At 40.2% G+C, this 72,089-nt stretch overlaps 1 protein-coding gene and 1 pseudogene across 1 annotated transcript; both read left to right on the top strand.

The window, feature by feature from the left end:
• The first annotated feature begins 33,431 nt into the window (after window positions 1–33,431).
• LOC148025174 (uncharacterized) lies at window positions 33,432–70,677 on the top strand. The gene is made up of 2 exons (XM_087694942.1): window positions 33,432–34,002; window positions 69,199–70,677. Exons 1-2 carry the CDS (start codon window positions 33,612–33,614, stop codon window positions 70,152–70,154), a joined length of 1,347 nt encoding a protein of 448 aa, XP_087551068.1. The 5' UTR covers window positions 33,432–33,611; the 3' UTR covers window positions 70,155–70,677.
• On the top strand, window positions 40,042–42,385 carry LOC148025175 (uncharacterized; annotated as a pseudogene).
• Window positions 70,678–72,089: the final 1,412 nt, after the last annotated feature.

Raw genomic sequence — 72,089 nt, 5'->3', positions numbered from 1 at the left:
ACCTTGCAAAAATTCACCATTCCCTAAATTATTACAACATAGAATGAAGAAATATAATAACATGCTAAGAAACATAGCCAAGGATGATGCACTTTTGTACTCCATTTACATCATTACAATAAGGTAGTGTAGCTTGCTAACAATCCATTAGAGAAATGGAAAAGTGGAAGAAGAAGAAGAAGAAGAAGAAGAAGAAGAAGAAGAAGAAGAAGAAGAAGAAGAAGAAGAAGAAGAAGAAGAAGAAGAAGAAGAAAAGTGTATGGTATATAAAAGGAACAGGTAAGAATGTGGGCAGACAATGTGTGGTCCATGAAAATATGTGTGAGAATGTGGACTAGGTGAAATCTTAGTGCAATGTAACCTTGTTGTTGCAACATAAAAGGCCAAGAATACAATACTAATATACTTCACTAAACTCTACAAAGCTAAAGGGAAATTTAAAATAAAGACTAGGAGAAGACACAAGTGTAATGCAAGTCACTTTCCATCTCATTAAGCTTCATTGAGCTTGGCATCCTCCTCAATTTTCTCCATCTCGTTAAGCTTCATTGAACTTGGCATCCCCCTCAATTTTCTCCATTGTAGCAAGCAACTATATATATTAGTTACTGCTTATAGCATGGGCACAAGAGTGAAGCAGAGAGAGAGAGAGGGGGAGAGAGAGAGAACTAAGAAAAGTTATTGTTTACAACATGATCGCAAATATGGAGCACATAAAGAGGACTACGACAAGTTATCATTGCAACACTACAAACACATGCATGGAGTAGTGCAGCCACAAGTGTGAGATGGGAGTATAGGAGTTGATATGAGTGGAGGCATAGTAAGTCACTTAGTGCAACTGCATCAAGAGAGGCACGATAGAAGTGGATGTGCAAAGAAGTTTACAAACATACAATGCTTTTTGAAAGTGGAATTATAACCAACCATTAGTCATAAACCATGGACAAAATCACTAAATTTTTACAATATAGATTAAGATTACTTTCACCTAAAAATATTCTCTTTTTAATTAAATTAAGAAAGAATGAAATTTTTATTTTTTGTGGTTTTTTCTTTCTTTCTTTCAATGTGAGGGATGATTGACTTGAGAAAAACTAGGTTTTGTTGATTAAGATTGTTAGTACTCTTTTGTCTGACTAGTAGATTGGTGAAGAGGATGATATTGGACAACTTAGATGAGTAGAGAGCATTTCGAATGAGTAGAGATCTTTGCTTGTTGACATAACAAACAAGGCAGTATACCAACAAGGTGACTACCTAAGAAAGATCATTAGCTCGTTTGCTGGCATGAAATCACAGCGATGAAAGTGTTCGAAGAGCTTGTGACGATGATATCTGAGGCAAATTCCAAAACACACTAGCAAACTAGTCAATTTTAGTAGTAGGTCATCATACGTGAGGTGGGAGCTCCACAAATGATAAGCTAGTGACAAAACTAGTGATAGGCATCTACTTCTCATCTCTTCCTTCACATCGTCTTCTTCTTGTCCTTATCCAATAATAGCACATTCTACCCTATGCTTTAGTCGTCGACCTATTTGGTGCTAAAGTTCTTGTGCTCTTCTAAGATTTGACCATGCACCTCCTTAAACAAGAGCCATCCCACATACCTTGTGCCTTGTAGTGCAAAAATCAATCTTTGGCAATGTACTAAAACAATTACGTACCCTTTACTTAGGGAAAATTAGCTTAATTGGGGTTGGAGTATAAAAGGCAAGAGTGTGCCATCGTAAAGATCTTTTAGCACATTTGTAAACTTCTCCATTTCTTGGAGCTTGAGGGTTCTTGCCTTCCCCACCAACAATGAGGGTGAATACTCAATGCCCACCATAGCAAGAGGTGGATTTCTTACAATAGCCTCTCATACATGATTCTCATTGTACTTTTGATTTTATTTGGCTATGGATTCATTGTACTATAGATTTAATACACATTTTCATCTATGGCATGGCTATGGCAAGTTGATTCAATTATTGTTTCTTAATTTTCTTGTCATTTTAATTCAGTCTAGAGACAAAGTTCATTTCAGTGGTATTAGAGCCTTGAATTTGATTCTTGGCATGGTCACTTTTAAGTATGGATCTAGTTACCAACACCATCTAGGGTAATTGGAGTTTAAGATCTAGTTACAAGACTTGGTACACTTTAGATTGTCACTAGTTGAGGTTTCCTACAATTAGTTTTCACTATTTTTGGAGCTCTTAGAGAATATCTGAAGAAAAAATGGAGGGATCTTGGATATATTGGCAGGTCATGGACAAGAAAAGGCCCATTTTGAAGGTTCTAAGACTCGACGAGGTTAATAGAGTTTAAGAAAAGCCTAAACTAGATTGCTTTTTGCTAATAAAGGATTTTCTTCTCTCTCTGTCTATCCCAAGCTTCCATGGCTAAAATCTTGATCAAATCTCTTCCCCATGCTAAGATCTTCTTCCTCTGAGCGTACAACATCAGTCTTCACATCCTCAAGAGGATTTGGAGCAACATTGTCACCAACAATAGGAGCAGATCAACCACATGGAAGCAGCAACAACATCAGCGAAAATTGTACCAATTTTTTGGGCAGCAAACAAGTAGTGATTAACAACATGAAACTCCTCCTTGATGCTTCAAGATTGGTCCCTAGCACTCCTTGAAGGTTCTTCAACAAGTTCATGATATTTTTTCAATGATTATTCATCAAGATTCAAGGTTAGCCTTGGATTTTCTATCCTCCCCTTGTTACTGATGAGTATTGATGACAATGGTGAATCTTCAATAATTTTTTCAAGATTCCATGGGGTTTTCACTTCTTTAAGCTCTTTGGAAGCATTCTCTTACCCTATTTTTCAGACATTGAGCCATTTCCTCCTCTTGAAGCTTCTTCCAAACCCTAGACATGGAGTTTATGGATAGCAAGTTAAATCTTGCTTAATTCTTGTAAATTTCATGGGGCTTTTACTTAAATACCTCCTAAATACCCTTCTTAATCATCAACATTTAATGAGGAGGCAAGATTGAAGCATTTGGACAAGATTTAGAGAATTCTTGGTCTTTAATTTGGGGAAAAACAAGGTAGTCACAAAATTGTTCAAAATTTTGATCAATTTGTGGTTTAATCATGGGGATTATGAAGTGTTCTACTTCACAGTATCAAGTGCAAGGCCACTGCATCAAGATTGATCCAACATTGGAGCAATAGACCTTGGTTCATAGCATTTCCTTCTTCTTAAATGCTTAGGTAGCTATGGATTACTAAAATCACTTGGATTCTTGTTCCTAATCAAGAATTGAATTATTTTTTAAAGTTTTAGATTAATGTTCAACCTTACTTGAAGGCATTGGTTTAGATTTAGGGGTATTTAATCATTCTTTAGTCATTGCAACCAACAATGGTTCAAGATTGGCATTCTTGAAGCTTTTGAACACTTCAAGTGGACTCTTAATCAATGGAAAGCTTATATAGAGTTCCCATCAAAACTATTGTGAAGGCATTTGATCTATTTCAGCAAGCTACATCAATCTCAAGCCATAAACAAGGTATCATCTACTATTTTTAATCTCTCAAATTCCAATTGTTGAGGCTTAACCAATTGTTGAAGGAGGGGTTGAATTGGGTATATCCTCTTTGTTTGATCGATAAATTTAGTCCACTTATGCTGAAATTTAATGCCCATTTATTGATTGATTGAATCTCTATCATGAAATAATGGATAATTCGTACCGAGCTTAATTTTCAGCATTGATATTTTCATGGTTGAAATGTGCATGATAGTACATTCCAATCTCAAAATTTTAGTGATTTTTTTCTCATATGATTGCCTAATCTTTGAATATTAATTTCTTGTGACTGTCTACATTGAGATGCCCAAGAAAATTATAAAAGATGAATTTAGTAGATCAATATATCATTGATTACTAAAGGTAAACCCTTCTCAGTCCTCTTTATTTCATTCAACTTTCAAATTCTTACATCTCATTGAATGCTCAAAGCTTTATTTATACCATGCAAAGCATCTGTATTTTCTAGAACACTAGCTCTACCATGTATATTTACCAACAACTAAGAAAAAAGGTCGAAGCTGAATGAGATAGTAAGACAAAAGAGAGGTGACCCTCCCTTGCTATTTAGGACTCCGTAGGGGTGCACAACCTGGCCTAGGATGAACTTTACAGACTTTTTGAAGTTTCAGAGCCCATGTAGATGCCCCATCCATCATTTTATCCCTCACCATAGGTGGAGAACTATGGAAAACTACTCATGATAGAGTGGAAGAAGATTGAGAGATCATTGGGAAGCAAGACACTAAAATAGGGTGAAACAAGGCAATGAATACTAAAGAATTGCAAGTCATTATAGTTGTATAAATCTTTTACATGTGACTATATAGTATTTTAAGGATACACATATTGTACTTCAGTGAAAATAGGTGCATGATGTATGCCCATGATCAATTTTGACAAAACAAGGCAATTACAAGGTCAAACATGCTGATATCACAATCTGGACAATCACAGAAAAGTGAATTCAGAATTAGATATTTTCATTTTGGTAGTAGAACTTTTATCATTCAATCATAGAGGACATAGAAATCTTTGATTCTAACCAATAATTTTGGCAATCAAAGTTGTGCAGCAAAAGTTATGCCTATTTTTCTAATAGGTGGTCACTAAAAACATCTCTTGGATAGCTAGGCAATGTACATTGTTTTGGTCCATCACTACCCTTTAACTAATTGCAACTTCTAATTTCAAAAAATATACCCTACCTACACATACTAAGCTTCATTATGAGTGCTCTTGTTATATCCCATTTATTGACTAACAGTCTGTTTTTATTATAATCATTCCAATTGCTAGAAATAAGAAGAAAGAGCAAATGTTGGAGAGCATAAATGAAGACTTAGTTGAGTATCAAGCATGGATAAATTCATCCATTAGAGAAAAAAATCATAGACAAAATGATAGGAATGATGGGAATATATATGAAGAATCACAATGGCCAATAGACCCTATTGATGTGGTACATATGTCTGAATCGAATGTATCACATGATTCAAACAAGTTCCAACAACTTTCTCATAGGATTGAATGCATGAATGAGGGTATCATTCAATTGAACCAAACAATTGATGATAATTTTGGACAAATGGTCAATCACTTTTTGAGACGTTTGGGCAACGTAATTAATTGTTGGACACTAAGTTTGATCAAATGATCACCATTCTCAGCAACTTTGATAATAAGTGGAAAAGCACTCACCCTTTCAATGATAATGGAGTATCAATTCCAAATGACTATGTGAAGTCAAGGGCAATCCCCATTAGTTTATACACAACCTATAAATAGGGTGATCCTAAGAGTTAAGGATAGCAGCCTTCTTACTCTTGGAATAGGGGAAGGACAAATTTTGACTCTTCAAAGGATCATGGATAGCATGATAAAGCTCAACATACTGATAAAGAAGAATTCATGGGTGTGACTCAATGCCTTTATGAATATTCAAGAAGAGAGAACATAGTTCTACATGATGATAATCTTGAGGAAATGATTTCACCTATTTAGCCCACTCATAATCATCAACCATGTGGAACTAACTCACATGGTCGTTACTCTTTGGCAACAAGAATAATGGTTAGCAATCATTTAACAATAACCATGGACACCAAATATTGGATGATCTCTCTCTAATGAAGCAATCAAGTGGTTTACCAAACAACAACAACCATCATTACCACTATGATAGAGAGTACAAAGAGAAAATCAACATACCACAGTTCAAAGGGGACAATCCTTTAGCAACGGAGCTTGAAGAATGGATCAATAAGTTGAAATGTATTTTATCCTCTATCCACACCATGATGAGGCAAAGATTTGCTTCGCATCTTTACACTTTAGAGGGACACACACATACATGGTGGAGATACATGAGAAAAATTGGGTAAGATTTTTAAACATGGGAGGACTTTAAATCAACCATGACATAGGTCTTTGTATCTCCAATGAAAAAAAAAAAGGTTAAAAAGAAAGTGATATGATCTTAGGCAGCGAGGCTCTATAGTTAGGGAGTGTTCTAGCTAGTTCCTAAACTTTTCCATGTGTGTTGGGGACATTTCTAATTCAATAAAGTTGAATAGGTATATTTTTGGATTAGATCCAAACCTTTCAATAGAGGTGGGGGACAACAAAGCTTACGAATGTACATGCAACCATACAGTACGTTGAACATTATAGCCAAAAATATAGAAGAGACATGAGCTCTTTTCAGCCCAAAATAGAAGCCACTTATCATTCAAATTAGCCAACAAGGATTGGACAGTAGTTCCAACCAATAAAGAGAAACTTATAGACATGAGAATAGGGCTTCAAACACTTTCAGCAAGATTACCCTATATCATATAGTTCCAAACAAAGGAACAACTTTAGGTATAGTGCCGATTCAAAAGGGGATTTCAAGAGAGTTGAAAATGGAGCTAAACAATCACCCAATATCATTAACAATAACCCTTCTCTAATGACAAGCTAAAATGACTATTTCAAATGAGAAGAAAAGTGGTCACCTGATCATAAATAAAAGTGCAAAGCTAATAGTGCAAAGTTTAATATAGTGATCATAGAAGATTCAAATGAAGATGAAGCCCATTAGAAAGGTCAAATATAAGATGACATAGCTCTTACTTGTGATGAGGTGATCAATTTTGTACTAGAGGATTTAGAGGGAGTTAACAAGTTTCCATTTAATCTTGGTGGTCCATTTGATCTAGGTGGATTACCAATCGATAATTATTCAGCTCTAGCATACTCACCTATGCTATGTTCTATATTCCAAGATACTTGGTTGGGCTGTAAAGGAGAGAATACACTTCAACTCAAAGGCACTATCAATTCTAAGGTTGCCCATATTCTTATTGATATGGATAGCACACATAGCTTTGTCAATACCAAATCGCTATTTCAGTTGAAGTTATTGCCTCAAGAGATGGACACCCCATTGAAGGTACAAGTGAAAAATGAATCTCAAGAGTTGAGCAAGGAGATAGGCCTAGAAACACCCATTGAGCTATCACAATCATGCACCATTATGAAGGACTTGATTGTCTTAGATGTGGACCCTATAAACATCATTATTGTTGTGATTGACTTAAAAAGATTGGAAATTTTTTCTTGGATCTTAATCGGATGTTTATAGGGTTTACTTGGAAAGGGTAGCAAGTAACACTTAATGGCATAAAGAGAAAACAAGTGGAAGTAATCAGCAAAAGAAGATAAAGAGAGAAATCAATGCAATGTCTTGTATTTTTACACTTTTCCTCTCAAAGATGGATGAAAATCAACAATCTTCTATACCTAAAGAGTGTGATGCATGTCTTTGTAAACTTTTGGAAGAGTTTAAAGACATATTTAAGCCTCCTACATCATTACCATCCAAGAGAGAAGTGGACCATCCTATTGATTTGAACCTTGATACTAAACCTATCAATAAACCCCCTTACAACTTGTCAAAATATGAAAGAGAAGAATTGGAGAAATAGATTAAAAGACTTGCTAGAAATGGGATTCATTCAACCTAGTTACTCATCTTTTGCTTCTCCCATAATACTACTTGTCAAGAAGAAAGATGGATCATATAGGATGTGCATTGATTATTGGACCTCAACAAGAGCACTATAAAGAAGAGGTACTCAATCCCCCACATTGATGATTTGTTGAATGAACTCAAGGATGCTAAGGTATTTACCAAGATTGACTTGAGGACAAGCTACCACCAAATTAAGATGAAGGAAGGTGATGAGTACAAGATGGCTTTTAGAACAAAAAGGGGTCTCTACCACTTCCTAGTTACGGCAATTGGGCTTTCCAATGTACTTGCTACTTTCTAGGCTCTTATGAATAAGATTTTATAGCCATTCTTATATAGATTTTTCTTAGTATTCTTTGATGATATTCTCAAATACATCATGAATAGAAAGGATTGTTTACAGGATGTCCATGGAGTCCTTACATTAAGGCAACATAAGCTTTTTGCTAAGGAAAGCAAGTGTACTTTTATGTTTGGTGAGGTAGAATATTTGGATCATATTTTAGGTGAGGAAGGGATCATGGTGGATCCAAAGAAGGTAGGATGTATCAAAGATTGGCTCATACAACAAAAGTCTACTTCATTAGGAGGATTTCTAGAACTATCCTCTTTCTATCTCAAAGATTCATCAAGAATTATGCCCATGTAGCAACTCCTCTCACTAATAGATTGAAGAAATATGCTTTCTTTTGGGATATTATAGCCATGAAGAGCTTTGATAACCTGAAAAGTCTCCTTATTTCAACACCTATTTTAGTGTCCCCAAACTTTTCCAAAGAATTTACCATATATGTTAATGCTAGAGGTCATGGTATTGGGGCTATTCTATGCCAAGAACATGTGTAATTGCCTATGAAAGTAGAAAGTTGGATGACAAAGAAAAGGAACTCCATGTCTATTAGCAAGAAATGTTAGCCATACTTCATGCCATTAAGAAGTGGCATCACTATATTTATGGCAACCGTTTCAAAGTCAAAAGTGATCATCAATTGCTAAAGTATTTTCTTTCACAGCCTAACCTATCTCCTAAGCAAAGAAGGTGGTTAGCTACATTAAATGGTTATGACTTTGAGATCTCTTATATGGCAAGAAAGGATAATGTAGTGATAGATGCATTATCTAAGATGTGGGCATGTTTTGTTTCTACTGTTTTTACTCTTTATTACAAAGATTGGATCCAAGACATATAGTGATAATATTTGTTAGATGAGCGAACATCCTACATCATGAGAATTTACAACAAGGTAAAAAATCCAAATTTTCAAATTTCAAGTGGTAGAATGGACTTCTTTGATTTAAACACGAAGTATATTTGACTCCTCAAACATCTTTTAAGCAAAGGATCTTACAATATATGCATTCCTCTCCTTTGGCAAGGCATATTGATTTATTTAAAACCTTTGATAAGATCCATTAATGCTTTTATTGGAAAGGACTTTGGAAATACATCAAAGAATATGAGATGTAGTGTTTCCTATACCAATAGAATAAAGATTCTTATTTATTGCCTAATGGTTTACTTCAACCATTACCCATTCTACATGGTAAATTGACTAATATCAACATGGACTTTATTACATGAGTACCTACCACTAAGTAGGATTGGATTAGTATTTTTATTGTGGTTGATTATCTTACCAAATCAACCCATTTTATACCCACCAAAGTCCAGTATTTTAGATCCAGCATTTTATACCCACCAAAGTCCGATTTATACCAAATTAGGCAAACAAGTGGTAGAGATCAATTCATAGAATGAGTTTTCAGACTTCATGGTTTACCTATGAAGATGGCTTTTGATAGAGATATGAAATTCATGGGGAATTCTTGGAAAATCCTTTTCGCTTCCATGGGAACAAAATTAACTCCAAGTACAGCTTACATCCACAAACTGATGGTCAAACTCTGAAAGAGTCAATAAGTGGTTGGAAGTCTACTTGCGATACTTTTGTCATGACACACAATATGCATGGCATCATTGGATTCATCTTGTGGAGTTTTGTTATAGCACCACATACCACATGAGTATAGGCATATCACCCTTTTTCGGCTTTATACAACTACAAGGTTCAAGTACCTTTAGCATTATTTCATGAAGAAGTAAATCCCCTTACTAAACAAGGACTAAAAAAGATAGAGAACTTAATGAAGCAATGCAAAGAAAAAATTAGAAAGACATAAGAGCCTATGAAATCTTATATTGATGATAAGCATAGCATGTGGACTTTGAAGAGGGAGAATGGGTATTCTTGAAAGTACCTAAGTCCCATTATGCTTCTCTTCAAGGGGGACACAATAAGCTTTCTCATCGCAATTATGGTTCATACTAAATTTCAAGAAAAGTTGGAGATCTTTCCTACCAATTTGATTTGCCTTCAACCACCCATATTCACAATGTTTTCCATGTCTCTCAGCTCAAAAAGTAGAACTATCTCCCCTCGATGAGGATGGGTTAATCATCTATGAACCTGAGAGGATTGTTGGCAAGCAAGAGAAGGTTCTAAGGAATTGTATTATCATGGAATATCTTATTCAATGGAAGTGATTACCTATGGAAGAATCTTCTTGGCAGCATGCTTCATATTTGGAACAATTTCCATGGCTTCTCTAAGAAGACACTAGCTCATTGAATAGTGAATAGCTTGTTGTATAAAAAAATTTACATTCAAAATAATTGGCCTACTAATGTCAACATGGTATTTTGAAGGCATGAATGGATACCTACTAAAGTATACTTCATTTATATATCTCATGTGCACCAATCTAACATGTCTATCCAAAGTTATTGGCCATTTTCTACGAGTACCCTATTCAAGATAGTATTTCAAAAATTCATTGTTTGATCTTGATGAGACTTCTATAAGGCTACTCTAGCATTGGGCCTTCTCTATTCATTTCTTCTGTTTATTTACATTTTCTATCTTCAAGTTTTGAGGACAAAACATTTGGGTAGAGATGGATTATAATAAAACAATTTTATACCCTTTAGCTTAGGGAAAATTAGCTTAATTGGGGCTATAGTATAAAAGATAAGAGTGTGCCATTGTAAAGATATTTTAGCACATTTGTAAACTTCTCCATTTCTTGGATCTTGAGGGTTCTTGCCTTCCCTACTAACATTGAGGGTGAATACTCAATGCCCACCATAGCAAGAGGTAAATTTCTTGCAACAGTCTCTCATCCATGATTCTCATTGTACTTTTGATTTCATCTAGCTATGGCTTCATTATGTTGTAGATTTAATACAGTTTTATTTATGTCATGGCTATGGCTAGTTAATTTAATTATTGTTTCTTGATTTTCTTGTCATTTTAATTCAGTCTAGGCTAAGTTTATTTCAGGTAGTACATTGTAGCCGCCCCTTGATATCCTCGTGGATGTAGTGAAGGAATCAAGGAAGCAAGTGTCAAGGGGGGTAATGGCTGGACTAGCCTTCTTGATCCCTCTAGCCATGGCAGCAACATTGAGAAGGCACTAGTCAATGCCCTGTAGATGGAAGGCTCAAGCTATATGCACTGGGTGGAGGAGTTAATGTGTGTGCCCCTTTTAACAAAGTCAGGGCTTGCACTAAATGAGCTAGAGCAAGGTGGTATTATATTGATAGGAGCCGCACCTTGTCAACAGAGATAGACATGACAAGGATGAAGTAGGTGTAAATCAATAAATACGTAGTGATCAAGCCATTTTGCTCATCCTGAGTTGTAGAACATCGTGAATATGTGGAATTGGCAAGTGGTATGATGGAAGAGCTTGTAAGCACATCTAGGACATGGAGTGATTTTGTCATAGCATAATGCCTTATGTTCATACAATCTGTCAATATGAGTCCAAAGTGGGTGATTATCTCATTCCAAATGAATGCAAATTTGACAGACTCAAACTTCTTATAATCTTTTCCTAATCCATAACTCAATGCCACCCTTCTTACCATGTCATTAAAGAGTATGAAAAATCAAAAGGAGTCCAAGATCTCTTCAGAAATATCATTGTCAATTTGTTGCTATTGTCCACTTCTATGTTTGTTTGCTCACAATGCAATTGACTTCTCCATCTCCATCTGATGTGTCATGCTAATGAGGTGAGTTACACTAGTTGCTAACCATGTTTACTAACCTACCCTATCTACCTTACTTAACACCTACACTAGCCTACCTTAATTAATACTAACCTACCTTACTTTATTAGTTAATTTATTGTCTGTTTGTTTGTTTTATCTGTTTGTTTAGTTTATCAGTTTATTATTAGTTAATTTAGTCTATTGGTTTATGTAGTTTAGAGAGAGAGAGAGAGAGAGAGAGAGAATATAATTTATTATTTGTTTATTAATTTAGTTAGCTCAATTTAGATTTATTTATTTCATATATTTTTTAACTAGTTTGTTTAGTTTATTAGTGCATGTTTTGAGAGAGAGAGAGAGAGAGAGAGAGAGAGAGAGAGAGAGAGAGATTAATTTTCTATTTATTAGTTTAGTTTAGATTAGTTTGCTAGTTTAGTTTATTAAATTAGATTAATTAGATATTAATTTATTTATTTGATTAATTTAGATATTAGTTTATTGGTTTATTTTTTATTGATTATTAGTTTACATGCACTTTATTTGTTATTAGTTTTGGGGGGAGGCGGGAGGGAGGGAGGGAGGGAGGGATTGTAATGCTTAATATATGATGTGATGCAATATAATGTGCGTGTGTGTGTGTGTGTGTGTGTGTGTGTGTGTGTGTGTGTGTGTGTGTGTGTGTGTGTGTGTGTGTGTGTGTGTGTGTGTGTGTGTGTGTGTGTGTGTGTGTGTGTGTGTGTGTGTGTGTGTGTGTGTGTGTGTGTGTGTAGAGAGAGAGAGAAGGGAGGGCATTGTTCTAATGTTCAATTTGTTTGTTGGTTAATTTATTTATTTGTTATCTACTTTTACATATTTATTTGTGTGATGTGATGAGAGAGAGAGAGAGAGAGAGCTTCGAATTATTGAAATATTGTGATTAGATATTTGATTGTGTGATTGTGAGCCGATAACAAAGCACTTTTTTTATGGCTCTTAGTCGAGGTTGGTTCATCTCTCCCTTTCCTCTTTCATATGACATTAAAAATAGTATTTTGTTGACAATTAAGTAATGCTAGAAATTTTTAATTTAGTGTTTGCGTTTGAATATTTTTTAAGGAATAAATTTTCTAATTATTTATTTGGTTATTTAGTTCACTTTATGTTATTAATTTATAAGTAGGTTAGGTTAGTTTAGATTATTTTGTTAGTTTAATTTATTAAATTAGATTAATTAGATATTAGTTTATTAGATTTATTAGATATTAGATAAATTATTTAAATGGATTATTGAGCTAAGTTATCGTGTGGCAACCTCGCTCAATATTCCATTTAATTAATTTATTAGATTAGTTTAGATGTTAGTTTATTGGATTAGTTTGATTTGTTAAATTTTTTATATTTTTAAATGTCTTCATTAATTAACATTAAATGGTTAGTTTATTCATTATTAATTATTAGTTTGTGTTTTTGATTAGTTTCTTTGTTAGTTTATTAGTTTATATTTTCTTGGTTTGTTGGAGAGTTTGCTTTACTTTTACCGTAAATTATTACTCATCAATAATTGGTTCAATTTGCTTTAGTTTAAAGGGAGAGAGAATATAGTTTTTTTATTATTATATATTTATTAGTTTATGATTATTAGTTTTGTGGTTAATTGAAGTTTGATCATTGGGTTTAGTATATTTATTCATTTATTAGTTACGTTAGTTTATTAGTTTATGCTGTTTGTTTATTAGTTTATTAAAGTTTTTCAATCAATTAATTTTTTATTTATTAATCAATAGTTTAACTTTATTATTATTATAAATACCGAGAGAGAGAGAGAGAGAGAGAGAGAGAGAGAGAGAGAGATTTAATGTTCAATTTGTTTATTTGTGTTAGTTCATTTCTTTATTTATTTTGTTTTGTTTACTTATTATATTAGTTAGTTTTTGGCTATCGGTTTGTTAGGTTGTTTATGATTTGATGATGTGATGTAATCTGGGGGTGGGGAGGAGAGAGAGAGGGGTTTGGGGGGAGGGGAGGGGGTAAAAGGAGGGAGAGAGGGAGGGATAGTAATTTGAATATATGATGTGATTGTTAAGATAAAGTTATGGATAAGGATAAAAGTTTGGATAAGATAAGGACAAGTCAGTATGTGGTTAATTGAAGTTTGATCATTGGGTTTAGTATATTTATTAGTTTTGTGGTTAATTGAAGTTTGATCATTGGGTTTAGTATATTTATTCATTTATTAGTTACGTTAGTTTATTAGTTTATGCTATTTGTTTATTAGTTTATTAAAGTTTTTCAATCAATTAATTTTTTATTTATTAATCAATAGTTTAACTTTATTATTATTATAAATACCGAGAGAGAGAGAGAGAGAGAGAGAGAGAGAGAGAGAGAGAGAGAGAGAGAGATTTAATGTTCAATTTGTTTATTTGTGTTAGTTCATTTCTTTATTTATTTTGTTTTGTTTACTTATTATATTAGTTAGTTTTTGGCTATCGGTTTGTTAGGTTGTTTATGATTTGATGATGTGATGTAATGTGGGGGTGGGGAGGAGAGAGAGAGGGGTTTGGGGGGAGGGGAGGGGGTAAAAGGAGGGAGAGAGGGAGGGATAGTAATTTGAATATATGATGTGATTGTTAAGATAAAGTTATGGATAAGGATAAAAGTTTGGATAAGATAAGGACAAGTCAGTATGTGGACAAAAGGATCTCATAGATATCCACTTTGTAAATATCTCAGATATTTAGAGATGAAGCTCACCTACCTCATTTAGTGTACCATGTATATATACAACTATAGTTCACTCCTTTCTCTATATTGACTCTATCTCTTTCTCTTATTGTGCATAGTATTCTCTATCTACAAGTTCCTAGTTTTCACTACATAGTATCAGAGCACCAAGTCCTATCTTTCTAGCTTATCATATTCTCCTCAAATTCACAAACTACTCGTCTTCCTTTACTCTCATTCTTCCAATGGCTCTTGTCAATGTCACTGCCTCCTATAACCGACACATCAAGATTGACAAACTCAATGGAAGCAACTATCAAGTGTGGAAGCTAAGGATGGAACTTTACCTATCTCAAGCAAACCTATCGAATATTATCAATGATGGCAAGGAAGACTGCCCTGAGAACAAGAAGGACCAGACAAGGAAAATTGGATGCAAAGAGATGCAGCTACAAGAATGGAAATACTTGTCCATTGTGGAGATCGACAAGCACAACTAGTTAGAACAATACCCACTGCAAAAGGTATTTGGGAATTCTTCAACAATACATATGAACACACAGATATTGTTTATCAAATGACCATGTTTAGAAAACTATCTACTGCTACCATGCATGAAGATCAATCTGCTACTAAGTTCTTAGCACAGTGGCAATCTTTGCTAGATGAAACCATAATATCTGGTTTAGTCATCTCAGAAGAATTACAAGCCATGTTTCTACTCTCTTCCTTGCCTCTATCTTGGAGAGCCTTTATTACTACTCAAACCTCCATTGATAAAGTCAAGCTTCAGCCACACTAATTAATAGAATCAAGCAAGAGCAAGTCATGAGAGATACTCTTTCTACTTCTTCAAATCAAGAATCCAAGGCTCTAGCTGTAACTGCTTACAATCCAAAACATCTTCACAAAAGAGCTCAACACTTTCAACAAAAGCCCAAGTTTTCTTCTCGGTCTAACTTCAAAGGGATTCTTGGTAATCCTCAACATAAGCCCAACTCTTACTAGTCTTTTCAATCCCTATCCTCCATAAGAAACCCTCATTATCATCTCATATGTAATGCTTGCAAAAGACAAGGTCATATTGAAAAGGATTGTCGTAAAAAAAATAGATTCAACAAATATCAATCAAAAGGTCAGGCTCACTTTGTTAGCATCGGCAATTATGACATAGAAGAGCAACCAGAAACTATCATCAGCCTAGCCACAAGTGTTTGGGCACCTTCCTCAAACTCCAAAGAATATACATGGTTTCTAGATTCTGGAGCTACTCATCATATGACTTTTCATAAGGAATGGTTAGTCACCTTCAAAGAGATCTCCACTCCACTCAATGTTGCCATGGGGGACAATAGCATTCAACAAGCTCAAGGCTATGGGACAACTCAAGTGGAGCTTCCCTCCAATCACATAATCAAGATACATAAAGTCTATTACGTTCCCAATCTCAAGAAAAATCTATTAAGTATCAGTGAGCTCACTTCTCAATCCTCTCTCACTGCTCACTTCTCCAAAGACCACTGCATCTTACAGCTACTCTCACCTTCTCTCAAACTTACCTGCCCCAAACTAGGTCGACTTTATACACTTGGGTATTCACTTCTACAACCTCCTTCAAATTCTTCAGCTAACTCCACTTCACTCACAAGTATACTACGGAACACACTCCTATGGCACTCTAGGCTTGGTCATGCCTCTCAGAATGTTCTCCAACAACTTATTCACAATAAACTTGTCCGTGGCATTCCACCTTCTCTCTCTCAACTTCCATTTTTTCAAAAGCTTGTGCTCTCAGTAAAGCCACAAATCTTCCTTGTCCCAAATCTTACTCCATTACAACTCAACCACTTCAATTAGTACACTCCGACACTTGTGGTCCAATAAATCCTGTATCTCTCATTGGCGCAAAATACTTTATGGTGCTTATTGATGATTATTCAAGATACACCATTGTATATTTTCTCACGAGGAAGTCACAAGTCTTCTCCAAGTTCCAAGAATATAAGGAAGCTGTTGAAAATAAGCATGAGTTACGACTCAAAGCTCTTCATACTAACAATGGAGGAGAATATACTTCAAATGAGTATGTGAGTTAATTACTCACAAGAATGAGAGCTTGGTTGTATCGGAGAACATTACTCTTGATGTGCAACTTACTTCTTTGAAAGTTTATCTTAATAGACTTTTGGCAATGTTAACCTAGATGAATCTCCACATAGGCTCATCTTCTTGCATTGGAGAGCATTGTCCTTGGTGTGCAGCTTGCTTCTTTGAAATTTTATCATAATAGGTTTTTTGCAATGTTAACCCAAACTTCTTTGCCATAGTTTGCTTGATATATATAATCTCTACAGGACTTTTTAAATGGACTATTTAATGAAAATCTACATTTTAAAATATATTGTCTATCTCTTGCAAATTATAAAACTATTTCAATATCATTTTAATAAATACAAGTTATTCCTTTTAAGTAAGGAATCTACACAATCACACTCACAAGTTTGTAACATTTTCACTTTAAAGCTTATACAACAATAAATAGTTCCATCAAGTCAATCATGATGGACACGATTTGACTTAGATTAGATACATCCAATAATTTAAGCTTAAAGGTGTTGAGACACAAAAAAGGACTTGAAAATGTGTTTTGTCATAATCCAATGAGACAAAAAAGGAATGTTGCAAGGTTTTTAAGTGGAGAAATGATGTCACACTTGAAGAATGAAGTCAAGGTTTGCAGTTGGATTTGTTGTTGAAAAGTATTATTCTTAAACTCTACCACTACATCGTTGAATAGGGTATTTGCTATGCCACTCATGCTCATTTCTTTTGCAAGGATTATAAAATGTTACAAAGGGAAAATAGTTTAAATGCAAGTCTTTAGGTGTTCTAGAAGTAGGTAATGATACACCCATGAGTTTGCAACATTCTCACTTTGAAGCTTATAACAATAAAGAGTTTCACTAAGTCAATCATGATGGATACAATTTGAATAGAGTGCTTTCATAACTTAAATTAGATATATAGAATAGTTGAAGCTTAAAAGGTGTTGGGACACAAAAGTGACTTGGTAACATGTTTTACAGTAATCTAATATGACAAAAAATGAATGTTGCAAGGTCTCGCCTTAAGTTACCTCATGATTAGCTAGCATCCTATTGTTGTTGAGATTAGCTAACATGTCAAGTGCAACACAGATGATGATTGTGGAATTTCTTACCTTAAGTTACCTATTTAGGTTAAGATTTTAGTTTTGAGTGGACGCTTTGTATAGTTTGATCTTGCAACCTGAGTACATCTCTCTCTCTCTCTCTCTCTCTCTCTCTCTCTCTCTCTCTCTCTCTCTCTCTCTCTCTCTCTCTCTCTCTCTCTCTCTCTCTCTCTCTCTCTCTCTCTCTCTCTCTCTCTCTACTTCGTGTTTCCAATAGCTCCAAGTTTAGTAACAAGCTGGTGTGCAAATCGAATGCTTGGACACATGCGTAATGAACACTAAGGTCCCCAAGAACAAAGAACTCTACAAACCTTCATAATTTTTAAGTACAGAGCAGGAAATTTGCATGACAAGAGATAAAAGAGACCATTTGGGTCCAATCTCCCCCCATGCCCTGTGTGAGCACTTCACAAGGCATGTATTTATAGATTTATTTATCTTCAAGCTCAAAAACAACCTACTTTACAAATAGCATGCTTTAGCATTTGCGAAAGTAAAGCGTTTGGGCGTCCAAAAGTCGGGGCTGTGCCCAAATACAAATATCAAATAATGAAATATTTAACCGATCGCCTATGTACATACAAAATAATAAATGTTTTATCAAGCACTTTAATAAATAAGCACACTTAAATAAATATTGGCACCACGCCTTTAGTGATAAGGCACGCACCCATCAAAAATAGTAATTCTTCTAGGCATTTGGATTCGCGCCATTGCCCGATGCTACCCAACGCCTCCGCCACCTGCTCTACACATACAACTGAAGCATTTACAATTGTTAAAAAATAAATAAATAAAATCCAACAAAAGTGAATACCTAGTAGTCTTTAGCTACAAAATAATTAAATAGGTTGGAACTTTGTCCTGAACTTAATTTAATTTGAGTGCGCACTTTAAACTCATAAACGTCCATTAATATGTATTTTACAAAATCACCTGTTGTGGAATCACCCACATGCACATTAAATTAATCTAACACCTGAAAAGGACAGGCATCCCCGTCAACTTCTCGCACAAGGAATCCACCTTGTGTATGAGCCCCATCAAATAAATAATTTTATGGAATCCACCGAAAAAACCTCACGGAATCCACCATGGTCACGAAATCCACCATGAAGTATGCCTCCTAGCATCATACCCTTGAGATGGGATAGCAATTGTCCTCAATTGCTATTAGCTCAATGTGGAGCCAGCAGTGAGGGGTAAGCACTTAGGTCACGGGTATGCATCCATTGGGTCTCTTCAACATGATGATATTTAAACTTAACCAAATACCTAGAATATCTACAGCCTGTTCTAGTGGTTATAAGTCAGTGTCTAGAATAGTTTCAGGTTCAAGGATTTCAGTTTCTTCTTCTAACAAAGGAGGGTTTTCATAAACAGGGTGGACACGTAATTGGCCTCTAAAAGGTCATAACAAACTGATATGAAAAGTATTATGGATTTTTCAATGTTTGGGTAGTTCTAATTTAAATGCATTGTCATTTATCTTGTGAATTATTTTGAAAGGTCCATAAAACCTAGGTGCTAATTTAACAACACGGTGTTTCTCAACACTTTTCAATCTTCTCTTTTTAAGCGTAACCAAACATAATGACTAACATTGAAACTCATGGCTTTTCTTTTTTTATTAGCTTGTTTAGTGTATGATTGTTGGGCTTTCGCAATCATATCTTTAACTTGAGCAAAAATAGTAGCATGCATATTGACAATATCATCAGCAGCTTTAACTTTATTTGACAATGATGTGACATGTGTAGGTGATCTATGTCCATAAATGATTTTAAAAGGTGTTTTATGAGTAGCTGTGTGTGGTCTTGTTATAAGATTCGAGATACATGATCAGCTTTCTTATATACTTAAAATATATATGGTGAATATTATGCTGGCACAGAGAGAGAACAGATGAGAGAAAAGAAAGATGTAGAGAGAGAGAGAGAGAGAGAGAGATAGATAGATAGATAGAGAGATTGACAACACACTAGGGACTAGAAGATGGGCCAATCCTCCCCCTTGTGGAGTTATACTATTGACAAGGAGCAAGCTCCTCCGTTACACATAAACCAGTTCTTACTTGTAGATCTTGGGAACAAGATCACGGTTCCTTGCACTGTATACAACTGGCTAACACTTGCACAACTTGGAAGTTGGCACCTTTTGATCCTTCTTGAGTCTCTCTTTCTCTCCCACACAATATGTGTAGGGATCTCCTCTTGGAGCTTGATTTCAGAGAGCTTCCGTAGCACTTACACCTTCTCTCCTATAGAATATGTGTAGGGATCTCCTCTTGGAACTTGATTTCAGTAGAGCTTTCGCAACACTTGCTCCTTCTCTTCTCCTCTTGGAACTTGATTTCAGTCGGGCTTCTGTAGCACTTGCTCATTCTCTTCTCCTCTTGGATGTATGCAAAGTGATGCTTCCTTCACCTCCCCCACACCCAAGGAGAGCCTCCTCTTTTATAGGCTTTCAAGAGCTTCTCTTCTTGGAGAGAGACTTGAGTGCCAAGATTGGAAAGGTTGATCTTCATGCAAGATGTGGTTGTTCCAAGACCTACTCTGCAGCACCGATTTCGAGATATCTCTTTGTGCATTGTTCGGATGGAAAAATGTCCAACACGAAAGTTGTAGATCTCATTTATTCCGATAACTCCAGTGGGCCATTTTTAGAGATCATCTTTCTATCGAAATATATTTCAAAAATGGATTCACCATGTCTTTTAAGAAAAATAGCTTTTTAAACTGTACTCTTAACTTGTGGTCATGCAACCACCTTGAGCCATAGATAAGGAGAGTTCATTAAATTGCCTTGGGCCTCAACCTTAAGATTGAATTTGACACAAAAGCTTGTGTCATTTTAGACCTTAGAAAGAGAAAATCATTTCTCTCCTCACTTCCAAAGGATCATGTCTCTCGTCTTTCTTAGTGAGAGAATTACCTCTCTCATCTTTCTTAATGAAAGACTTTAAAACCTTGACTTGTAAGGGAGAGGATGACCCCAAATGAATGCAATGCTCATTACACACAAGTAAATGTTCTCGGGCATCCCCAGATGCACACATAAATATATATACACAATTCTAATGCACTTCCTCTTCTTAGAACTCAATCCGTCTTCATTTATGTATAACTCCTTGGTTCTTGTGTACACTCTTACACTTGGCAGACACTTCTTTCCCCCTTCATAACTTGTACTGCCTATACCAGATATCCCCGTCACAGTGCTCTGATCACCCCATTAAGTGATGCACTAGGAATGCTAGTCTTTAAATGGTCTCATGGTCATGCTAGATCATCATCAACACTTAAAGAAAAGTGAGTCATTAATCTATTGACATAAATTTGTTAAAAAGAGAATGCGTAATAAGCAATCAATTTAGTAATAGGTGTATTATTGTATATAAATTGAAGTAGATGCAAGTGTGTGTCCCATGTTTGTGGTTTTGAAATTGTGTATGCACTTAAAAGATCTAGAGTTGTACTATGAGTAGCTTTTGTTTGCCCATTGGTTTCAGGATGGAATGCAAATGAGAAATCAATCTTAGTACCCAAATTAGAAAACAAAACAGTCCAAAAATTATTACAAAATCTAGAATCACGATAAAAAATAATAACTTTTAGCAAACCATGATTAGTAAAAAAACAGTCTCCAAAAACAATTGTGTAGCTTGAGATGTAGTTAATGCTTTCTTGCATGGTAGAAAATATGCTTGCTTACTAAATCAATCTACTATAGTCATATCATGATTAGCTTGTGTATTAGACAAACCAGTTATAAAATCCATTGAAATATGTTCCCATGGATGGTCAAGAATTGGTAAAGGTATTAACAAACCATATTGCTTACCATGGTGTCGCTTGACTCTTTGGCAAATTAAACACTCAAAACAAAGTTAGAAATATCAGATTCCATTTGCAGCCAATAAAAATCTTCAACCAATATATCTTAAAGTGGAAATACTACTTCTATGATCTTGATATGGAGGACAATGAATTTCGTTCAACACAAATGATCTAAATTGAACAATGACACACAATCTTTTCTCATAAAACATAAATCCATCATAATAAGAGAATCCAGTTATTAGCAACTAATTTGTTCCAATTAGCTTGAAAATTGGGATCATGGTCATAGGTATCCTTCATAAGAGTAAGGAAATCAAAGGATAGAACGGAAATATTATGGATACTTGGTCTCCTACTCAATGTATCAGCAACAACATTTTCTCTTCCTGGCTGATATTGGATAAGTGAATGAAAACTTTGAATGAAAGCAGTCCATTTAATATGGCGATCAGAAATTTGTGGCTGACTAACGAGATGTTTGATACTTTGCTAGTCAATTTTAATCATAAATTCGAATCCCATTAGATAGTGTTTCCATTGACGTAAGGCTTGAACTACAGCTAACAATTCTTTATCATAGGTGGAATACTTCAACTCAAAAGGTTTAAGTTTGCAACTAGAATAGGCTATGGGATGTGAATCTTGCATGAGGACAACTCCTATTCCTGATCTGCTAGCATCGATGACTACTAGGAAGAATGGTCGACTAAAATCAAGTAATTGCAAGACAAGTACATGTGTTAAAGCATGTTTCAACAAATCAAAAGACTTTTGTTGGTTGTCAGACCAACGATACACAACACCTTTCTTTAACAATTTCATCAAAGGCAATGCAACCAATGAAAAATCTCTCACAATTTTTCTATAAAAACTAGCAAGGCCTAAGAAAGAACGTAACTCATGCATATTTTTAGGGATTGACCAATTCAAAATTGCCTCTATCTTTTTAGGATCAACGCGAATATCATCAGAAGAAACAATGTGACCTAAGTATTCAATCTGGGTTTGGAAAAATTCACTCTTGTTAGGGTTAGCATACAATTGATTCTCTTTCAAGAATTTGAAAACTAAAGATAGATGTTCACAATGCTCATTCTTATCCTTACTGAAAACCAAAATATCATCAAAGAAAACAATTGCACAATTCTAATACTTGAAAAATATATTATTCATCATATGATTGAATGTAGCTGGTGCATTGGTCAAACCGAAAGGCATAACAAGAAATTCATAGTGACCAAACTGAGTGCTAAATATAGTCTTAAAAATGTCAGGTGTATCCATGCGTACTTGATGATATCTAGACTTGATATCTATCTCGCTAAAAACAGTGGCCCCTTGTAGTTTATCCATGAGATCGTCTACCCTAGGGATCAGATATCTATTCTTAACAATGATTTTGTTTAGGGCACGATAGTCAATGCACATCTTATAGGTATTATTTTTCTTCTTAAACTAATAGGACAAGTGCACCAAAAAGAGAACTACTAGGCCTAATGAGTCCTCGATTAATCTTCCTATGAAATCGAACTGAAGCAGTAAAGGTTGAGATGGACACTTGGAAGACGACCCCTGTCGACTTGGATGCCATCTTTGCCATGCTTAGGGGCGACATGCTAGTAAGGAAGTCTTACAAGCCTTTGACCAAATTCCTGATGACCTCAGTGCCACTTTACATGATGGCCAGGAGCCCAAGTGGCCAACCGAGGCCTATCTCTTTCCATATCCCTAGCAACAAGTTAGAGCTTCATGAGATCCTAGAATACCTAACAGGCAGATTGGTTGGCAACCTCGCTACTAATCTCAAACCCCTCATAGATCTGTTAGATGAACCTAAGTGGAAGTGGACTAAGGTGCACGATCTAAACTTACTGTACAATTGGGCCTTAGTCACCGACCGAAGGGGACAGGCTAGAAATGAGAGTCTAGGGGATGAGGAGCGTCAGAAGGAGCTGATTCCGATGATGAGTACGAGGACTGCCACTCCATTAGTGAGAAAGCACGACGAAAGATGTGGTTTGACGAGCATGTCAAACAACACGACTTTGGAAAGGGAGACATTGTTTTGCCCGAGTGCGCACCATTCGTAGGATGGGCAATGTAGAACTTGAAACCCCTGCATGTGAGGGTATAGGCTCCTTTAATGGTAGTCACATGAAGAAGTACTACCCTTCGACACATCCACTGCATGAGCCCCCTATGCCAGACGTCCCTATCAATGTTTGCATAGCCACCATCACCGAACTAGAGGACGAGGATGAGGAGGTAGTAGCACCAACATACCTGCGCATCATGACCACCGCCCGGTGCACGCACACATTTGATGCCTTGATCAAAGAGGGAGTTGAATTCAATGTCTTGACTTATGCTCATTGGACCCTTATTGGTTAGCCATAGTTACAGCCCACCAAAGCTAAACTTAGCCCATTCGGGGGCAAGTCATATGCACTCCTACGGAAGGGCAAGATCACAGTCTCTATCGAGTCTGAGAGCCTACCACTCATCTTCTATGTATTGTCAAATATGAAGGATGCAGGCCTAGAATCATTGTTAGGATGCACTTTCAAGAAGTAAGCACACTACAATGTGGACTACAATTTGTAGTGTATTCACCTTTCCATTGGCAACGTTTGAATCGTGACAGCTTTCAGCAAGGGCAGTAAGGCTCCACCAAAGCCTGCTATGCCACCGATAGAGCTACCTAGGACCAAGCCTAAGGAGGGGGGTCGTGAGTCATCGCAACCCACCCAGACTACAAAACCACTACCAACTAAGGCCATCCCCAAAACTATAGAGCCCATGCTTAAATGGGTGCCAAGGCACCAAAAGTGACCTACTCATAGTAAGCAAACATAGCCCTGCAAGGCTAACAACTATCATTCGAAACCTAAGAGACCGACCTAACGTTATCGACGTAGGTGCACAATCAAGCTGTGATGGATCCCCAAAAATCTATTGCGAGCCCAAGGATGCTACGAAGGCAACACATGGATATGGGTGCACAATAAGGAAAATCCTAGGAGCATAGCCCAACCACGACCATCGCTTGCCACCCCATCTCCAAGAAGCTCCACTCCTGTTAAGGCAGTGACAACCCACGAAACCCAAGCTGCAAGACCCACAGAACCCATGATAGTTGCGGTAAAAAAACCCCAACCAATCTATCGACCAACACATCAGCCTGATACCCCGGAATCATCTAAGTCCGGAGAGCTTGGCACCCCAGTGGTTGCGTAAGAGGAAGGCAACGCACCATCTATGCTAGTGGAGCCACCCTCAGTACCCCAAAGTAGCATTGGACACATGGATTAGATTACGGAGTTACCCTTAGATACACCACTGTCTAGTTTGCTACCCCTCGAATCATCATTGTCTAGCTCAATTCCACCCCAACCACCAGCAGGTCTCGGGCCTTCCTACGAGCGACGTTCATTTCTATCAGTCGCGAAGGACCTTGCTAAGAATACAGGAGATGACTTGGTGACTTGCATCAAGGTCTTGGATAACACCTTTACCACATTTGCTAGGAGCTATGAAAGACTTGACCTCGACTTGCTTGATGAACCCCTTGCCTCTAATGTTTGTTCTTTATCTTGTAAAATTCCCCAAGGTTGCAAAGGAGTTGATCGATAATGGTGAAATTTTGAAAGAGCACGCACTCATCAAACGGCTAATAATATCATACCGCAAGCTCCAAAGGCCTGCGCCACCCGTTAAGCTTGAGGAACTCACTCATCTTGCTAACTCTGACTCATCATTCTTACAAAAATGGTGTAACCTAATGGGAGAAACAGGGTTGCCAAGTAATGACTAATGCTGAGCAACGATTGCAATTAAAACAACCGTGTATGACCCAACTTACGTAGCACCAACCTCTTTCAGGGTCTTGGCCATCACTCGAAACAAACACCTAGACGACCAGGTCTTGACCCACCCTTACATTGATCGCATCCTTATGGAAGAGGAGCTACATGTGTGGCATTAACTCGGGTGATTTTCTAACCGATGTTCTAACTTACATTACCCAAGTATGCATTAGCCCTCATAATCTCAATCGTCATGTCCACTTGGAATACAACCTCATTTCTACAATTGGCTTATGCCAAAGTAGATAGCACCATACTGTGCTTAAATGTCCTTGCCTCTCCCATGTCCAATCCTAGGAAGGATTCTCATCATTTCTCGAGGGGGGAGGGGGTAAGGTGATTAAGAAAACATAGGCAAGAAGGAAACAAAAAGTCTTAATCAAAGTTAAAAGCATAAAAGAATTAAAAAAAGGGTTGGAAAGAAAATGTCAAAAATGTTTTGGAATGAATAGGCTGTTGTTCGAAAATTTCATGTCTCTAATTCAACTTGTTTATTCTCTTCATGGAAACAAAATCAATTCCCTGCTTGCCAAAAATCCATTTGAGGAATACTAATATTGGACTATGGTAAATGACATGTACCCATAATGGCAGGGCAAGATAAAGGTGGCAAACTCCCCTTCACAGAGGAAGAACAAACAAGATATGGCCTAAGTGTAGAAACAAGGGGCTTTAGTCAATTCACCTTCAAGCACACGCTGAACTTAGACGAAGCTATCCTGGAAGAGCAGGCTGTAAAGCAGCTAGTGGACAAGTTTGCCCTCTGGAAGTACATGGAGAAAGTAGGGCAAGTAGCAGACCACGGCATGTGCACAGAATTCCTAAGGAGCTTTGATGATGCAAGGAACTATGGCACAATAACAATCAAGACACAAGAGAAGAAGAACGTCAAGTGGAGGTACCCCTAAGTGCTGCAATGGTGAAGAAGGCCCTAGGTTTGGCCCCTGAGAAAGAAAAATGCCCTCAGAGAGATGTATATGCCATGCTTGGAGTAAACAAGCATGATATGCACACGGTGGATGGGATAAGTCTAGCAGACATCCCAAACCCAAAAGTAAGGATGCAAGCGAAGATAGCCCATGCTCTCTTCTCGGGACAGAGGTACAATGCCTTGATGAACATGATTAGCGTGCCACTGCTAGAGAGCATAGTTGTAGGGTCCCCTAAAGATGTGGGATGGAATGGGTTTGTCTTGAAAACCATCAAGAACTCAGCTGCAGTCCTAGCCACGAGTGCATCACTAGCAGGAGGGGAATCCCCAGCCTCAATGGCCAGATTAGTGTGTAAGAAACCTGCCTTCAAGGCCTCCACAATCAAAGTTGGTGGGGTCTTGACAACAATCATTTAGGAAGCAGTGAGGGAGGCGGAAGGAGTTGAGGAAGAAGTGGGAGAGACACCCCATCAGTCACCTCACCCTGACATAAAGCAGCAAGAGGTGCAGACGACCCAGAAGGAGGCCAGGGCACAAGAGAAGAAGAAGGCCACAAAACCCTAGCAACAGAGAAGGGAGGACATGACGAAAGAAGAACAGGGCAGAACTAAAAAGATCCCAAATAGAATCCAAAAGGGTGAAAGAAGAACAAAGGAGGAAAGAGGAGGAAGAAATGAAGAAGGCAATAGAGGAATCATAGAAAGCCGAGGAGGAGAGAAAACGAAGAGCAGAAGAAGAGGTTGAGGAGCTAAGGAGAAAGGAGGATGAAGACATGGCAGAGGCCATGCACAGGTCTATCAAGGAGACCCATGGTGCTGGAGAGATGAACCCCTTGAGCCCATGATAGGAAGGCGAGCCCAGCGGCAGCATGAGAGCCACCCCTGTTATTGCAGGAAGGGGCAAGGCCCTACTACATCCCCTCCCTTCGACTTTTGTGCCTCAAACCACCACCTCCACAACACAAGAGTCAGAATTAGAGCCTACCATGGACACCACTAAACTTATGTCCATGATGTAGTTCTTAGTTACGAAAGTACAGGAGATGGTACCAGAAGCAGGAGTCAAAAGGCCAGCTGCATCAGACATAGAGTCTAGGCAAGACCCAAAAAGGCAAAGGTTGGAAGCATCCACCACCACAGCATTGCCTGCAATGCCCCCAGCTGCGGATTATGACGCATATGTAGCTGAGCTAAGGAAGAGAAGAAGGCCGTGGCTACAGAACTAGAGGCCAAAAGAGAAGTTTTTGCGGCACTAAGGCTAGAGATGACACGGCAAGCCGCGGAACATCAGAAAGTAATTCGAAACCTGAAAGAGCAACTCATTGCCAAGGAAAAGGAGGCTCAAGAGAAGGAGGATTGCTTAAGGCAGAGGCTAGAAGATGAATCCCAAGACCTAGTGGCCAAGCAGCAGGGCCACAAGTTGCTCATCCAATAATACGCTGAGCTTCAGCCATGAATGGCATGTGTGGAGGAAATGAATGCACAACTATGGGAGAACCAATCGACTAGGCATCAAAAGAACAACGCCAAGAACAAGAAGATGCCATGGTATTCCGGTTGTGGTTAGCAATGGAGGAGCAAGAGAGACTAGAGAGGGAAATAGAAGTCATGGCGAAAGAGAAGGAAGAGGCCTGCAAGACAACTTGGAAAATGCCCAGCAGGAAGTGGAGGCACTGATAATGCCATGGCCATGACCAAAAGAAGACTACGCCTGGCGGAGCTAGAAAGCCACACGCAAATTACTAAAGATCTATCAGAAAGGCTCGCAGAAGCCCTCCAGTAATTCACTGCGATTGAGCAAGGTAAAAGGATAGCAAAAGAGCACCTGAACCGTCGAAACAAAGAAAAGATCCAAATGCTGGAAGTGTGGAATGAGCAGCACCAGGTGGTAATGATGCAGTCTCAGGAAATGAATAAAGGTAAGAAAGACTTGGAAGAGAAAGCGCAGCAATGGGAGAGGCACAATTTTGAAAGAGTGCGAGGATTGACAGAGCGCCTGGTAGTGGCAGAGTGCGAGAGGGTGCTCACAGAATCTAGAGCAGAAGCTGTAGAAGTGTGCTCAGACACTCAAAGGCAAGCTTTTCTGAGCATGGTGCTTCATGTCACCCAAGTTGAAGGCGAGGATTCGGTGGAGAGAATGGAAAGGAAGCTAGAATTGACGACTAGAGCCTTGAGGTATGGCTTGCAAGAGCACGCACTCCCAACTGGCACAGATATCACCAAGGAGCAGCAACATAGCTACTTATGACAAGCCGTCCTCTCCACTGATGAGCTTAAGAAACTTGGATTCGAAGAACAAGAGCAGCCCCATCCACCCCCAGTCCGCCAATCCATGATGGAACAAGACATCAAGGAAGGGCCGAATTTCGAGCAAGAATTCAAAGAAGAACCACAAACCAAAGAGCCCAATCCGCCTTTGCCTAACCTATCCCCAGAAGAGCTAGAGGGTACCCAAGTCCCCAAACACATCACTGCTGCCAGAAGAAGAAGACGTGAACTTGTGGAGCAAGCCCAACAAAGAGCGCAAGCATGGCCATGGCAACTTCTTGACGAGCCCATGCCACTACGCAAGGATAACCATCCCGTCAACTGGCCACAGGATCTAACCATCTAGCAACCATAGGAACTCCAATCCCGACCCTTTGAGTTCTCCTTCCTCTACCCACAAGCCTTAGAACAAGTCCTACCTTTGGATGTGGTGGAAAGGATCATTCACTTAGACAATACCCTTATGAACCGATGGGTCGAGGAGCAGAGCATCGTAATCACGCAATGGAGGTGGGAGCCCGCGGATTACTGGCAGGACAAAGTCTATTAGGTTCCCAAGACCGTCCGAGGCTATGAGGCATAGCCAAAGTGGCATAGGAGAATTTGGGATACCAACTTTGATGCCTGGACAGCCTTTTGTAGCGCATTCCCAGAGGAACGGAATGATCCTATCTACATGTCCTACCCTCGCAGACATGGAGTCGATTATGAAAGGAGGTGCATGGAAGATATGACTTTTCGAAGATCTACAATGTCAATGCAGAGACTCCCGAGGAATGCATGACCTTCAAAGCAGGGGACTTGCGCCCATCCATCAACTGCTTTCTCCAGGATTTCTCTTCCTGCCTGGACCCAACCTTCATAACTACTTGTAATTATCTTAGGACCATTAGGTTTTTACTTAAGCAAAAGCCAGTAGTTGAGGAAGCCCACCTTCCCCCACTCTTTTTTGACATTAACCTAGGAATAGATAGGTGTGCTATGGCTAGGCTCATGATGAGGGCAACCATGCTTTCCTCTTTTTATATGAAGATCCTTGATGACATGAGCGATAGCCACTTTATGAGGTGCAATTGTCCTTTCTTGTCAACCACACCTCTTAATGTAGAGGCTAGTATCAAGGAATACTTGCAGAGCCACATCTTTTTAACTAAGTCTCTAAGACCACCTCGCGAATTGTTGAAGGAAAATCAGGGCACAACAACCTGAGCACACCCCTATATTAGAATGCCGGCTGTAATCATCTAATTCAAAAAAAAGGAAGAATGAAAAAAAAAGAAAAAGAAAAAGAAAAAGAAAAAAAGGAAGAAAGAAAAAGGTGGAAACATTGGAACCCCCTCCAAAAAGCATATTGAGTGTCACAATCACTGCACCTAGGATTTCCATACCTAGCCTTGTCCCCCACTACACATGTTAGGACACATCAAGGGCAAGAGATTCTCCCAAACCTATCTCCCTAAGCGATGCACCGCACATACAACGACGCACGAACTGGGTCCTCAAGTGCGGGACACCACCAAGGGCTTGCCCAAGGTTAGACCCATCTCCCAGTTCCACAAGCATGTGCACCACACACCACACGGTAAGGCAGACACACCCCTTAGAAAGTGCACAACTTTGTCTTGTAGGTTAAGATCGTGTCACATCAAGGAGAGGACACAACAAAGGAAATTCTTCCAACGGCATCCTCAACCTCGAGGGCAATTTCACCATCTTCGACTTCTCCAAGGAGGATCTGCCCAACACCATTTTTAATTTCAAGGGTAGATCCACCCCTGGCCAACCTTAAGATGGGGGTTTGCCTTAACACCATCATCAATTTTAAAGGTAGACCTCCACTACAACCAGCTCCCCGGAGGGACTCACTCCAACACCGTATCCCTCCAACACATTCTCAACTAGGGCTTGTATACAAACTCAAAAAGCCACCAGGCTACCCCATCACCACTGTCCAACTCACCACCCAGCAGTGCCATGGGACAGCACTCGGCTAGGAGGGGGGTAATGTTTACTGCAGAGTAGAGAAAGTAGAAAAAGAGACATCAAGAGGAAAAGCGCAAGGCAAAAAAAAGGAAAAGGCGCATCATAAAGGAACAAACCGGGAACAAATCCAAAAGCATGGGAACAACCAATAGGAGTCCAAGGCGCAACCATGAAAGCTGCAAAAAGAGCCAAAAGTGAGAAGGCGCACCTCTAAATATAAAGGTGCAGCCAAAATATTTGTAAAAGAGTGCCAGGCTCTCTCTTGTGCAATTTGTAACCATGGATGGGGGGTAGGACAAAGCTAGGAAGTTAGGGCAGGAAAAAGGGCTTGGCCCCCATGGCCGTGGCCATGTAAAAAGGGAATGACCGCCCAAAGGGATTTAGGGTTTTGTATATAAAGTTGAAAAGTGAATGAAAAGCTCATTCTTGGTGTGTGGCAAAAAGCTTATTCTTCTTCTTCTCTTCTTCTTGCCCACTTGTGTGTGCTTGAGTGAGGGAGTGAGGGAGTGTGAGGGAGTGAGGGAGTGAGTGTGTGAGAGTGAGGGATCGAGGAGAAGATGCTCCCCATCTCCTCTCTTCATCTTCTTCTCTTCTCTTGTCTTGTGCGGCTATGGAGGATGGAGCTTGAAGGAAAGGGATTGAGGTTGCGCGAGCTTGCATCAAGGATCATGGAGCTACCAATGTGCACGGGAGCGGAGGGTACTCGATCAGGCATGCATCAAGGTAAGCTCACTACACCCCATAGGTAGGGAGAGTGCGTCGGTTATGTGAGAGGTAGCCATGGTCACTCAGCTTGAAACGCTTGACCAATAAGTGGTCCATAAGTCTTGGGGATTGAGCGAGAGAGCTCCCTTCACCATCAAAATTTATGTACAATTCAAAGATAGGAGTAATGTAGGAGCATCTGAGTCTGAGATGAAATCCAAAATTATTGTCCAAATTAGAGTTGTTTTATTTGTGTAAAACAAAGAACTAAAAACTATGCAAAATCAACTGTGTGATTATAATATCTATAGCTCTTATTATGCTCTTTGTTTTCACTTATATAATACTGCAATTGAATATTGTATGCAAACTTTATGGCAAAAAATACGAAAGTATTATCGAGTTGCCATAGCTACTTATGAAAATGGATAGAATGGCTCCAAAGTGGATGCTTGCAACGCATTTTTAGTCGGCTAGGGAATATTCCCTTTGCCGTGGGCCGAGGACGCTGCCCTCGGACCCCTGCTAGGGGGACCGCTAGCAACGTGCTTGCCTTAGATGTAAAGCTTGGTGATAAGAATAGTATCTCCATCAAGATGCAAACAAGAAGCACTAATTTCAAAGAAGAAGCTAAAATCCTTAATCTTTTTGACAAAGCTTCACTCCTTGTGCTCCTCACTTTGCTCCAAGCACAAGCTCCCACAAACACCAAACATTGTTCTAATACTAGTTGAGAGGGAAGCAATTGTGAGATGGGAGATATAAGCTATGGCGTTCAAGAGGGTTAAGAGAGAGAATAACACAAGAGAGTTATATGGGTACAAAATGAATGGTACCCTTATTCTTTATTATTTACACTTATATATGATTGTTGTTTCTATATACAAGGGATGCTTACCCTTATCTAAAAAAGGTGAAAACTCTAGAACTATTGTATAAAAAGGATAAGATATAATAGAAAAGGCTATTCATATGCATGCAAACTTGTGGCTTTTATGGTTGTGTTATCTTTTCTTGCAAGAGAGATAGTGTGAGAGTGGGGGACATTGAGTGAGAAACCCTTACATCAATCTCTTCTTCTCTATCCATTCTCTTGGAGCATAGCAAGTGATAGTGAGAGAGTGTGAAATAGGAACAGTGAGGAAGCAAGGGATGTGACAAGCAAAGTTTTCCTTATCTCTCTTCATCTCCTTAAGCTATCTATGGTGGTTCATGCAAGCATGGCAACAACACGAGCAAGGAGACAAGCAAGTGAGAAATGGAAAAGGCTAGTTATGTGTATGCAAACTTGTAGTTTTCATGTTTGTGTTGTCTTTTCTTGCAAAAGAGTTAGTGTAAGACTAGGAGACATTGGGTGAGAGACCCTTGCATCTTTCTCTTCTTCTTTATCCATTCTCTTGGAGCATAGCAAGTGATAGTGAACATGTGTGAAGTAGGAAGAGGATGAAGCAAGGGACATGACAAATCAACCTTCTCCTTATGTGTCTTCATCTCCTTGAGCTATCCTTGGTGGTTCTTACAAGCATGGCAACAACACGAGCAAGGAGACAAGCACGTGAGTTATGCATGGATACTGGAGCATGACTCACCAAGCAAGCCATGATGATGTGGTAAGTAAAGGTAAGTCCATTCACCACATTTGTATGTTCATGTGAGTAGGCTAGGTGAGAGGTAGTTGTGTTCTTCATGCATCGAAACTCTTGAATTAACAAAGGTGTGTCCATGGTCCCAATGTTGGTATATGAATGCAACAAAAATAGGTAAATCTCTTTGATTTCTTCGTCAAAGCTAACATGAATGGCAGTGTGGGGAGGGGAGGAGTAAGACTCTTGGATCAAAGCATGTTAATGCGCTACGCTAATTGCCTTGTAAGCAATACGCTACCAAGTAGGTTTTTTAAAAAATGGAAGTATGGTGAATTTTTTGCAAATCAAACCAAATTTTTTTGGAGGTTTTCCATTAAGATTCTTTATTTCAAGAGGTTTCCAATGCATAGTAGATAATTCTTTTGTTGTTATTAGTTGTCTTTGGATCTAGTTAGTACATCTAGAATTTGTGCTAAGTTAGTTGTCTGGACATGCTATTTTGTGAGGTTAACACACTTTCACCCTCTTCACTTCCTTTGTCAAAATAGACATGTATTGAGGGGGTAGGGAAGACTCTTCCCTTCCTCCACACAAGCAAACATGATTGTCATAGCATAGAATGGCAAGGGGGGGACACTAATAACTTCCTCCATTGAAGTAGACATGATTTGTGTGTGTGTGTGTATGAGAGAGAGAGAGAGAGAGAGAGAGAGAGAGAGAGAGAGAAAAGAGATTTGTGTGTGTGTGTGTGTATGATTTTTGGTCTTTTAGTCAATCGATTTTGAAAAATCTCAAAATTGGAGAGCCTTAGGTGTATTGCATGAAGCGCCTTGGCGAGCCCGGAGTGTCTAGTTTCCTGCTACTGAGATTACACCGTGTCGGCAATCCATCTGCCATCAGCCATGCTTAGGCTTTGGCCCGCCAAGGGCAACTGGCTGGACCACTACATCAGGAGGCACGCCAGGTTTTGTCAGGCATGCAGCTTTCCAAAGCTTTACAGTAGCCATGCGGTCTTGGTAGAAGAGGGCGTACCTCGTGCCGTGGAGAGAACGAACAACAACAGAAGCAACAACTGGCAGGTGGCTGTGTTTTGGGATCTCAACGGCTGCAGGGTCCCAGATGACTCAGATCCTCACTGCATAGGGCCGAACATCCTTTCTGCGCTGAGAATGAGCGGATTTCGTGGCCCTGTCTCCATCGACGCTTATTGCAACACCCGCAATTTGATCAGCGAAGATACCTTGCAAGCTCTGACGGCCACTGGAATAGACCTCCATCATCTATGTTGCAGTGGTGAGCACATGATATACTGGTATCTCTCTTGCACAAACGTGAATACTGGTCTATAATTTTTTTGCGAAAAAATGGGTGGCTAATTACATTACGTAGAAGAATTTTACAAAGAAGTACTTGTGCTCAAGCTGGAGCTGTCTGAAAGTAGACTTCTTCACCCAGTAGCTTGCGTTATAATTCTAGCTTCACATGAACAAATGCAGGGATGACTGTAAATGCTTTTGTTTGTTGATTCACACGTAAGAATTGGAGAAGCAGCAGATAATATAGCATGGTTACGTAACTTGAAATATAGCAAGGTCCTTCCTGGAAAAGTGGGTGGGGGTTTTCTGCCTTTGTTGAGAGCTAAGAATATTCATGTGTCATCAATATGTTATATAATGAGTGCACAAGATGGAAGCAAATTAGCATTGTCAGATGTATTAATTATTATGCATGCATCACTTTATCTAGCTAATAGTATGCTGTGGTATCCGTTCCATGAAAGACACAAGGTAGCACAACAAAATAATTTCTATGACATCCCTTGATTGTAGATGCATTTGCCGTCACACATACTTTCCATTATGATTGAACATCATTAGAGGCATAGGGGAGAGCTAGTTGTCCCATCCGATGGTGTCCGATTAGCACTGTCCAATGTTAATTGGTGCTAACTAGACTAAAAAAAGGGTGATGTATGAGGACTTGTCCCTAGATCAATCACAATGTAGTTGGGGGGATTTATATACAAGGAGAACATTAGAGGATGCATTACATGTTGATGCCACTGTTGTGGATGGCGCTGAGTTATGGCATGCTTGGTTTGGTCATCTTGATTATGGCTGTTTGCTATGCCTAAGAGGCAAAAATATGGTGCTCGATCTCCCTTCGTTGAAAGTACCTACTCACAATGTTTGTGAAAGTTGTGTACTTGGCAAAATGATTCGTGCTTTGTTTCCCGAGGGTGGTACTATGTGTGCCGATAAAAAATTACAGCTTGTGCATAGTGATATTTGTGGGCCCATGTGTATCAAATCCATCGAAGAATACTTGTATTTTGTTACCTTTATTGATGATATGACTCATCATTGTTGGACATATGCTTTGAAGCACAAATCCGTAGTGTTTGCATGGTTTAAAACCTTCTTAGCCTTGGCTGAAAATGGTAGTGGATGCAACCTGATTGTACTATGTACTGATTGAGGGGGGAATTATATGTCACGGGAGTTCAACTCCTTTTTGGCTGAAGGGGGCATTATACATTAGTGTACTATGCCTTACACACCTCAACAAAATGGTGTGGCTGAAAGAAAAAATCATACGTTCCTGCAAATGGCATGTTGTATACTGTCATATAATAGGTTGTCCCCAAAGTTTTGGCTTGACGCTATCATGTGTGTGGTGTATGTGCTAAATCACAACCCAACTAACACATTGGTTGATTGTATGCCCTATGAGGCTTGGAATGGCCGGAAACCATTGGTGTCACAATTCGTGTCTTTGGTTGCTTGCCATATGCTTTGGTGCCACAACCACAAAGACATAAATTGGAAGACAAGGTTGTCAAATGCATCTTTATGGTTATAGTGCAAAAAGTAAAAGGTACCTCTTGTACCAATCCCCCATCAATAAAATTTTGCTTAGTAGAAATGTGATATTTGCTGAATATCCCCATTAGCTCTTCATGGACTGCAAAAGTCAGCTCAATGTGGGGCCTATGGAAATATTTGATTGTTTGCTACCTTTATTTCAGCAAAGTGAACCCGATTTTAGTCAATTTCAACAACCTGTTGAGGGTTTATAGTAGCAAAATCAGCAGCAAACACAAGGTGAACAGTAGGCTGATTTTCAGCCCATTGATCAAGGCATTGCTGATTATGAAGTGGCCAATGAGAGGGTTACTGTTTGGGAAGCTAAAACAGTCCTTAGATGGCTGTTAGATACATTACAGGATAGCAAACAGCTTGTTCTTCTTCCCGGTAGAACTAGAGCAGCCACTTACCATGCACAGGGTAACTTGGTTACGCAGGCACTTGTAAGTTGTAGCTATTGCATGCAGTGAAGAACTTGTCTCTTTACATGATGCTTTACAAAATGAATATTTGATGGCAACTATGCAATCATAGTTAATTCTATTGATAAGAATAGCAAGTGGGAGTTATGTGACTTGCTTGTTGGCAAATGTGCTACAAGCAATAAGTGGATTTACGAATTAAAATGCAGATCTAATGGTAGCATTGATCGCTACAAGGCATGTCTTGTTACTAAAGGGCATGCCCAACAACATGGGATTGACTATGGTGAGATGTTTGTAATCATAGTGTCATTGCTTTGGCTGCTCATTATGATTGGCATGTGTATCAATTGGATGTGAAGACTTCTTTTTTAATTGGTGATATTCACGAGGAGGTTTATGTTACTCAATCTCCTAGCTTTGTTCAAAAAGGGTTAGAAAGCAAAGTGTGCCGTTTATATAGGGCCCTCTACGGTTTAAAGTAGGCACCTAGGGCATAGTATGAGAAGATACATGCATACTTGATTGCTCTTAGCTTTAGTAATTTACACTTGAAGAAAGCTCAAGATCAAATGAAGCTTTATGTTGATGAGAAGTGACAGAACATTGAGTTTCAGGAAGGGGAATTCGTTTTACTGAAAGTACCTAAGTCTAGGTGGTATGCCACTCTTAAAGACAAGTCTAACAACAAACTAGCTCACAGATTCTATGGGCCTTACAGGATCATGAAGAGAGTGGGTGACTTAGCATACCGATTGGAATTGCCTCCTTCTACTAGGATTCACAATGTCTTTCATGTGAGTCAGCTCAAGCCCTTTATTGGATCATCAGTGGATTACATAGAGGAGCTTCCTCCCATGGATGAGAATGCATCATTCAATACATTCCAGAGGTGGACGTGGCTGAAGTTTAGCTAATTGTGGCCTATTCCAGTCTAGACAGCTTGCAGGAAGCCTTCTGTTTTGAATCAGATTTTATTCTGAATTATGGATACCATTGAGTGCCATACATGGGCTGAAAGTACTTGTTAAGAACTTTGTTTCTATGTATCAAACACCTTGATCGGAGTTCTCTACAATAGGTTATCTTAGATTTACTACAGCAGGGTCGTGTAGTAGACAACATGTTGTCCATTGCCTGTAGCCTTCATTTTCTTAGAGAATATGGGTCAAGATGTAAATTTTCTCACTCCCCAATCATACCCATATATCATACATGATCAATGACCCTTTATACCTCAACAATTACCCCTCATTCCATCGGATAATCCTTGTAATGTTTGTAGCAGTAAGGTAGTACTCTGGTTTGCTCGTACCCTATTTTTTTGGTAATAAGTGCTCAACTTGTTTTTGAGGGCAAAAGCTTTGGGTGGAGATAGAATGTAAGAGAGGAAATAGTGGGGATAAAATACTAGCTACACTAGCTGGTATAAAAGGTGTAAGGGACTTGATTTTTAGGGGCATCAGTATCATAATATAAGTCTCCTTCATCTTCTCTCTCTCAACTTTCATAGCTGTCTTCTCTCTCTTTTTGTCTTTCTCTATTCTTTTCTAGTCTTTCTCTCTCCTCGTCACTCATACTCTCTCTTTTGCATCTCTTCTCTCTCTCTCTAGGACTTGGAAAACTTCCCAGACATTTTGTATGTAACCTTTTGGTCTCATAGGCCAACTTGGCCTTTTGTAGACGTTAATATAACTTTCTTTCTTTCTTTCTTTCTCTCTCACTCTCTCTCTCTCTCTCTCTCTCTCTCTCTCCAATCCTCTCCTTGACAAATATGCTTTTCCTTTGGCACAATGCAATGTAATTGAGGACGATTACAGGGATTTCAAGGGGGAGATATGTCATGAGGACATGTATTTTGGAAACCTCACTTAACCTGTGGATTAATTTTTAATCACATGATTAAGTAAATGATGCACATGTGAGTTGCAACTGGGGTTAAAGTAAATTTACGAGCCCAGGACCCGAAGAAATTACGGGATGTCAAAGGCAAAAGTTGCTATAAGTTATGCCGCACAGGTACTTGGTGGTATCTGGTGTCAATTGTTGGCCTAGGTCATCCATTTGGCTATAAGTGTCAGTTGGTGTCACTAGAGAAGTGGCGTTTAATGGTACCTAACGCCAATTTGATGGTCAAAGATGGCGTAGAGACACTCGGGAATGGAAGTTGCCTAGCCAATTTAATTATTGGCTAGTCAGATTATTTTCCAGGGCATTAAAATAATTATTAGATTAATTTTTAGTATTTAAGGTTGAAAATAATATTTAATTATGAAAAATGTTGGAAAAACCATTTGGGAAGGGTGCCACTTATGAAAAATGCCCATGTAGGATTGAAAAACGTCTTTAGAGGCTGGAGAGGGGCATTTCTATAAATTCAGCCTGCAAGAGAGAGGGAGAGAGGGCTGCTGGTCTGATTTGTAGCCATTGGAGGACCTTTTGAGATAGCCAGGGGCAAAAGAAGACCAATCAACAGCAGGAGACAACATCTATAGGTTGTTGAGGCAAGGCAACATCAGTAAATGATTGATTTTCTTCAGTTCTTTGCATCTACATGCTGTTGTGGCAGGGCAGCAGCTGCACTTGACTGATTTTCAGTCATTCTTCGCGACCAAACTTTGAATTTTCTCTCTCTACAACTTTCCCTCTCATCTCACAGCCATTTCATAGCCTTGCTTTGAAGATCTCGGCATTTGGACCCTTGGAGACTGAGAAATTGCAAATTTCTCTGTTGTAAACCCTAATTTACAGCAGAAATTAGGGTTTAGCAGCTTCCTTGGGAAGCGTGCCAGAAATTGGAAGCTCCAAGACTTGGATTGAACAAGGTTAAAAGTGAATTTCAGCTGAATTCAAGTGGAGGACTAGCCAGCCATTGAATTTAGGGCATTTTCATTGTCTGTGAAGTGGTTGAAGGCCAATTGGGTGCTCGAATCAAGGGGCAAAATAGATTGAAACTTTGGACAGCCAGGGTTGCACTCGTACGTCGAACGGATAGGTTCGTACCCTACGAACCGTACGGTACGTATCTGTACTGTTTCGTACGATATTTAAAGCATGTTTTGGGCATGTATCTTGCGGGACAAGGCGAGCTATCTAGGGAGTTTCCGGGCGAAACGGGCTGGGAAAAAAGGCGCAAACTGGGCACAATTGATCATTTGTGACACACACACACGTGACACGTCACACACTCTTGCAAGTCTCGACTCTCTCCTCAACCCTCCCTCTCTTCTCCAAGACTCCAAGGCTGCATCAAGCTCCCATCCCCTCCAAGCTCCCTCTTTCTCTCTCCTCTTTCCCTCTTCTCTTGAGTCTTCCTCCCATCCTCTCCCTTTTCAAAGTTCGTTCTTCTTCCAACTTTCCAAGTTTCCCCAATCCCCTCCCTCTTCAAGGCTCAAGCATCATCTCACTCTCTCCTCTTCCCCCCATCCCCTCCCTCTTCAAGTATCACCGCCGATCAAAGTGATAAGTCTCGACTCTCTCCTCTTCATCGGGCCTCTGGCCTCGCCTCGGCAGGATGATACGTGAGAAGCATGAGGCCTTCAACTTGCACACCATCCATGTGGAGAGGGACACAAAGAAGTCCAACTCCCACAATTGGATATGCAAGTATTGCAGGAAGAGCTACACAAGTGGTGCAAACCAGCTTCTCCAACATCTTTTCAAGACGGGGGGCAAGTCGCTCCGTGCAAGTTGGATCTCAACACATTGCGGACGAGATTCTCGCCAAGATGAGAGGGGGATCCATTAGAGGAGGAGGTGGCGGATTGATGGCGGCGGTATCTACACCTATGCCTACTCATGAGGAAGCCTCAAATGTAGGCCTATCTTCGACCGATGCAGGTGAGGCCTCCACCATTGGTGGTGCCGACTCCACATCCGCTTCGGGCTCTGGCATTGGCAAAAGGCAAAGGTTAGAGGCTCATGCGGTACAAGAGAGGCAATCCTCTCTCTCTCAAGCTCCCGGTCATACACGTGGATCGGTTGCCTTTCTTAGAGAAAGGCAATGACAAGCCAATGTTGAGATTGCACGCACGGTGGTCGAGTGCAATCTTGCATTCAATATCCTAAAGCATGAGCGATGGAAGAAGATGGTGAGAACCATCGCCAATGTAGGCCCATGTGAAGGATGGAGCGGCGTCTCATACAATGATATGAGGACGAAGAAGATTGATAAAGAGAAGGAGAGGATTGATAAAGCCCTTGATCCTATTCGGGCCGCATGGACAAAATACGGTTGCTCCATTCTCACCGATGGATGGAGTGATCGTAAGAAACGGGGTATCATCAATATACTCGTTTCATGTCTACTTGGCACATATTTTTTGCGGGCCGTAGACACCGGCAAGAGAGGAAGAAAAACGACCGGCCCATTCATCTACCGCCACATTTGGCAAGCTATCATTGAGGTACACATTGTCTTTTTAAAGTTGGTTTCATTATTCATGAATCATAATTAGAATTTTCAAGTCATGATTCATGATTCATCTCTCCTCGAAGCTTTCATAATTTGTGCTATGTATGATGTGCTTGTAGGTGGGCCTGTTGAATGTGGTGCAAGGTGTGACCGACAATGCATCCAATTGTCTGCGCATGGGCCGTTTGCTTAAGGCCGAGTTTTCTTCGATCATGTGGACTCCATGTGCAAGTCATTGTTTGGACTTGCTCATGGAGGACATCGGGAAGCTAAAATGGGTGAAGAGGGTGGTACACAAGGCTATATCTGTTGTCACCTTCTTCACGGTGAAGGGCAAGGTGCTTGCGATGTATCGCGAGCATAGCAAACTTGAGTTGAATAAGCCTTCTTCAACTCGGTTTGCTTATATGTGGTTATTGTTGGAGCGGATTTATGAGGTGCAGTCCGCCCTACGCCAAACAGTGGTGTCCACTCTATGGAATGAGTGGGATGAGCATGAGACAGAGGAGGCGAAAGCCATGCAGCGGTTGTGCCTTGATGAGCAGTTTTGGCAGAAAGTCCGTGCCATTGTGATTGCCATGGCTCCCTTTTATAGGGTGTTGCGCATGACTGATTGCGAGGGGTCCACCATGGGCCTTCTCGTTCACTTCTTTAGAGCGGCATTGGTGGAGGTACGGGCTTGCACGATGATCAATATTCTCAGGGTGCATACATCATAGAGATAGCAGAGAGGAGATGGGCATGGATGCATAGGCCCATCCATGGTTTTGCAGCATTGGTGCATCCGGCCTACAAGTCGCCGGCGATCATGGATGACAGAGAGCTTTGGTCAGGTCAGCTTGCATATTTGACTCGTGTGGTCCCCATAGATGACCACAACACAGTCCTAGAGGAGCTTGGATGCTATGCAGATCAGAGAGGACGTGTGGCATTTTCTTCTCCCACTTGTTGGAGAAGGGAGTCACTTGTAAAGCCTCTATTTTGGTGGCAAAATTTTGGATATGCGCTGGAGACTCTTCAGCCCTTGGCCATGAGAGTCCTTGCGTAGGATTTCTCTTGGGGTGCATGTGAGAGAAACTGGAGTGCCTATTCTCTCATTCACATGAAGATTCGCAATTGTCTTAGCACACGACAGTTAGAGCGGCTAGTCTGCTGCACTAACTTGCGCATGATGAAGGCCATGATGAGTATAGGTAGTCCAAAGCAGGTAAACACCTAACCATAAAATGATAAGTCAAGTTTAATTTTTAAATTTGTTGGTTTCAACTTGTTACTTTATAGTATTATACTCAACAATTTAGTATTTATAATCTATTATCTTATGTGCATTGTGTAGGTGAATGTTGATACATTCAAGTTGACGGGCGACACTCTTGCGAGTGTACATCAGGAGGTCGATGAGGAGGAGCAGTTCTTTGCAAAGCTCAATAGAGAGCTCATAGTAGCAGACACCCGTGACACTCGTAGTTAGTGTGCTCGTGGGCGAGGAGTTCGAGTTGCTAGCAGGGGCATGGTCATTCGATGCCCTTCGAGATCGACGAGAGGTGGTTCAGGTGGTTTGCAGACATATATGAGGCGGGGCGCTAGTAGCTCTCGTCCAGTTCCTGACGATGACATTCCCACCTTGCCTACAGTTAGACGGTCATTGCCTAGGGAGTCATCATTTGATGATGATGGTAACCTTATTAGTGAGGATGAGTATGAGAGTGCCTCATCATTTGATGACGAGGAGTCAGTTTCAAACTCTCTTGATGAGCACTCAGATGATGATGATGCTGATGGTAGTGATGCCTCATGAGTCATCCTAGCCTGTAGGTCTCAGCTCTCTCGAGTCTCACCTTTTTGTATCTACTTAGTACTATCACTGATGATTGTATCCAGTTTCACTCATTGATGATTGTATGATGTATCCAGTACACTGTACTGTTGCTTGCATGTGATTGCGAGGGCTTTTTACCTCGTATTCAACATATTTTGTAATGGCACTGCTAGTTTCGCTTTAAACATGTGTTCTATTATTTATAGTTTAAAAAAAAATGAAGTTAATTTTTTTCGTTCTAATATCGTACCGTACCTTATAAAATCTTAAGGTACCATTTAGTACTGTATTTTATCGTACCGTACCGTATCGTACTTTTCATACCTGACAACTATGTGGACAGCAAGGGGAGTTGAGATACCGAAAGGGATTGGGAGAATCCCATTGTAAGTCAACTTTTTCTTCAATATAGCTAAAGGAACACCAAAAGGAGCACCAATTTTGAGTCCAATCGGGTGTGCATTGTTCAAGATCAGTAGGTAAATTTGTATTTTCAGATTTGCATTTATTGTTTGGTGCTGTAATTAAGTTGTAATCAGGGATTTACCACCCTATCCGAGGAGGAAGGCTGGTTACATGGTTCCACTGTCGGGATACCACTCAATCCCTTGATTTGGTGGGCCTGAGGCACCTGATTACAAGCCAAAACTTTGTGCTAGTGCTGATTTTTACTCTCAGTTGAGAAATTATAGCAATATGTCTTTATACAGTGAGATGGACTCCAGCAGTGATGATGCCTCTTAGTATGAACATTCACATGGGAATGAAGGAAATGCAATGCTTGACCTTGGACAAGGCTCAGACCATGGACAACAAGCTAAAAATGTTGTTGTTGGGCAAGATACACGGCCTTTAGTGCATAAGGAGGCTGATGACCAACAAAGTGAAGAGGAATTTGATGACCTGTTCAAGAATCGGATGGGGACAGTAGCAAATCTCTTTGCTGAATTGGCAAAGGATTCTCAATTTACCTGATTTTTGAATGCTCCAAAGAAGGAGGCAAAGGCTGAGAAAAAGGGTAAATCTGAAAATAAAGCTGAAAATCAGGGCAGATCTGAAAAGTAGGGTATCATACTGAGCTGGATGCCATAAAAGAGCAATATGTTGCTGATTCGAACTTTGCTAATGTTTATGATCAGCTTTGCAATGGTCAAAGGCGTAGACACTTTGTGTAAGAGATGGATTTCTGATGATGCATGGATAATTGTGTGTCACAAAGCAGTTAAGGCCTAGAGTTATCACTGAAAGTCATGTTCCTTCGTATGCAGGACACAGAGGTATTGATGCCACGGTCAAGGCAGTGGAGTATTTCTTTTATTAGCCAGCTTTGAGGCATGATGTAAAACAGTTTGTTAAGACATGCATCGTATGCCAAAAGATAAAGCACGATAGACAAAAGTTGCCGGGTTTATTGCAGCCCTTGTCTATTCCAGATCGGCCTTGGCAGAGCATTGCAATGGACTTTATTTTTGAGCTTCCTAAGACACCTACAGGGAATGATGGGATATGGACTATTTTTGCAGGTTTAGCAAACAAGCCCATTTCATTTTGGTGAGGAAGAAAATAAAGGTTGATCATATGGCACGATTGTTTTTGCAGCACATCTTTAAATATCATGGTATGCAAGAGTCGATCATTAGTGATCGAGACCCCTGGATGACTAGTTTATTTTGGAAGGGCTTATTTGAGAATATGGGTACCACGCTGAAATTCTCATCATCCTTCCATCCGTAGACAGATGGTCAGTTTGAGAAAGCAAATTCCACATTGTTAGATCTTTTGAGGTGCTATGTTTCAGACCACAAGACACAGTGGGAGCAGTATTTGCCCTTGGTTGAGTTTGCTTACAACAACACAAAGCATAGTTCTATGGGCAAAGCTCCATTTGAGATGGTTGAGGGTGGCAAGAAGGTACCACCTATTTTGCAAACTAAGAATAAGATCTTTGAGGCTGATCGTTATGTGGAAAACTTGGATGTAGCCAATGCAAATATAAAATATGCACTTTAGAGATCGCAAGAAAAGCAAAAGAGGGCAGCTGATCGACATAGACGTGAAATTTCAAAATTATTTACCAATGGATGCCAAATGGATGGAAGAGGATGACTTGGCAGACCATCCTCAGTTATTGCAGCTTTATCTAGACGCCTTTCAGTTAGAGTCGACTTTAGTTCGGGCTCCGTCAAGTTCAGCAGAGCAAGGATCCGGAGTATTGTCTGATGCTCAAGTGGGAGGTAGCACTTCCCCTCCTCTAGTTATGGACAGCTCTTGTATGTAGTGGATCTCGGATGTATTCAACATGTATCCAAGGTACTGCGCTGACAATATGTTTGCCATGAGATCACTACTTAGTGTACTAGTCACTACGAGATGTATGCAAATGAGTATGAGTTTCACCCGGGCACTTGAACTATACTTTTACATTAGCTTATGATCAATTTAGCATGAAATTGCCTAAATTTTGAGACAAAAATTCTGATCAATTTCAGCTTAGTTTTTGATTAACTTGAGAACTGTTTATGGTCACTTTTTGGATTAGTTGTGCATCAATTTTTGCACTGATTATTAGTCAATTTTTGCAATGAGTTTATGATCAATTTAGGGTCACATTTGCAGCAGTTTGTGATCAGTTCTCAGATCAGCAAGTGATCAGTTTATGATCAGATTATGCTCAGTTTTCAATGGTTTACATCTAGTTCCATGGACAAGAGCATATGTTATGATGCCATTGATGTTTTAGCTATGGTTTATACTTGGTTTTTGCTATACTATGGTTTGGTTTTGCCAGATGAGTTGAGCTCATGAGAAATAGACATGCCACATGATAATCTAGCAATGTTTTTGAGATTCTTTGTGAGTCTTACGTTATGTTATGTTGGCTGGTAATTTTAAGTATATGTTGGACATATGGAATGGTTGAACAATGGTGCGCAATGTTGTGTTGACTATGATGCCCTATGGAAATTCCAATGTAGTGCTTTGCTTTTGATGCATTTGGCAGTGCAATCGAGGACGATTGCAAGGATTTCAAGAGGGAGGGCTGTCATGAGAACATGTATTTTTAAAACCTCACTTAACATGTGGATTAATTTTTAATCACATGATTAAGTAAATGATGCACATGTGAGATACAATTGGGGTTAAAGTAAATTTACGAGCTCGGGACTCCAAGAAATCATGGGATGTCAAAGGCAAAAGTTGCTATAAGTTATGTCGCACAGATACTTGGTGGTATCTGGTGCCAGTTGTTGACCTAGGTGATGCATTTGGCCATAAGTGTCAGTTGGTGACACTAGAGAAGTGGCGTTTAATGGTACCTAACGCCAATCTGATGGTTAAAGATGGCGTAGAGACACTTCGGAATGGAAGTTGCCCAACCAATTTAATTATTGGCTAGTCAGATTATTTTTCAGGGCACCGAAATAATTATTAGATTAATTTTCAGTATTTTAAGGTTGAAAATTAATATTTAATTATGAAAAATATTGAAAAAACCATTTGGGAAGGCTATCACTTATGAAAAATGCCCATGCAAGATTGAAAAACGTCTTTAGAGGCTGGAGAGAGGCATTTCTATAAATTCAGCCTGCAAGAGAGAGGGGGAGAGGGCTGCTGGTCTGATTTGCAGCCATTGGAGGACCTTTTGAGGCAGCCAGGGGCAAAAGAAGACCAATCAACAGCAGGAGACAGCATCTATAGGTTGCTGAGGTAAGGCAACATCAGTAAATGATTGATTTTCTTCAATTCTTTGCATCTACATGCTGTTGTGGCAGGACAGTAGCTGCACTTGACTGATTTTCAGTCATTCTTCGCGACCAAACTTTGAATTTTCTCTCTCTATAGCTTTTCCTCTCATCTCCCAGCCATTTCATAGCCTTGCTCCGAAGGTCTCAGCATTTGGACCCTTGGAGATTGAGAAATTGCAAATTTCTTTGTTGTAAACCTTAATTTACAGCATAAATTAGGGTTTAGTAGCTTCCTTGGAAAGTGTGTCAGAAATTGGAAGCTCCAAGACTTGGATTCAACAAGGTTAAAGGTGAATTTCAGCTGAATTCAAGTGGAGGACTAGCCAGCCATTGAATTTAGGGCATTTCCATGGTCTGTGAAGTGGGTGAAGGCCAATTGGGTGCTCGAATCAAGGGGCAAAATAGATTGAAGACTTGTTGGTCACTTTGGACAGCAAGGGGAGTTGAGATACCGAAAGGGATTGGGAGAATCCCATTGTAAGTCAACTTTTTCTTTAATACAGCTAAAGAAATACCGAAAGGGGCGTCAATTTTGGGGCCAATTGGGTGTGTATTGTCCAAGATGAATAGGTAAATTTGTATTTTCAGATTTGCATTGATTGTTTGGTGCTGTAATTAAGTTGTAATCAGGGATTTATCACCCTAACCGAGGAGGAAGGCTGGTTACAAGGTCTGTCATGAGGAGACGAAATTTCGAGATGCTTTAATCTTGTTGATGACATTTGATTAAGTTATTAATGAAATATGCAAGGTTGTTTAAGCACATATGATATACATGGCAGATATTCTATAGTAATAGGCCAAGGGCCTTGAGGATGCAGTAGGTGTCAAAGGTAAAAGTTGTGATAAGTTATGTCGACTGGGTTTTGTTGGTCAGTTTGTATCAGATTGGACCCTAGGGCAATGGTTTGGCTAATAAGTGCTGGTGGTGATACTAGGGACTAGCATTAATTAATTAATTAATTAATGCCAATCTAAGGATCAATAAAGATTGAGGATCACTCTAGGTTGCAAATGGCCTAGTCAATTTAAATATGGATAGGCACATTTAACTTTGGACAGGGTTAGAAGGGATGCAATTAACTTTTAGGATTATTTAATTTTGAAAATTAATAAATTGGTTGAATAATATTGAAAAATGGGTTTAGAAGGCTGCCACTTGGCAAAAATGCCCATGCAAACTGAGAAAACGTTTTTGGGTGTTGGGTCTCAGGTATTCTGTTAGTTTTACAGCTTGAGAGAGAGAGAGAGAGAGAGAGAGAGAGAGACAGAGAGAGCATTTACGAAAAAAAAAAGAGAGAGAGAGAGCGTTATTGGTCCATTTTTTGATCAGAGAACAACAGTTTGTTGTAGAAGACAGCCATCGAGGGGTCTTTACAAGCAATTGATAGCATTTTGGAGGTGCCTAGCAGTAGGTGACTGCATTAGATGTAGGGTGGAGTAGGCAATAGACAGAATTTAGGGTTTTTTTGCGTAGAAAATCAGATTTCTCTCTCATCTTGACTTTCTCTGATCTTCTCCACCCCTTTCTTAGGAGATCTCAGCATTTCTTAGCCATTTTGAGCAGATCTCAACCAAATTTGGTGGACAACATAGAGATCTTTGCTGTAAACCCAAATTTTTTTTAGAAATTAGGGTTTGATAGCCACCTTGGGACCCATGCCAATTGGTGAAGGCATCGTACACTGAATTCAGCACTTGAATTTTGTGTAATTGTCAAGGAATTTAGATACCAGTCCATTCATTGTAATTTGGGGCAACATTTGGCCATTTGGTGGTTCCATTTGTGCAAGTCCTGGGTGAAAAATCAAGGGGCGGTTAGCCCGAATTGATTGCTAATTGTTGCTACAGCAAAGAGGCCTTTTGAAATAGTAAACGAGATTGTGAATCTCAACTTGTACTCATTCCGCTAATTTTGGGGCCAGCAAGGTGTCCAATGTTCAAGATTATTAAGGTAATTTGCGCATTTTAAGTTATATTGATTTGCTGATTGTTGTAGTTAAGTTCGTAATTAGGAAATTATTACGCTTTTCAAGAAGACTGGTTTCAACATCTGCACCCTTAAATTCTTATGGGGCTCAAGGAATGAGTGTTGGTCATGCAAATGCTCCGTTTGGTATTGGTTTTGATGTAAATTTAGTGAGTGTACCCTTTTTGCAGTAGCCAGTGTATGACAACTTGACACCCAAAGGGGCAGCAAAAGATGGAAAAGCAATGATGTTTGAGTCTTGCAAGGCTAGATTTTGGTGAGGTAACTTGAGAGATGGCTGAAGGATGAGAGAGAATGTTGAAGAGAGAGAAAATTCAGACTTCCATTGTGAGAAAATGGAAGAAATCAGCTGAGCTGCCTTGTCTAGATTGACATGAAAGTTGTCTTCACTGATGGAACACCTCGAATATGATGTTGCCTAGCTGAAAAAACCCTCAAACCGATGTCGTCTATAATTGTAGTCTCTTCTGGGCATGTCACCAACTCCTAGAGGGTCTCTCGTTGACTCGAAATGGTTTGTCAGGCCGTTGCAACAGCAATGGCAGTCCCTCCCCATCCCCCCTCGCCGCCCCCATCCCTCTCTCTACTGTGTCTAGTATGTCTTAGCTCATAGAGACTGTTGCTACAACAGATAATTTGCTGTGTGGGAAGGATTTGGGTTTCCTAAAGAGTGGGGAGAAGCTAAACTAAAATGTTGTTAAGGCTGAGAACAGGGGCAGATCTGAAAATCAGCCTGAAAAGAGACCAAAACAGCAAAGAAAGGGCCCAAAAACATCGGCACAATGTAGGAACTTGATGGTTGCAAATAATTGCCTTTTAAGGAACGGTCCCAATAGGCAGCATATTGGAAGGGAAAGAAACTCAAAACATTAGTGGGATTGGTGCTCGATGTTTTTAGTGATCAGCCCAATGATGATGCTACTGAGTTGTGTAGAGCATGGGGCAAAATTAGGGACTAGTATACATTGATTTTCTTTGATAATGGTGTATGAGCCAACTTCATCTTTGTTGACATGGTAGCCTATCTAGGCATGAGAGAGGATGAGTGGGACCGATGGGGGAAGCTGGAATGGCATGTAAAGGCCATGTATAGCCTGTTACAGCACTTGTTGGAAAGGTTTGGTTGTATATACGAGGATATGTGGACAACGAAGAGTTCTTCATTGCTTCACTTGAGGGTTGTGAGGTATTGCTTGGAATGCTATGTTGACATCATATGCATGCAGTGATTGATTCTCGTACAAAGAGATCACTAGTCAGCATAAAGGAAAGACACTCACACTTGATGTAAAGTTGAAAGGGAAATTTGTCCTTCTTGTATCTGCAGCTGCCATTTCTAAAGTAATGAAAAATCATCTTTTAGCGTATTTGGTTTTTACTAAGGATAAAGATGATAGTAAGAATGTTAGGGACATGTCTAAGTTAGAGAAGGATCACATGTCATTTTTGAAAATGTATGCTGATTTCTTTTCTGAGTCACTTCCAAGGCAGCTACTGCTTGAACGGCTTGAAGATCATGGCATAGATTTTATCCCTTGAAGTAGCCCACCTAATAAGCTACCCTACAGAGTCCGTGCAACGGCCAGCCCAACAGAAGGAGATTATGGTGGGTACTTGCTTTGATGACATGATTGTCTGTTCAAAGAAGAAGGTAGAGCATAGAAAGCACTTGGACATTGTGTTTAATGAATTGCATAAGCATAGGTTGGTTATCAATGACAAAAAAGCTAATTCTTTTTGCATGAAATCCACTTTTTGGGGCATATTGAATCAACTGATGGTATTCGTATGGACCTCACAAAGGTTGAGGCAATACGATCATGGCCACCTTTGAGAAATGTACATAAGATTTGTAGCTTTTTGTATTTTTGTTCTTACTACAGAACGTATGCATGTGGATTTGCTGAAATTGCATCTCCATTGTATGCTTTACAGAAGAAGAAGGTGTCATTTAGATGGATAGTAGTGGAAGTTTCATCATTTGAAAAGTTAAAGGAAAAGATGACTTTAGATCCATGTTGCATCTAAGGAAGTCATTCATTGTTTAGTGTGATGCACGTGGTAACATCATTGGGACTGTTCTTGTGCAGGATGGCTGTGTTGTGGCTTATGAGATCTCCATTGGATGCTTTATAGAAGAAGAATTGCCATTTAGATGGACAGTAGTGGAAATTTCAGCATTTGAAAAGTTAAAGGAAAAGATGACTTTAGATCCAGTGCTTGTGTTGCCCGATCTAAGGAAGTCATTCGTTTTTTGGTGTGATGCATGTGGTAATAGCATTGGGGCTGTTCTTATGTGGAATGGCCATATTGTGGCTTATGAGAGCCAAATTCTCCATGGTGTAGAGAAGAATTTGTAGGTCTATGGGAAAGAGCTCTTGGCTGTAATTCATATACTATCTACGTGGAAACATTATTTCAAATCATCAAACTTTGAGGTACTTTTTGACGCAAACAAAGTTGCCAAAGAAACATATGAGATGGGACAAATTTTCTCTCTATGTTTCATTTTCAGATTGTACATATTGATTGTAAAAAGAATGTTGTGGCTAATGCATTGTCACGTAAATTACAAATTTTAACTGTCAATATGGTTTATCACACTGACTTGGATGTCATAAAAGAGAAATATGTTACTGATTCGGACTTTGCTAATGTTCATGATCAGCTGTGCAATGGCCAAAGGCGTGAGTACTTTGTGGTAAGAGATGGATTTTTGATGATACATGAACAATTGTGTGTCAGGAAGCAGTTGAGACCTAGAGTGTTGAGACCTAGAGTTATCTTTGAAAGTCATGCTTCTCTGTATGCAGGACATAGATGTATTGATGCCATAATCAAGGCAATAGAGCATTTCTTTTATTGGCCAGCTTTGAGGTATGATGTAGAGTAGTTTGTTAGGACATGCATTGCATGCCAAAAGTAAAGCATGATAGACAAAAGATGCCAGGCTTGTTGTAGCCTTTGCCTATTTCAAATAGGCCTTGGCAGAGCTTTGCAATGGACTTGATTTTTGAGCTTTCTAAGACAACTATAGAGAATGATGGGATATGGACTACCGTTTGAAGGTTTAGCAAACAGATCTATTTCATTCCGGTGAGGAAGAAAATAAAGGCTGATCATATGGCACGCTTGTTTTTGTAGCATACCTTTAAGTATTATGATACTCTAGACTCTAGAGTTGATTGTCAGTGATCGAGACCCTTGGATGACGAGCTTATTTTGGATGGGATTGTTTGAGAATATGGATACTATGCTTAAATTCTCATCATCCTTTTATCGGCAAACAGATGGTCAGTCTGAGGAAGCAAATTTCATAATGTTAGATCTTTTGAGGTGCTATGTTTTAGACCACAAGGCAGAGTGGGAGCAGTATTTGCCATTGGTTGAGTTTGCTTACAACACAGTGCATAGGTTCACTGACAAAGCTCCATTTGAGGTGGTTGAGGGTGGCAAGTGTTGAGCTAAAAATGCATTAGCTTTACTTAAACAACCCCAAAACGTATTTAATTAATGAATCAAACTTGTTCTTTAAATAGAAATGCGTTCCTAGAGTGTTTGTGTGCCATAAGCACAACCCCACTTGGGAGGATCCAAACTTTCTATAAATAGATATGTTGCCCTCCATTTAGTCCATCTTGTTTTTACAAATTGCAGCCATCAGTCAACTCACACGTGGCAATCCCTCTAGCCTTGCAGTGCCTGCCCTGGCGCCTTCTTCCAGTTGTCGCCCACTGTCAGGCATCTCCTTCTAGGTTGCGTTTGGCCTCCAATTGCCAGCACCAACCTCTCCATCATCATCTGGTGCTTGCGTTTGATCTCCATCAGCCAGGCATTAGTCTCCACACCCTCCAACTGCTTGTGTTTGGGCCTCCATCAGCTTGGCGACAGTTTGTCTCCTCTGTTCCCAACAGCCTCTGGTGTCAATGTTTTGCAGATTCCTCTCTCTTCACAGTTCGACTGGTGGTCACAAACTTTGGATCTGTCTCCGATGGATGTTACTCTCTGACACATTGCTCTGCCCTTTATCTGTACACTCTTACATTCATTTGCAATATTCATTCACTTCAGAGTTGTGTTCTTCCCTCCTATTTATGTATGAGTTTTGTGTTTAGGGTTTGAGTTTTGCTTTCTCTGTCTGTGTCAGTCTCTTTGTGTTTTTGTCGTGGTCGTGCACTCTGTGTTTCCTCAGTGCAAACCCTAGCAGTTTTCTTCACATAGTATCAGAGTCGATTCTCTTGTAAAGAGTATCCTACGGATATTGTGGAGAGCTAGTCTTTGTGCGAGGCACACAATACGACTCATAACCGAATCACAATGTCCTAGATACCTTCTTCTCCAGTTCCCAGGATGTCCTATCATGCTTCTCCATCATTGGAGGCTTTGAGACGGCATTATGGACTCGGTGAGGAGGATGGTACTTCACTTTCACCTTCACCTTCTTTTTCTATTCCTATTCCAGATTTCACTAACATGACAGAGGAGGACTTTGAGGAGTACTATCGCAACAAGTATGGTAATGTTTATATCCCTCCTACAAGCTTTACTACCACATTCAGACCAGTTGGTGAGGCTGGCTACCTCTCCAATCATGGAGGACATATGGCATTTGGAGCGTCTGGCGATCCATCTTCATCATTTCAGTCAGGTCCAGTGTCAGGTTTGTACAATGCTTTTGAGTTGAATGAATCAAAACCCTTGCATGCTTTTTCTTTTGAGGTGCAGGATTCGGATAGCTTTGCATATGTGAACTTTAATAGAGGGGGCTCACGAAGTAGACAGAATTCACGTATATCTACAGCTTCTGTTTCATTTGAGCATGTAACACACACTTCTCACTTCCCTCCCATCCCACCCTCTTCTACCTCCACCCTTGATCATCTCTCTTCATCCTTTTAAAATCTCGGATTACACTCCACATCCGCTTCACACACTCTAGGGGTTGGATCTTCCATCTCCACTCCTAGCACCTTCTCCTTCTCTATCTCATTCTCTACCTCTTTGCACCATGGTATTTCATTAGGGGGAATGCCACCCTTTAACACAATGCCTCTCACCTTTCTGCCTATGAGCACACCATAGCACCTAGGACAGCTGTGATGGGCATCCCTCTCGCTACCCCTGGATTCACCTCTCACATGACCACTTAGACGTAGACGATTCCATCCTCGGCTTATGGTGTGTCATCCCACTTACCTTGGGTTACACCTACACAGGGACTTCTATCTTTTGCTCCACATGTTCCCATCCCACCTCCACCATGGGCTACTCATACGGCTACCATGCCCATGCCTAGTTAGCCCATCCCTACCTATGGATCCACCTTGCACACTACCCGAATGCTTGGTGGGCACTCTGGGACCCATTCCCAAGTGCACTCCACTCCCCCATCTTACCCCCATTACACTTTTTCACACTATTCATCTCCGAGCACTACCACTCCTGTTGCAACGGCCAGAAATGACTTCATGGATATAACTTGTTTTAACGGGTCGAATTTCACCACTTGGTTGAATTTTATGCAACAAGTGCTTGAGTCTCAGGGTTTTTGGGACCTCGTCATTGGTCTAGGTCCTATGTCGGATCTTCGACTAGCTCACCTTGACTACATCCGTCAATGGAGAGCCCGCAATGCCATAGCCAATGTTGAGTTGATGTAGGGATTGCTTCTTGAGTTTCACTCTCAGTTATAGCACTTCCCGCTCGCGTCAGAGTGTTGGAGTCACCTTCTCAACCGCTGTGCAGCCTGAGATCGTATTCGGCTCATAAATCTGGACTTTGAGCTTCAAGAGTTCTCTATTAAGGAAGGGGATGATCTGAAAGTCAAGTTGGCTGAATATAGGTGGTTACTCGCCGAGTGCGCCACTATTGGCTCTCCAAAGTTAGACAATGATCAGGTTACGTTCTTCTTGAATAAGTTGCTTGAAAAATACTTTAATTTCATTCAGCACATCATCTCACAACCTCGATTGCCAACCTTCTACGAGTTTGAGTGCCAGTTCTTGTGTTACACGAGGTTGCAGTAGAGGGGTTTGATTGCCTCTTCTTCGGGAGGGAAAACTAACAATGGCAAGAACTCGCAAAATGCAAAGGCAAGCCAATCAAAGAGTAACTCCTCTTTCTCAAATGGAACCAAAGAATCTAGATCTAAGAAAACCGGTTTTGCACACATGCTAGGGAGCAGGCCATGTGGACGAGGAGTGTCGCTCCAAGGTCCAAGCTCTTCCACCTAAAAAGCCTTAGTAGACCGTTGTTGCGACTGCACAATCCAGTGGGGCTAGGATTTTCGCTCCTGCTTCATCTGCTCCTTCAGCACCCATTGTTACTATTGGACATGTGGCCCACGCACAACCTCAGCAGACAGTCTCTTTCACTATCCCTGAGAGACTAGTTGATTGGTCTGCAGGTCGTGTGTTGGGAATAAAGGGCCATCGTGCCTTTTATATGTGCACGGGTGTGAACACACCCTTAGCACATTGTACTTTCATACATATATCTATCTAAAACCTAAAGTGGTACTCTTGTCATTGTACCCAAAAACGTGTTCTCTCTACTCTGCTCACTCGCACTCTCTATCTCTCTCATTGGTATTAGGTCTGTCTACCTCGATCTCCGTGCCTAACCTTTCCCTACAAACTGGTATCAGAGCTGGCAAGGGGCAGTTGACAGGAGCAACATGTAGAGATAGTTGATTGCAGTAGGAGGAGCGACAGGTCAGTCGCGTGACGGCGATAGGCGACAACGTGGTAGGCGTGGACCAGAGGGTGCAACATCTGTAGGGAACACGACTGCACGGCGGGCACGGCGATGAGTGCTGCATGGCGACACACGCCAAACGTGGTGGGCGAGACGGCTGCTCAGCTACGTGACGGGCGATGGGGGCGACCAGTACGTGACGGCTTCAGCGGGCGTTGACGGCGCATGATAGATGATTCGAAAGAAGACGATGAAGCCAGAAGAAAACAGTCCTAATCGGTGAGCACGAGTGATTTCTTTCACCTCCCAGCCTTGCCTAGTATATTACTGGCTAGACCATCGTGATCCGATTGCCAGCCGTCAAACCTTGGTGAGTCCTACTATTCTTGGACTCTCTTTAGTTCTAGGCTCCCCTTAACCCCGTTCGGGCGCCCAAGAGCCCGGACGGTCATCCTCGTGCGTGTTCCCCTTGATTTACCTTAATGTCACATTAAATGTCACTTTAATGTCACATTCAATGTTTGTGATCTTAATGTCACATTAAATATCACTTTAATGTCACATTTCCTTCCCCTTAAGAATCGGTTTCGTCCTCGAAAACGATACTTGGAAGGTCTAACTGTAAATTGGGAAACCTTTTCTTTAAAGTACTGACTCGCTCCCATGTTGAGCTTTCTTCTGAACAATCTTTCCACTTAACCAAACATTCTTGATAAATAGTATTTCTTGTTCGTCTATTACGAACATTTAATATTCTTTCTGGTTCATGTGGATTAGATTGGTTATTTAATAGCTTCTCAATATCATCATTTAAGATTAGATTATCCAAATCACCCAGCTTTTTCCTTAATTTACTTACATGAAAAACTGGATGTATTTTACTACCAGCAGGTAGTTGGAGCTTGTAAGCCAATTCTCCCACCTTTTTAAGTATTATGAAAGGACCACAATACCTTGGTGAAAGCTTTGGACATTGTCCCTTTTTCATAGTTTTAGTTTGTTCAGGTACCTTAAGATAGACTAATTCTCCTTCTTCAAAGGAGATATCTCTTCGTTGAGGATCTGCATATGCTCTAGCTCGATTTTTAGCTTTTTTAATATTTTCTTGAGCAAATTTTAACATATTATTCATATCCTCCAAAAAGTCTTTAGCTGCCTGAACCTTTTCCTTATACAGTCCTACTGCAAAAGGAGCTCTGGGCTGAAACCCATACATTAACATAAATGGACTATATCCAGTGGAAGAGTGCCTGGCACTGTTATATGCAAACTCTGCTATCGGTAGATACTCTTCCCAATTAGTTTGCCTTTTACTTACATATGCCCTAAGCATATCTTCAAGAATTTGGTTAACCCTTTCAGTTTGCCCATCTGTTTGCGGATGATCCGCCGTACTCATGCTAAGTCTAGTATCCAATTTCCTAAATACCGCACGCCAAAATTGGCTATCAAATTTTCTATCCGGATCAGAAACTATATTTGCCGGAAGGCCATACAATCGGTATATGTTCTCTACGAACAATCTAGCCAATTCTGGTGTTTTAACATCAGTTGAAGTTGGAATGAACCTAGCCATTTTGGTTAACCTATCCACAATCACCCACAGAGTCGTGCCCCCTCTGTGTTCTGGGTAAAGCAACAATAAAGTCCATGGAGATACTCTCCCATTTTCCCGAAGGAATTTCTAGTGGATGGAGAAGTCCTCCCATTCTCAATCTTTCAGCTTTATTAACCTGGCATTTATTACATTTGACCACATAGTCAAGGACGTCCTTATTCATTCCAGGCCAATAGAACTGCCTTTTAATAAGACTATAAGTCTTATTAACTCCTGGATGTCCCGCGCTAGGGGTATCATGACACTCAAAGAGTATCTGGCGCCTTATTTCTGTATCTTTCGGGACACATATCCTACCCTTGTAGAGTTAATAACCATTATCAATGGTAAAATTCTTCCACTTGAATCCAGTTTGAGCAACCCGTGATGCTCCATTTCCTTGTTGAACATCCTCAGATATTCCTTCCTCAGTAGAAGCACTTTCATTTGGATCCCCATTTTCTATTGCTTCCCATATGTTGGAATATGCGGATCAACCTGGCATTTCCCTTTTAAAGATTCAAGCAAGTTGGAAGTGAACTGAGTAAAACTCAATTCATTAATGATGGGCATTCTGCTGAGTGCATCAACTACTATATTATACTTTCCTTTTCTATATCTTATCTCATAGTCGAACTCTTGAAGGAGTTCGGCCCATCTGGCTTTACGCCCGTGTAAATCCGGTTGATCATTAAGCCACTTAATGCTTTCATGATCCGATAAAATCAAAAGTTTGGCACCATACAGATAGTGCCTCCATTTCTTTATTGCATGTACTATTGCATACAGCTCCCTCTCATAAACAGAATAATTCTGTTTTGCACTGTCTAATTTCTTGCTTTCAAAAGCAACTGGTCGACCTTCTTGTAATAAGACTGCGCCTATCGCCTTATCACTGGCATCAGCTTCAACCACAAACGGTTTATTGGGATCCACAATTAATAATACTGGAGCTGTAGCAATAGCTACCTTAAGTTTTTGAAAACTTTCATTTTGGTCTGTTCCCCAATTAAAACTTTTTCCTTTCCTTTTAAGTTGGTCTGTCATTGGAACAGCTATTTTGGCATAATCTCGAATGAATCTACGATAAAATCCAGATAAACCTAGGAAGATCTGCAGCTCTTCCAGGTTCCTTGGAGGTGGCCATTCAATAATTGCCCTTACTTTTTCTGGATCCATGTTGATTCCCTCTTTCGAGATAATATGCCCCAGATATTTGACCTCTTGTGCAAAGAATTCACATTTAGTTTTCTTCGCATAAAGGGAATGTGTTCTTAACAGATGGAATACTAATTGTAAGTGTTCCAAATGTTCTTCTCTTGATTTGTTAAAGATCAAGATATCATCCAAGAAGACTACTACAAAATGTCCTAGATAGGGCCATAAAACACTATTCATCAGCTTCATAAAGGTAGCTGGTGCATTAGTGAGGCCAAAAGGCATCACCAAAAAATCATAATGCCCGTATCTAGTAGGAAATGCTGTCTTGGGAACATCTTGTGCCTTAATTCTTACTTGGTGATAACCTGATCTTAAATCTATCTTTGTGAAGAATTTTGCCCCTTGCAATTGATCAAAAAGATCTTCCATTCTGGGCATAGGAAATTTATTCTTCACCGTTATTTTATTAAGTGCTCTATAGTCAACACAAAGTCGCATAGAACCATCTTTTTTCTTTACCAATAAAATTGGTGAAGCCCAACGTGAATTACTGGGTTGAATAAACCCTTTATCAAGGTAATCCTTAATTTGTCTTTCAACTTCTTGGTGCTGCGTTTCACTTAATCTATACGGTGGTTTAGAAATAGGGTGTGTATCCTTATTTATGTCAATTGGGTGATTTATATCACCCTTATCTGGTGGAAGGCCACTTGGTAAATCAGAAGGAAACACATCTTTAAAATCATCTAACAAACTACTTAATTCATTATTAACATTTAACTCACAAACATAAGAAAATTGTTGCTTTATATTACAGAAAGTAAAAGTGTTCTGTACAGGAAGAGACCATAACATATATACCTCGCAAACTTCCTTCTTTATCAGCTTCTGAACTTCAGTAGAACACAGCAAAGGATTATCAGATACTTCATGTTCACCTTGAATGACAAAAGTCTTACCATCCCTTTCAAATTCCAGTGTATTATGGTGATAACTACGTTTTAAGAATGGTTCCAATCCCCATAGCCACTCCCTCCCTAGAGCAATATCAGCTCTTTCCATGTTCATAATTTGGAAATCAAGTTTATCTTTATATTCTTGAATCTCAATTTCCAAATTGGATACCATTGTATCCCATATTTTATTGTCTTGGCCTTGCATCATACGAACAACATATTGATGCCCACTCTTTTGTTGGGGAAGTTTCAATTTTTTGACAAGTGTATAATTTATAAAATTATGTGTGGCAGAGTCATCAATCATGACTCTAACCCTCTTTCCAGCTATCAATCCATGTACTCTAAGTAAATCATGTGGCCCAAAAGTAGGCTGCCACATAGAAGTTGACATACAACACTTGTGTTGTACATCCATGTGCAAGACCTCTAAAGATTTGTACTTTTCATGCCCCTTTAATTCTAAGGTCTGCACTACATGGATTTGTTTTTCTTTTCCCTTGCCCTTGTCCTTATCCTTTCCTTTGTCTTCTCCCTTTTTCTTTTGAGGGCAATTCCAAGCAGCATGGTTAGGGGATAGGCAATTGAAACACAACTTTTCTTTTTTGGCCTTATCAAAGTCATCAGGACTTAACTTTGGCCTCACATATGGTTTCTTTTCAAAAGGTTGTTTTTTACCCTTAAAAAATGGCATTTTCCTTTTAAATTTGCCCACATATTTTGAGGTTTCCAATTCCTTAGACTTGGGCTCCGTATCAGTGAGACTAGTGAGTGTACCTGGACGCATACTATCTTCATGAATCAATGCAAATTTAATTGCCTCTTCCAGCGTCTTAGGTGAACTCCTTTTTACTTCCTTTTTACAGGCTTTGTCTAGTCCCCTAATGAATCCTCTTGTTTTTTGAAATTCATCTATTCCTTCCAATTTGAGGATTATCTCACGATATTCCTCCAGATATGTCAGCAGGGGTCTTCCCTTTTGTCTGACATAATCCCAATCTTCCCAATTTCTTTCCATTTCATTTTCAGGAAGGAATTCTTTCAAAAAGACGGATTCAAATTGAGCCCAAGTTTCAGGTATTTTATTTGCCTCCTTTAAAGTTCGCCACCACTTATATGCTTTGGGCCCCAAAGTTAAACTAGCCTTCAATGCTTGGAGATGTGGTGGGGTATTTTTAAGTTTATGTAAATCTTTCCATTTTTGGAGGAAATTAAAGATTGTATCTTTATTTCTATCTTTTTCCTCCCCGTGAAACTGAGGGGGTTTCATATCCCTTCTTGCTCCGATAGGGTGGTACTAACTTGTTTTAACACTAATTACAACAAGTAATTAATTTACATAAATTGAAATGCACACTTTATTACTTTGATCTTGGACAATGGACATCTTGTTGGCCCCAATATTGGCATCCCTTGCGGTATTTCTTTAGCTTCTATTGTAAATGGATGGAGCACAATTGAGATTCTTTGATCCTCTATGCTAATCCAGGTGTCTCTTGCTGTCAAAATTGAGCGGCAATCCTTCAAACCTATTTGTCCCTTGGTTTGTTTGGGGAATGGTTGTAGGATGAGAGAGAATGTCAAAGAGAGAAATTTCAGATTTCCATCGTGAGAAAATGGAAGAAAATAGTTGCTACCCTGTCTAGACAGCCATGAAAGCTGTCTCCATTGAAGGAGCACACCGCATATGATGTTGTTTGGCTGAAATAACCTTCAAATGGCTGTCACCTATTGTTGTAGTCTTTTCAGGGTATGTCATGTGCTCTTGGAAGGTCTCTTGCTTGCTAGAAATAGCCTGTCAATTGTTGTAGCAGCTATGGCAGCCTTCTCTCTGTCTCTCTCAGCTTGCACAAGGTTGGAATGACCCTCTCTTTCTCTCTCTCTCTCTCTCTCTCTCCCCCCATTAAAAAAAAAAACCCCAGCTTCATTAACGTTCCACTTACATGGAAAAGTTTTACCAAATAGCAGCCTTCTAATCTCATTTTTCAGCAGTATCCACCTTATTAAATTACTTTTCAGAACCAATATTTTAAAAATTAATTTAGTAATTATTCTAGTACCCAAAAAAATAATTCCACGAGTTAATAATTAAATTGGCTAGGCCAATTTGTCTCCCAAGTGTCCTTGAGTAGTTATTGATCCCTATTTGGATGTCCAAGAATATAACAGCCATCTCGGAGAGGCCAAGGTATCGAAGTTCGAACAAAGGGTGCTTGTTGTTGCCTGGTCCCTACTAGGATTTGCAAAGGTGGATGTAACCATTTTGAACTCTATTGGTTTTTTTTTGTGGTTGTTTTTTGTTTTTTTTGTTTGTTTTTTTGAGTAATTATTTGCACCATAACAAGCAACTGTGCCCCTGGGGAAAATGGGAAGGGATGGTCGGATCCAACACACCATTGACCACCTATGGGTGTTGGGATGGGTGATATGCGTCGTGTAGGAAGCTAATAAGAGACTCCTTAGGGAGACTACCATGTGAACTGCCGTGAACGTGGTGGATCTAGAGTTGACTACTCTCTAATCTAAAAAGGATAAATGTGTACAGGTACATGATTACAAGAACAAAATGCCAATGCATGGGGTAATGCAAAGGGCAATGTAAGATGTCATGCTCATGGACATTGCTATGCAATAGTGCCACTTGGATAGTGCCGTTGCAGGAAAACTGTTCACTTGTCCAAGTGTCTTTTTACAATCATGATTATCCTAGTGATACGGATAATGATACAAAGTACCAAAAGTGTAACCGGCCTTCCTTCCGTGGATGGGTGGTAATTCCCTAATTACAACTTAGTTACAATAGTAACATTTATTATAAAACTGAGAAATGCAAATTAACTTACAATCTTGGACAATGGACACCTTGTTGGTCCTAAAATTGGCGCTCCTTTTGGTATTTATTTAACTTAATTGAAGAAGAAGTTGATGTATAATGGGATTCTCCCAATCCCTTTCGGTATTCCAACTCTTTGTTGTCCAAAATGACCAACAAGTCTTCAATGTGATTTGCCCCTTGATTCAAGCAATCCATCGACCTTCACCCACTTTGATGGAGATGTAAAATGCCCCAAATTCATGGATTTGGTGGTCCCTTTACTTGAATTTGACTAAAAACAGCTTCAGCCCTGTTGAATCTAAGTCTTGGAGCTTCCAGTTTTTGGCATGCTTTCCAAGGTTGCCGCTAAACTCTAATTTTTATTGGAGATTAGGATTTACAGTTGAGAAATCTGAAATTTCTTAGCCGTTGGTGATCTCAATGTTGTAATCTTTGGAGCAAGGCAATAGAAAGGTTAGGAGATGAGAGAGAATGTTGAGGAGAGAGAAAATTCAGACTTTCTTTGCAAAAAATTGAAGAAAATCAATCATTTACTATTGCTGCCTTGTCTCAACAGCCTGTAGATGCTATCACCTGCTGTTGATTGGTCTTTTCTTGCCCCTGGCTGCCTCAAAAGGTCCTCTAATGGCTAAAATTAGACCAGTAGCATCTCCTTCCTCTCTCTTGGAGGCTGAATCCACTCAAATGCCTCTCTCTAGCCTGTAAAGACGTTTTTCAATCTTGCATGGGCATTTTTGACAAGTGGCAGCCTTCCCAAATGGTCTTTTCAGCATTATCCATAATTAAATACTAATTTTCAGTCTTTAAATACTGAAAATTAATCTAATAATTATTTCAGTGCCCGGAAAAATAATTTGACTGGCCAATAATTAAATTGGCTAGGCAACTTCCATTCTTGAGTGTCTCTGCACCATCTTTGACCATCAAATTGGCGTTAGGTATCATTAAACGCGACTTCTCTAGTGTCACCAACTGACACTTACGGCAAAATGAATGACCCAGGCTATCAATTGGCACCAAATATCACAAAGTACCAGTTATACCTCACATATGCAACATTTACTTAACCATGTGATTAAAAATTAATCCATATGTTAAGTGAGGTTTCAAAGATACATGTCCTCACGACAAAAAGAGTGTCTTTGAAGTAATCAAAGTCTTGTAAACACCAAGAGAAGAGTATCCCCCCCCCTTTGACCATCCATCAGATGGTGGAAGGAGAAGTAAGCACCCCCTTACTCTGTAAGATGTTGATGTCGATGGTTGGGCAAAAGGAGAAGCACCCAAAGAAGAAGAGTGCTGCCCCCTCTGACCATCGGATGGTGGAAGGAAAAGTAAGCACCCTCTCGCTCCCCAAGATGTTGATGTTGATGGTTGGGGGAAAGGAGAAGCACCCAAAGAAGAAGATTGAATTCAATTGTATATGTGTGAAATGAATGGCCTCTAAGGACACCTCAAGGAAGATAAGAACTTGGCCTTGGGAGGAAAAGACTTCTTGCTGGTCCAAATTGTAAAGCCCCATCAAGGAAGGGCAATTAGAATAATGGGTATTGAACGATCCAAGTCTTTGCTCTGATCAATCGATAGGTCTTATAAGGGTTAGTGCCAGCTTGCAAAGACAAGTTAGAAGTAAAAATACCACACAAGCCCATACAACATGCATATCTTAATTTCGATGAAAAGTGCTTGTGAGTGCAATGTGTTGGCTTTTGAGATAGTTCCACTACCAAAAGATAGACACGCTAAAGATGTAGAAAAGTAAGAGGAACGTGTAGTGGAAGAGAGAAGCTAGGCTAGAGCATGCCTCGCAAAAATCAACAAATGTGCAGGTGGGAGGAGTGATAGGTCATTGGTTAGTGTCTTAAGTCGGTAGAAGGCTCCACGATTTGTTGGATCAAAGGGTGTCTAGGAAAAGTAGGCTCAACTATTTTTTGCTATGTACTCGATGTAGAGATAAGGGTTAGTGCCAACTTACAAAAGCTAAGTTAGAAGCAAAAATACCACATAAGACCATACAATATGCATACCTCAACTTCAATGAAAGGTGCTTGTGAGTGTGATGTGTTGGCTTTTGAGATAGTCCTAGTACCAAAAAGTAGTTGCGCTAAAGATGTAAAAAAGTAAGAGGAGGAATGTGTAGTGGAAGAGAGAAGCTAAGCTAGAGCGTGCCTTGTGAAAATCAACAAATTTTCTAGTGGGAGGAGTGATAGGTTGTTGGTTAGTGTCATTAACATTTGAATTAGTAGAAGGCTCCATGATTTGCTCGATTGAAGGATCTCTAGGGAAAGTGGGCTCAACCACTTTTAATTGCGCACTTGATGTAGAGGGAAACTCAAAATCAGAAATAGATGGGGACTTATCAATTCTTTCCTCAAGTAGACAAGGTGTGCTTGAGGAATCTCTTGGGTGAAACGGGGGTGGACGGTTTGGTGGCCACGTGAGCAGGATATATCTATCGTGTTGGGGTGGAGGATGACCCCCTCTTGGTTGTGGAAGTGGAGTTGAAGTGCCATTGCTTGATGTGCTTGAGTTCCTAGATGGAAAAAAGGGTCAAGTTTTGGGTAGATTGCCCTTGGCCTTTGAGCGACATTCATTGTCAAAGTGACTGGGCAATGTTGACAGTACCTATTCTTTCTGGAAACATTTTGCCAACTTGGTTTCAATCATGGAGGGAAGTTACTTTGTTCCTTACTATCCAACTTAGTCTTGGTATTGTTCTTTCCACCATCTTGCTTCACCTTTTGGGAAGTCAAAGACCCGCAAAAGCATATGACCGGATTGATAGAAAATGAACACAAGAGAAGAGGAAGAGAGAAAAGAGACAATAGAAAGCAGAAATCTACAGTAGACGAATGCTGAAATGAAGAAGGCAGATGTATACACGGGCTATTGAATGTATCTACGCAAGCCAATCTCTCTCACCACCTAAAAAGACAAGTGAATGATGATCGGGGCAAGATGCAATAAAACAATCAGGTCGGCCAGAATAAACTGGCTGACTGCTGTAAATATGCAATCGCTGAATAAAATAATGCCTAAAAAAAGTTGCGCAAACACTGGCTGCCACCTGGCAACCTGCACAGCCTGCCTGACTACTCAATAAAGTTGAAAATGAATTGTAGATTGCATCGAACTCCGACCTAACAAATATAAAATGCATAACTATGCCTGAGAATGCTAACTGTTCAATAGTAACCTGCCAATGCCTATCCAAGGGATGAATACATCTCTAACATCAATGGCATCAGTCAAAATGGATTATAAATTGATTAGCTCTTTATTAGAGCCCCAAAACTCAAATTAACCAAAGTTTCATTGAACGGTGCGAGGTCCTAGAGAGTGTTTGTGTCCCATAAGCCAAAAGCCTAATTTAGGAGGATCCACTCATCGATAAATAGGCAAGCTGCCCACCACTCAGTCCCATCTCATATTTACAGGTCCTCCATCTGTTGAAGCCAACTTCTTCAGTGTTGTCTATACCCCTCTGTGGTGGATACCTCAGTTCGTGGCTCAGCCTTCTTCATTACCTAGCAATCACTCTACTGCCCTCTACACTTTGCATTTGCTTGTTGCAAGCAGCAGCTTTCCAGCCTGTTCGCACTGTTTCCAACTATCAACTACTGTCACAGAGGTCCCTAACAGCTGCATTTGCTACAACTAGGCACTTCCAGCCTCTGTTTGACAATTTCCAACAATCGCCCACTGCCCCAAGGGCAGCTGACAGCGTGCGTTTTGCAGCCAGCTGCTATCGAATTCATCCTACAAATCATTTCCAGCTGCCCACTGTGTAGAGCCGCCATTACGTGTTCAGTCTGATCTAGACTCTCTAGATCTGTGTTTGTTGCTGCTTCCAAAGGCTGCCTGCTGTGTTTTAGAATCGGTTAGGACACAACACTTTCTCCAGCTCACACTCTCTGCCTTGGTCCTAGAGACACGGACGTTCGAGGTTCAGTATTCACCTTGCATAATGTGTTTGCCACACTGAGCATTGTCTTTATTCATTATCATTCATTGATCTTTTGCATAGTTGCATTCGTACTATGTATGGACTAGTTTGTTCCGTACGGTTCGTACCGTGCCGTACTGTACATATCCGTACCATTTCGTACTAAAATACATGCTATTTTTGGCCTCTATAGACTAGACCATACAATATCTTCCAACTCCTAAGCCTTATGTTTATTATCATAATTCCAAGTCTCACACACACACACACACACACACACACACTCTCTCTCTCTCTCTCTCTCTCTCTCTCTCTATACTTTCAAGATGAGTATGCAATTCCGAGAGCATCCCTCCCCCCCTCTCTCTCTCTCTCTCTCACACACACACACACACACACACACACACACACACACACAAAAGAATGAAGACCCTGTTTATCCATCCACGCTAAACTTTTCTTTGTTCTTTGATGTATTACATATACACTCCCATCTCTCTTCTAGTAGCGCATTGCGCATGTTGTGCATACCAGTTGGTTGCTTAGCAGTTATCTTGATAGTAGCCATCATTCTAGAGAGGTTTCCTTTTCTTCTCTGTCACTAACAAGTTTTGAGAACTATGTTCCACCTCCTATATTGTTATCTATCATCTTTCGATCTTCTTTGACACACCCACACCACCCACCACCCACATCCTCATTCACAGGTGCTGCCACTTGATTAGCTAGAACAATGCAATCATTTTCGAGCTCTAATTGATGCCATCAACTTGATTCTACTCACCTCGGTCCTTAGTAGTAGTCCTAGACATGACATGTTGAGGTTCAGTCCATTGTAACAACATGTGAGATGATTGATGGATCTTGATTCATTACTACATTCTTCTTGTGTGTTTTTGAGTTCTTTGTCACACCATTTGTTGGATACTCTATATTCCTCCTTGCAAATCCTACTGTTTCTCCACAAGGTATGTGGGAGTAGCAGTGCTTAGAGAGCTAAAGATCCTCTTTGTTAGTGAAGGCCAATAAAGGTTGTGGGATTGACAACACTCTTAGATTCTAGATTTTTATGTTTTGCTACGTCATTTGAAGATAATATTATCTTATTCTCCCTCCATCTTCTCTTTACATGTTTGAAAAATTGATACTATGGACAATGGCTTACCTAAAGATAGAAGCATAGATCATTGGGCACATCTAGTGCAACAAGAACGGTCACTCCACTAGAGACTATCATCCTCGACTTGTACTTCCTACTCCCTTGGAGTATGTGCGTCTACCCCTAATACTCATTGAGCCACCTTGCCATTTTGGGCAAGAGAGATCATCTTGTATTTTCTTTCACAACTCTATGCTCAAGGCCATAAGCCACGTACAATGCACACTAAGCCATTATGAGCTAAAGGAGGCTCTAAGACCTCACAAGACGATAAGCCCTCTTGGAGACCACCACAACATACTATTGCGATTTCCCTTACCTACTTTTGGGTCCAATGGCTTCCATGACCCTTGGCTCTGTAGTTCACTCCATTGAGAGAGGAAGGCTATTGGATATTGCCTTTTCGATAGTATATACTCCATTAAGAAATGGAGGTTGTTTGCATCCTTTGGCTTCACAATCCCCTCCATTGCAAGATAGAGGTTGTTATTTGCCACTACCTTTGGCACCTCAGTTCATTGAGCCTATCACTAGCCTGTGGCTCCATAGGAGCTACACATTCCCACTCCCTTGTATGACTCTATGGACATCAACTCCAATGCTATCCCTTCCTCCCATCCCTCTTCTACCCATTTTTGGGATATCTCGAGGAGTTGCTTGGCCTCCATTCCAGCATAGCCTTAAATACCTTCTTTGGCATTGCTGGCGGTCATTCCTTTGTCATCAGACACATATCAGATTCCCTATTTCCTTCAAAGGTGGATTCAAAGGGGGCTTCAGAGGGTGATCTTCTCTAGTTTCAGAGGGGGTTACCCTTCACACGCTTGGGCATAAAGCCTTCTTCTCTACTGTTTTGGACACCACCACCTAGGATCTATCGAAGCCTTCGATGTTTTAGCCATGACTTGGCAGCTATGCCTTCCTATTCTTACTAGCATGGAGACATGGAGCTAGTGGCTTCTCTCCCAAGGTTGAGTTTCGGGCAACCATCAACTATCACCTTGTCTATTGTTCTTCCTTCTAGGTTTCCTCTTGGGGCGGAGTTCCTTTCTTGGATTACAGGTGCTTCCTTCCTCATCAACTACCTTTCCCCTACTTTGGGAATCCTAATGTGCCTTTACTTGCTGTCCATTTAACAGCCATACATGGGTGGAGAATGCCTTTCTCTTTCCTTTTAGGGCATCTTTTTGGGCCTGAGAGGGGGTGTTGAGCAACCAAGGTCATTAAGTGCACCTTTCCCCTACTTTGGGAATCCTAATGTGCCTTTACTTGCTGTCCATTTAACAGCCGTACATGGGTGGAGAATGTCCTTCTCTTTCCTCTCAAGGCATCTTTTTGGGCCCGAGAGGGGGTGTTGAGCAACCAAGGTCATTAAGTGCATTAACAAAATACATGTACTGCATTAATTCCTAATTTTCCATTTACAGTGCTCAAAGAGACTTCATTTGTATTATCTGACATTTATTACGCACAATAGAACAAATGCCCAAGTTTCCCCTATAAATCGGGTTGGTCATTGTCACCACACCCCTCACATTTCATGCTTCATCAGATCCTTCACTCCTCTGCACTCTCTACTACTGTATATGCCTTGATTCGGAGGACATCTCAATTCTCGGAGGCTTCTCATGTGCTGTCCAGCTTGACAGCTTGTTTTTCTTTATCATCAGGTTGCATTTTTGTTTCAGACCTGGCTGTCAGCTGTTACATTTTCTGCTGCAGACCGATGGCTCTCATCCACATGCTGATGACCTGTTTTCAGGACTGGTCAGACCTGCATTTACTGATCGCAGCTGCTGCCCAGCACTTTTTCATGACTAACTGTACACACTTAGTATTCCTCCTTACAAACCCTACTGTTTCTCAACAAGACCATTACACTATATTGTTGCATTCTAGATTAAAGGGATTTCTCAACATGGCGGATCCTTTGAACAAAACAATAAATCAAAGTGGAAAAACAAATTTGTTTTGATGGATCTCATGCAGTCTGAGATTCTGAAGCAATTGTGTAAAGTTTGCTGCAAAGATCCATGGAAGTAAGAAATAGTTATCAAGTAGAGAAGCTGGAAAAATCGCATGATCTGTGTTCTGTTGAGCCTTCTACCCTCCATAGGGTCCACTGACACTACCAATACCATGAGTCTGCCCCCAAAAGAAGTTTCTCTATGACAATTCTGTAACAATAGCACTAATCCTATTGCGACCTATTCGCTTGTAAAACCTTGTTTTGTTTTTAGAAAATCTACAACCATTGCATGTGTAGTGTTCTTGTCTTCAAGGCTATCCATTGCCCAGGGGTAGTCTCTATCACATGGTGGAGATGCCTATCTAGTGTTCTTAATGTCTTCGAGGGTTGCCACCAAGTGGTTCGTGGCAATCCTTTGCCATGGAGTAAACTGTATTGCTTGATGGTGAACCTCATCCAATGTGCCAATAGTCCACTAATCAAACAAGCAATGACAGGCTACTCTAGGAAATTTGAGCAACAATAAGAGGAAAGCCTTCCCTGAAAATTCCTAGGTCTAATGAAATCATTCTACCTGAGCCTCACATGTTTTGTCCATGGTGTAATTTTTATCAGTTTATATCCTTACAGCTTAAAAATGCACTACAACTCATGCTGGACTCGATTTATATCCCAGTCTAACATTGCCATGCCAAGAAAAAATTCTGGGAAATTTGTTTAGTCAGTCCTTATCTCATGTGTTCCCTTTTCCTTGGTGTAATAGGAACTGAATTTTACTGTTTTGGTAGATACCTGTGAATTCCATTAATAGCAGCTCACACTGTCCCTTAACTCCTGATGGTTCTTGGGACTAGTGTGGATGTTTTGTCTTAGCCAATCTTTAATGCTTAAAGCCAATCTGTATGTTCCAGGTATTAAGGATTCTATCAACCACTTGATTGTGGATTTACTTTTATGGGTGAAACAAAACCCTCCTCCTGCGTATGTGTTTCTTATAACTGGTGATCGAGATTTTTCTGGCGTTTTACACAAGGTGCATATGAAAGGCTATGATATTCTTTGGGCTTATCCGAAAGATGGAGTTTCTCCTGATCTTCTTAGTGCTACAAGTAAAGTCTGGGCTTGGAATAACATTGTCAATGGCGTTGGATTGGTGGCTAGGTCATGCATAAATGGTACACTGCTCAAGAAGGGGCATTCTTACAGCTCCAGAAATGTATGTAATGCATTTGAGAGCCACGGCAAACCAGAACCACTAATACATAGTCCAATTACTGAATCTGAATATGAAAACAGAAGCAGCCTTAGCAATCATGACTTAAGGAGTCCTCAGACCATCCCTCAAGTTGTGTCAGAGCAGGTGTTGAATCTTGTAAAGATGAAGCCACATGGCTTTACTTTACAAGGTTTACGACAGGCATTGAAATCAAAGTTATCACTTGATAAAGGCTTTTATGGCCATAAAGATTTATTGTCCTTTTTGCTCGCAATCCCAAATCTGAATGCAAGAATACTCTGGGCACCTGATAGAACTAGATCTTGTCTATTTACTGTAGATACTGCCACACAGTCAACCTTGTCTTTTAATGATGAAACATCTGTTCCCTGTGAGGACGTGATTGTCCAGGTTAGTAAAGGTGACAGCCTGCCACTTGAAGGTTCATGTGCATCAGTGGAAGACAAAGGGCAGTCTGCACGTCCTCCTCCAGAATGTCATGGGCAATGTGATGGCAGATTAAGCAGTCTAACAACCAGACAGAGTACATCGATAGAACAGTCTCCTGACAGCTTTGCAATCTCTGAGGCTGTTGGGAAGGCAGAGGCAGTTGACAAGTCATGTGGTTCATGGGTGCAGAGGGTAGTCTGAACAGCATGGGGACAAATTTTTGATCAAGGCTCTTTTGTGGGTCGGATTTGGCATAAAACAGGTTTTAAGACTTCCCAAACTGTCCATCATCTGCAGGGAACTGATGCAAACCACAAGATTGCAGTGGAAGCAGGGCAGCTGTCTGATGCAGGGAAAGTTTCCTTGGCAGCCAGTCACTGAGATGTGTCAAAGAGCTCATTACATGGTAATGAATCTATGGGACTAACATCAAGCGATTGCACATCTGCTCTGAAGGAATCATTGTCAAAGACAGCAGGAGATGAGTTCCCCATCCCACAAACCAAACCATGTGAGCTTTCTAGTTGTAGCATGGTTGCACTCCACCTTGAGAAGAGAGTTTCTGATGTTCCATGCAAGGAAGTTGTAGAAGGGGCCAGAGAGTCACTGAATAAGAGTTTCCATGGACGAGCTGGATCCTTTTCTCAAAATGGTAGCAGGCAAGTCTCTGAGATTGAAAACCAATATCTTTTTCCCCCACACTGAATTTTGACCTGTTTCACATTGCTTTGGTGCTTATGTTGTTTTGAAGTAGTGTCTAGTTTTCGTAGTCCTACAACGTACACGTGAAGTGTAGCTGGTCTGTAGTGAAATATAAGAACATTGATCTCAGTTTTGTAAACGCTTCATCAGAGGAAGAAGCGATAAGAATTTTTTGGAGCTGGTACCCTTCATGCTGGTACCTTGCCCAAAAGCCTAGTCTACGAACACACACACACACACACACACACACACACACACACACACACTTACACACACATCTCATCTATTGTGCACAAGTACTTCACTCTTGGGCCAACCCTTGTGGTAACCTCCAATGCAGCCATTGCCACTGTGCAACACACCTTGGCTAGTTGCTGCACGAAGCCATTGCCATTGCGTCGGCTTTCATTGCCTCCATGAGTGGCTGCCAATGATTGCATGCCATTGCCATCACTATTCGGTCTTCTACTCGTGAATGATCAATAGTCATCATTGTTGCAATATCAAAGTGGCACCGCTGCTTGCATCAGGCCTACCTTGCTCACGCCAACATTCCCAGCAGAACCACCACCCTTCAGTCAATGCTGCCTGTGCTCAGTTCTGTGCAGCCAGGATGACTGCCCAGGTCTGCTGCCGCTGTCTCTACAGTGGCAGCTCTTGTTTGTCTCACTGCCTGTAGTTCCAAATGCCACCTGTGACCCTCTCGCCCTGTATTTTAGTCACCCTTGCTGCCTTCTGGGCTGTCACCTGCAGTTCTTCCAATGCACCACCTAGACTTCACTCAGCCGAATCGCCAATGTCACCTTGACTCTTGTGAGCCCGTCGTGCTGGCTGCGGGCTTCACCACCTAAAGTTGCGTGCTATGTCGTCGCCTGGTCTCGTTTCGTCCAACGAACGCTTCACGTGGGGGCCTGCACAGCAGCTTACAACGTGCTACGTGCAAACTCAGCACATCTCACTCCTCCTTTCACTTTTGATTCCCAAGCATTTTTTGGGCAACTTGGGCCATTTCATCAACATTTTCCAATCGGACAATCATTTTATCTTTCGATTTGTGGGTCTCAGTCAATTTGAGTGATTTCTTCATCAACTTGCAGATTTGGGGCTTTTTGCCATGCACCTACAATTTCCCTCTAATTTCATTGAAATTCTGGGGATTTTATTAATTTTGGCCCAATTTGGGGTTTAAGGTTTAACCCGACATCAAGCACCGTTTAGGTAAAATTTACACAACAAATCTTTCAATTTCTCTTCAAATTTTCAATAAGTTATGAGGTTTTTCAAAATTTGGCTTGCATTTATCACATTCAAGGTCCAATTCAACATCCGTGAATAGTAGGCTAAAAAATCTCTATCATTTTTGTAAGTTCATATTCCATTAGCTTCAAAAAACAGGGCTTTCACTCACTTTTACTTCATTGGTATTCGAACCGC

This window comes from Lygodium microphyllum, chromosome 15 (genome assembly GCF_053477565.2).
Source record: "Lygodium microphyllum isolate KBCC chromosome 15, Lygodium_microphyllum_v1.1.10, whole genome shotgun sequence".
Lineage (NCBI taxonomy): Eukaryota > Viridiplantae > Streptophyta > Polypodiopsida > Schizaeales > Lygodiaceae > Lygodium > Lygodium microphyllum.
The sequence above is the reverse complement of the archived record's forward strand: the minus strand, read 5'-3'. Positions and strand labels throughout refer to the sequence as shown.

Coding starts and splice junctions, on each gene's coding strand:
- LOC148025174 (XM_087694942.1), top strand. CDS start 33,612: ATGCTTAGGCTTTGGCCCGCCAAGGGCAACTGGCTGGACCACTACATC. Junction 34,003..69,198: donor CCATCATCTATGTTGCAGTG/GTGAGCACATGA, acceptor TGTATGTTCCAG/GTATTAAGGATTCTATCAAC.